Source organism: Nannobrachium achirus (genome assembly GCF_963921795.1).
Source record: "Nannobrachium achirus genome assembly, chromosome: 14".
In the NCBI taxonomy this organism is placed as follows: Eukaryota; Metazoa; Chordata; class Actinopteri; order Myctophiformes; family Myctophidae; genus Nannobrachium; species Nannobrachium achirus.
The window spans coordinates 54,107,796-54,179,884 of NC_137821.1; positions in this window are offsets into that span (position 1 = coordinate 54,107,796).

The window sequence follows — 72,089 nt, forward strand, 5'->3', positions numbered from 1 at the left end:
GAACTGGGGGTTAGGCTGGAGGGGATGTCACCTCGCGAGAAGCGCAACACCCCCTCCAGCCTGGCGCAAAGCTGCACCCCCATCTTCCCTGCCATGTCAGAAAAATGGGCGATGTATTTCCTTGCGCGCACATATTGGGACTTCCCCACCTCGCCGTGGACCAGGCCCGTGCCACAAACAACCGCCGTCACCGGGTGTTTATAAAACGGTGACTGATGGAGGTGTGGCCCGTCTGTGTAAAGTTGCACAAACTGCAACTGTGCCACACCTCCATCAGCCGGCGGAAACACCGCGGTGAGGCGGTCGCTCCAGTCCGGGGCAGTATTTTGGCTCACGTTGCTTTGGTAATTGGCGGCCTCGTGCAGGGCATAGGTGGTGAACACCCTGCCGAGACCGCCAATTATCCTATGCAGTCCGTAGCGGGACCACAGAAGGTCAACCGACCCGTCGGTGTCCCTCAGGGACACAGCCGCGTGTACGGACACCGCCTCGACTGAGGCGGTGTCCGCGACTATGTCCCCGAGGACAACCGGGGCCGGCGACTTCTGCCCAAAGCGCGTGAGGAAGACCTTTATGGTTGTGCCCGGGGCCGTTCGGACTTCGGCGATTGCCCTGTCTAGCAGATCCAGTAGGAAGGCTTGGTCCTGCGGCAAGACGTTGAACTTTCCCGTCTCCGAAAGGTTGTTCTTGAGGAGAGAGGGCCTCCTTCTCTCCTCAAAACTCGTCTGCCGCAGGAGCCTCTGGAAGTTCAGGGCAATCGCCTTCTGGTACCCGAAACACAGCCGATGCACCTTCAACGTGTCCTTCATGTAGCCACTTGCCTGCTTGAAGGACACGGGCACCAGTGTCCAGTGGAGTTGCCACCCGCCGTCCGGGTAGGCCAGAGTGGTCCCATGCACCTGGAACCACTCTTCCAGAGCGGCGCGTGACAACTTGGCCATCGGGATGTGTTTCTTCAAGAACGGCCAATGGGGGACATGCCGTTTGGGCAGGGTGGTGGGCACGTACAGGAAGTGGATTGGAAGGGTTATGTTCGAGAGGGTCCCCGGCTCGATGACCACCCCGTCTATGTCCCTCTCGAAATGGAAGCGCAGAGAGCTCTCTGCGACAGGGACATAGACGGGGTGGACTACAAGCAGGGGCCCCGACTCCCTGCGGAGGAACTCGTGCATGGGTGACTCCCGAAAGGGCTCGTACACATTGAGGAGGCTGGCGACGTTGGCTGTCGCCACCTCCTCAAAACTTCGTTCCTCCTCCTCCTCCTCCTCCTCCTCCACTCCCTCGAGACCCTCACCCTCCTCAACCGCCTCAACTATAGCCACCTCGCCTTCATCCTCCCCCTCCTCCTCGTCAAAAACCCAGACCTCTTCGAACATCCCCGGATCAGAATCCTCCCCGGATTCTCCCGGGAACTGTTCCAAGTAAAGGGCAAATTCCCTCAGGCTCATTGCCTGAACCCTGCGCCGCTCGTCGTCCCAGTTTTCCGGGTCGTCCCCTGCAGCCAATGGCCCTTCCACAAAGTCATTAGCTGCAGGGGAAGGAGTGGCGTTGGTGGACCCTCTGCCTGGCCCTTCCACAGGGCCAGGCGAGGGGTGCAGGGGTTCGGGGTTAGGGGACCCAGTTGGTGGACTGGGGGGCACCAGAGGAACAGAGTCTGCCCTGGCTGCCCTGGCTCGCCGCTCCAGACGCTCGGTATACTCGGCCAGGGGCCAGTTGTCTGAGTCGTTGGAGTCCTCAAGACTGCCTGGCCCTGATGGCAGGGGCACAGTGGCTGCCCTGGCTCGACCAGAGTTAAGCCCGAACAGCACATTGAGCGGCACGTCGTCCTCTGGGTCGTAATCTGAAATATGTTGCTTCGCCCATTCCTCGTAGTCCATAGGTTCAGAGTTAGGGGACCCAGGGGAGGCAGGGGAAGGAGGCCACACATTGGGGATGGTAGGGCTAGGGGATGGTTCCCCAGAGCCCAGGCTCAACTCAGGGCTGTGGGCGGGTTTGGCAACAGGGCTGTTGCCCGGGCTCTGTGAAGGGGCAACTTGGCCTAGAGGAAGATCCTCCTCTGAATCTGAGAGGGGAGGGCGGGGTGAGGAGGGTTGAGGAGGGTTGAACCTCACCCTTTTGGGAAGGGGTTCAGGGGAGGACGTGGAGGAAGAGTCAGAGGACTTAGAACTCTCTTCCCACCACCTAAAAGCATCGGCCATTCTGTTTTTTTTTTTTTCACAAAGTAAAAAAAATACCTAAAAAAAAATTGGCCAGGGGTTCCCCGTACTAGGGTTTTTTTTGAAAACAGAAAATCAAAATGAAAAAAAAAAAAAAAACGGGCAGGGGTTCCCCGTATTAGGTTTTTTTTTTCACAAAGTAAAGGGTTAGGGTTAGGTACAGTACAGTAGGTAGCCTGCAATTTACTTTACTTGAGTATTTATATTTTTCAACACGTAATACTTCTACTTCATGGTGAATTGTGTGAGATCTTTGATGCGATAAAGAATAACAAAATTAGCAGAATATTGTGGGATATGTGTAAGAGTGCAGTTGTCGCGGCCATGTTGCCGTTGTCACGGCCATGTCGTCTCTCCCCAATGCAACCTCTGTGTGTTTGGCTGTCATGTGTCTGTTCAAATTGCCCACAGTGGCGTAGCTTCTGTTGCATCCTGTGCAAAGGTGGCAGAATGCGGGAGGCGGCGTGGGCGGTTCCACAGAAGGCTGAGAGGGCGGGGGTTGTCGGGGAACGTCCAGGGTCCTGAACGTGGACCTGTGGGGTAGAACAGATGTGTCACTGGTGTCTGGTGTGACTTCAGGTTAGATGAATTACTGAAACTCACATTCGCATATTCACAACTTTACAACATCCCATCGTGCATTGCGCAGAATGTGCAGGCAGCTTCCGGCGCCGCAGCCGAGTGTGATCTACTGTACAAGCTCACAACGGTTGACTTATGTGTGTCTATCTTATCATGGAATTGAAGCACATAGTTTCATTTTGTGTATAATTCTTCAAACTAATTAAATTACAGGAAATTACAGAGGAAATTACCTAAAGGAACTCAAACTATAACTACTAACAAATACTTAACACTCATATGCCCTAGAATCTCACATCTGACACATACATTGCGGAAAAGGCAAAATACCCTCAGAGATTAAAGATAAACCACATTCAGAAGTAGGCTGAATTTACCTTCAAATTAAGAACGAAATGAAACTGTAATTAACCAAACAAATGTAACTTTTTAACTTGCAAAATGTCACATATTTACAGGAATGTCACCAAAACATATATTCATCAATGCAAAACGAGATAAAATGCAGAGTAGATCAAACTTACAGCTTCACATACAGAGAGAGAACTGCACTCCAACACAGCCTGGCTCAAACTAAACTAGGTACAGCCAGGTGTGGCAGATCTTTTATAATGGACACATTACAGTTGATGCAGGTGTGATACTTTTTATGCTGAACATTACACAAACCTTCCACTAGAGGGTGCTCAATACAATGAATTTAAAACAAATTAACTTAAACCAAACTGCATGAAATACTAGCCGGCTACAGCTCCAGACCACAACTCCGCTATTCTGCACTGTATTGCCACCTTCCCCCCGAGATACAGCAACAAAATCTACAAAATACAAAAAGGATCAAAAGGAAAAGGAATGTCAGCCCCAGCCCCAAGCCTAGATTATTTTGTTGTTAACTGTCTGAAGAAAGACATTTATATTATGTTTGGATAGATGAATTATGACTGAAAAGAGCCCATACTTACTGTTTGAGTCTTAAATTAGCTATGTTTCCATTGTAGCCAACTTTTCTGACAAGACTTGTACATCCAGAGGACACGGTAAAAATTATGTGCGCCCTCCAAAGTTTGAACCAGCTCCCCAAAGTCTTAATTAGCTTGGAGCATTATTATATTGGCCCTTAAAGAACCACCAATCAACGTTAACATCTTCATATTGCCCAAAACTTAACAAGCTACCCTATCAAACAAAGTTAAATTGTACCAAATGGGAAAATGTGACACTCTTAAAATTAAGACTGTTAAGACTATCGATTATTATTGTTATATTATATGATATTTATCAAGACATACTTTAGTAAGCCTGTCAGCTGTGTTCAGATTACATGGTGAGTATACCAAGGAAGCATAGGCTTATGAAACTGGAATTGATTTTTGGTGGGTAGATGGATGGATGGATGGATGGATGGATGGATGGATGGGTGGATATTCCATTAGATATTCAACATAATTACGTCATTACGCAATGACATCACAACATTGTCATCACAACTAATGGAACTGTCCTTTAAAATTAAACTTCCAATTAACAAAGTGTCATTCAACAACTTGTTCTGAACTGTTGTTTAACAGCTTATCCTGTAAATTAGTTTCACTGATTCAAGGTGGTGCTGGTGTGTGATATGTTTCACTGGACAATAGATCTGAAAGGAAGACCTGAAGTGTACTACCCTGAAGCTGTGGTAGTCGGACACAAGCTTTACTCATTTGGAGGATACAACAACTACATCCACAACAGGTATCAAATTGAAGTCCACATCTTCAACACATTGTCTTTGCGTTGGAGGAAGTTGTCCTCAGTTACCAATGGAAGAGGACAACGTCCCATTGAGGTTCCCTCCAGGCGCTATGGCCACACAGCTGTGCTGGTTGAAGAAATTGTCTACATCTGGGGAGGATGGTATCCTTGCAATGTGCTTTATGCCTTTGATGTTGGCACCCACAGCTGGTTCAAACCCAAGGTTTCTGGGACTATTCCAGGAGCAAGGAGGTTCCACTCAGCCTGTGTACTGGAGAAGGTCATTTATGTGTATGGAGGAGACACCCAGCTGACTGTATGGACTAATGACATGTACAAGTTGGACACCAGCATAATGGTCTGGACTTTAATTAACTCCAGAGGACCTCCACCACCTGCTTCAAGAGGTCACTCTGCCACCATCATTGGAAGTAAGATGATTGTATTTGGGGGTTATGGGGGCGGCTGCTACAACAGCATCACAGTGTTTGACACAGAGACCAACTGCTGGTTGAACAAGCCTTCTGGACACCTCCTCCCAGAAGGACGCTGCAGTCATTCAGCCTTTGCCTACAATGGAGAGCTGTATGTATTTGGTGGCGTCGGGAACAGGAACCAGTACTTCAATGATCTGTGGAAATTCAGTCCAGCGACCTTTTCCTGGAAGCAGGTTGAGCCCAAGGGGAAAGACCCCTGTAGGATGTATGGGATGTGCTGTTGCATGGTGGGAGATTGTATTATCATCCATGGAGGAAACACAAGGAACAGCCTCATTTCTGGTGACCTGTACATCCTAGACTTAAATCCTAGCCTGAAGATGTTATGCAAGCTAGCAGTAACTCAGCATGGTCTGGAGCTGTCTGAACTCCCACATGACATCAGGTGGGAACTGCACACTCTCTCTCTCTCTATCTCTCTCTCTCTCTCTCTCTCTCTCTCTCTCTCTCTCTCACACACACACACACACACACACACACACACACACACACACACACACACACACACACACACACATACACAAATACGTAAATAAACAAACAAACAAATAAAAGTGGCAACAGGGTCCAAAAAATGATTGTATGAGATGGTGATGAAGAGGAAGATGGTGAAGAAAATCAAACCTAAGTTTGAAGTGAGCAGTGGTGTGTGTGTGTGTGTGTGTGTGTGTGTGTGTGTGTGTGTGTGTGTGTGTGTGTGTGTGTGAGAGAGAGAGAGAGATAGAGAGAGAGAGAGTGTGCGTGCATACATGTACATTTCAAGGCTGTTCAACAGCACTCTCTGTTCACCCAGCCGTACTCAGGCTACATACAGACAGACACGCATACACGCACGCATACATACACACACGGCCACGTATAGGAGTACGGTGTGACCACCGCACAAAAAGGTGATGACCTTCAGGAGAATATGCAGATGAAGTCAAAAAAGATACAGAATATCTTTGTTGACAGTGAATTTAAACTCACTACCCTACAAGAATACACGTAGTGAGGGAGTAACACTGCTGTTAAATTCACCATTATACAAGATGACATTAGTATGACATCACATCACTCATCTCCATATTTGGGCAGACAGACAAAGACAGATTTAGCTCTGTCAGATATTAGCCATCCATAATATTTTTTTTCTTTCTTTTTTTACATTCAAAGATGGTGTGCCATGAAATCACAACGTGAGCTTGCAGAAAGGCTATTTTCACCAAATATATTTGATTTATAGAGTGTAAACAGGAGCATCCCTACTACAGAGCTTTGGTGGATCCCTGTCAACTAAGCTATAGAAGGTATAAAGTGGCTAAACTGCTGTCATGATTACATCCACACACAATGTGAATATTATGCAGAGTTGAAGTGATTCATGAAGTGATCTATGACCTTCCCCAAGCAATAATAATAATACAAAAATAATAATAAATCTCCCTACACAGTATGTCTACACATTGCCCACACAACTAGGAACCAATGGCAGTTACAGCCCTCTTTGTGTGTACATGTGACCTACGGTCGCTTATCTCCCGATTAGGGAGTCTTACTGGTAATACAAAAATAATAATAAATCTCCCCTATAAAATAACAACAACATGACATTTACTTGAATAAAACTATGCATAAAACCAACACTTATTTCTAATCTTAACACCAAAAGTAGCGTTGTATATGAGAAAATACATTTACCGCAAAAAGTAGCGTCGGAAAATGGCCATCTTCAGTGAGTTCCGAACGCACAAAATAGTGGGAACAACGGACTGTTAGCGTAACCAATGTAAATTTGTCTCTAAATGTGGAGTATGCATCAGCCCTACGTTTGCACACAGATTTCAGAGATGGATGAATTAAGACTGAATGAAAGTGAAATGAAGATATTTTTCTTTTCTTTTTTTTAGACCCGTTACCACTCAGAATCACCTGCTGTATTGATTAACGTACTGTAGCTGGCTAAGCCTCAGCAGCCAAGTGAACTTAAATGTAGACCTACTCACCTTTGTACCAAAATAAATGTTTTGGTCTCCTGCACCTGGCCTAGCCTCGTAAACCACCAACTTCCGTGAATCCAGAAGGATGACACAGCGTTTTCCAGAAGTTGGTGGTTTAGAAGGCTACACCTGGCCTCTCAATCAGCACTATTTTCTGCTGTCCTGTCCTAATTTGTCTTTCTTATGTTTGGGCATTGAATTTTACGCTTCTCTAACCAGTCATAAGACTATAATATAACAACTCATGGAGCATTTTCACCCTGTGTGGATCAAGTGTAGGATGAAACCATTCAACAGAAACTTGATTGTATCAAACTATTTTATTTTCTTAAGACAGGGGTTATACCATAGAGTTTTAATAAGTAAGGTTATTACTGTAGATGAGAACGTGTAAACTTTCATCCATATGATTTGATCAGGCTTCTTATTTCGCGCCCTGTTGGGCCAAAGAATATAGATACCCAGCAGGAGAGAATACATATACACAGTGGTGGAAAACGTACTAAATGTTTTTACTTAAGTAAAAGTACCAATACTGCAATGCAGAAGTACTCTGTTACAAGTAAAAGTCTGGAATCCTACGGTACCTTAACTTGAGTAAAAGTACAAAAGTATTGTCACCAAAATGTACTTATGTCATGATCTGTGCCACACGGTGGCACGTCCAGGGTCTCACCCCAGCCTTTTCCCCTCCTGTGAGTACCTGATTGACAATCTGAGCTCCTCCCGGCTTCACAACTGTAAGGTGTTGGCCAAAAGACTGCCTAGTTGGTCAGACAATATACGGCATATTCCTGTCTGTGACTGCTCTCTGTGTTGCTTCATTGTCTTGAGTAAACATCATGTGCACCAGAGAAAAAAGTATAAGCCTTTTCTTGAGGATGAAGGCAGCGCCATACATCTACTAATCCCAACTCAATTTGAGCTTTTCTCATTAACATTGCTGCTTGTTCTGCCTTATGTTTTATTTTACTCTGAGTGTCATTCTGGTTCATAATTAAATTCAGATCTCCTCCCATAATGATCATACCCTTCCCCTCTGTCATTAATAATGTTAGAATTTTTTCCATAAGATCTGCTCCTTGAGCAGGTGGGTTATCTATCTATAAATGCGAGAAGTCTCTGTCTGCGTGTCTGTTCGTATCTCGAGACCCGCATTCCCACCGGCTTCAGATTCGGCACGCGCGTTCCCCGCCGCCGCGCGGAGTGCAGTGCCGGGCCTCGACCCGACCCGACTCGCGGTTTTCCGAAACCGGCGCAAAACGTTCGGAATCTCCTTATGCGGAGCTGATTGTTGACATCAGGCTGTTCCGGAGGAAATCGGCGAAAGCGCTGACTCATTGTGACATCACTTCATAAAAGGCTCTGAGATCACGTACACCACATGAGTCAACAAAAAATGCCATGGTTACGTATTCTGATGTTCCTATATGGGCATAAAAGGACACAGGCAAACATATGGTCAAAACGGCTCTTATGACAACAGGTATAATGGGGTTTGCATTAAAGGGTGAGGCATTCAATTCGGCACGCGCGTTCCCCGCCGCAGCAGGTAGTGCAGTGCCCGGCCTCGACCCGATCCGATACGCGATTTTCTGGAACCAGCACGAAAGGTTCGGATTCTGATGTCTGACATCAGGGTTTTCCGGAACCGGCACTGTGTCTGCATAGATCTCCATTTATGGGCATAGAATGGATGCAGACAGACAGATACGGATATCTCAATATATGAGCATAAATGGACACAGGCAAACTAAAGGGACACAGACAAACAGATACAGAGATCTCCATATATGGGCATGAAATGGATGCAGACAGACAGATACAGATATCTCCATATATGAGCATAAATGGACACAGGCAAACAGATGGTCAATACAGGTCCTACAGAGATCTCCATATATGGGCATAAAATGGAAGCAGACAGACAGATAACTCCATATATGGGCATAAATGGACACAGGTAAACAGATGGTCAAAACGGGTCCTACAGAGATCTCCATATATGGACATAAAATGGACGTAGACAGACAGATATCCCCATATATGGGCATAAATGGACACACGCAAACAGATGGTCAAAACAGATCATATGACAACAGGTATAATGGGGTTTGCATTAAAGGGCGGGGCATTCATCCCCTATTTACATTGTTCCCAAGTTGGCCAGGGCGCCGACTAGACGGGCGGCCGAGCTTCTAGTATACAATGAGGGTTATATATTGATTTTCTATTTCCCCAATAACAAGAACATACCTTCCTTCCTTGTCTCTGATACATTTTTCACTTTTGAACATAAGGTTATTTTTAATTAGGACGTTTAGCTGATGTAAAGGAGGAGGAAAAAACTTGGGACGACGCTAATGTTCCAGCATGTTCCACCTTACTAAGATGTGTTTCTTGCAGAATTTTTTTTTCTCCTCCTTCTCTTGTAAACCCAGACAGACTTAAACACTTTTTCGTTGTCATCCAGCCAGGCCTGGGGGTGGACCATGTCGAAAAACCCTAAAATGTAAAACACCTGTTATTTTTTCCGGTGACTTATACTACCCTCCTAATACGTGAGCTGGCCGTGTTTTTTCGATAACCTTTTTCATTTATTTTTAATATTTTGTTATTGTATTACAAAAAATTATGCTAAACTGATTTTGTTTGATCTCTTCGTGTTCAACTCGCATCATCTTCCTGATGGAGGGAGAGCCCAGTGGTTCCATCGATTCATAACAGAGCTGGGGGCTTCTGTGACCTAGAAGGAGAACCAAGAAACAAAACACAGCAGTACAATAACATGATATTGATACAACAACATATACACTATTATGTTAAGAACAGACCATCCTGCTGTGAACATTTAAAAACAACTAAATTATCTGCATGAGTTCAGAGTGAATAATCTCCTATGTGTCTTCCAACATGAAGGAGTAATGGCAGAATTTGGCACTGAATCATGGTGAGTCACATCTGCCATCTGCCAAGAGATGTGGTCGCTTGCTGCTCCAAAATATTCTCACCTTCAAAGCGTCAGACAACTGACGCCCTGTCAAGTACCGTACTGCGACAGACGAGGGGACGCTTTAGGTATGCCTACTGTGTCAAGTGTTGGACGCATTGGGTATGGCCAGTGGTCTAAGAAGAAAGAAAAAAAAAATCGTGCCTGAAGCGAGATTCGATACCACTATGAAGGGTTTTATGTTCCGTTATGGACAGTATAGTAAATTTTGACCAGGGGACTGCTTCCGCGTCCGAATGCGGCTCAAAGAAGGGACTACGTTCCGTTATTATCCACGTTGTCAAAGATAAAAGCACAAAAAAAAGGAATTTCCCAGCCGTCTCCTTAGCTCAGTCGGTAGAGCATGATGACAGCTAAACTGTTTCGATTCCCCGTGACTGGAAAATATTCCAGTAAACACATGTCGGCGCATGCGTACTAAGACTCTCCGTTCTCGTCTGACAGACGCTGTAAGCGTTCCAAAGCGTCGCACGGGTGAAGCAGAAAGCATGTTGGGAAAGCGTCGGGAGGGTGAAGCAGAGGGGGTGAGAATCGGCTGTCCAAGAAGACTCGTGCCAGGAGTGGATTTCTCTGCTGGTGATACAGGTCCTCAATGGCGGTGTAGATGGGCCTTTTGGATCTCATGGAATGTTGTTTCACCGAAACATGTGTAATTTCATGGCCTTCTTCCAACCTGACAGATCAGTGAAGGTGCCCCCCGTGAACAAAACTGCTGCAGCAGCTTGTAGGGTGGACCTCTGGCATTCCCCTGACATCCGGTGATGAGCTCCACATTATTATGCTGTCCTCATCCACAAGAACCTTCCCATTCGATACCACCACCATGTCGTCCTCCTCCTCCCAAGATGAGGACATGGTCTCAGACAGGTAGTCTCATCCCCCGGATCATCGGCATCTTCACTGGTCACTGGTAAGATGTCCTATGGTCTGAATGAAGAACAGAACTTGATAGCTTTCATATGGAACTATGATTGATTTTCACTTCAGCATTTGCAAACTTTTTTTCTTTTTTTTTAAGTAGACAGTCAACGTTTAAATTTGTTTGCCTCGCGAACATATGTAATGACAGAAACTGAGTTGACATTGTCCAGCTGGTTGACTTGTGGCCTGGTGCTGGTGGCCAATACTGGATGGAATTGACGAACCAACTGTGTCGTCCACTCCAGACAGTCACTCCATGGTTCTGGTGGCCAATACTGGATGGAATTGACGAACCAACTGTGTCGTCCACTCCAGACAGTCACTCCATGGTTCTGGTTCGCTAAGCAGTAGCTCAAACTGGATCCAGTTCTATAAGTTGTACTGGCCTGGGTTGAGCTGATGCCAGGTTTCAGGCCCAACAATCCTGATCATGGCAGCCCCAGGCGAAGTATACCAACGAAGTATAGTTTTTATAATCCTGGACCCAAACGTCCAAACCCATTCCTAAAGTAGCCATTTCTGGAAAACAGGTTAATTGTGGTTAAAGAATGGAGACTTGACTTCCTTTAGGCCTAATTGCATATTTTCTATGCCGCTAGAAATGGATGACAGCTGAGTAAAGTAGTTTTTCAAACAGCTACACTAACTTACATATTTACTTGGCCCTGCCACAGGATCATTGTTCAGCAACATTGATGCCTGGATGAGAGTAGAAACAGCAATAAAGTGTTATGTCCAAAAAGAAGGAGGAGCTACCACATTCAAACATTTAGACAGCTGTGTGATGCCTGATGAGGAATGGTTTAGTGGTACAATATTTTATCAGGCACTGTTGTTTGAAGTGCAAACTACACACTCGCTCATTCCGAGCTCCTCGAGCGGTGTGTTGTCGTTGAAATTGGGGTCTTGATTGCTCTGATCCACTAGCCTGACACTCAGCCTGAATTGACATTTCGTTTCACTTCATTATTCAGTCTGAACTCGCTTCCCCCCAGGGCGATTGCAGGGATGGGCGTTGCCAAAAAGAGGCAGTCTTCAGCGATTGGTTCACCGACCAACACATGACTGGCTGGCTAGTGGCTAGCCTGTTGCTTGCTAGTGCTACTTGCTAACCAAAGAAACAGTCAGCATAGGAGCACTACGAACTAGTAATCAAACACAACATAACATGCCTGCTACTGGTGTTTCATAGCGAGATCGATACGATCGCATTTTACCGCGACGCGATGCGCGCGGCGCTGGTGTACTTGGAAACACACATGAGTTATGGGAAAACCCCACCCACACAAGACGCTGATTCACGACGCTGATTCGCCGATCGGATTTTCAACCGATAGTCAGGTCTGTTATGTATTTTTGTCGGATTTCTTTGAAGATTTGTAAAACTATACATTTTTGGAATCTTCAGAGCATGGGGAATCCAAAAATCAATGTTCCCATTTGCACAGACACCTGCAAAGCCGCCATTTTGGACATTCAAAATGGCCGACATAAAATACATAATTGGTGCTATGTTGGCTTCTAGACAACCTTGAAACTTAATTAAACATGCCAATCCTATGTTTTCTGGGTCAAGGAATCGAATGAGTAAATGATGGGTGTAAAATGTTCCGGCCCCCCACCCCCTTTCTTGGGGTTATCTATTTTGGGACCTCCCAGAACACTACGCCAGCCAGTTAATGTCCTATTTTCATAATATTAGAGTTGTTTTGTGGGTTTTAAAACATCCTGAGTTCATTTATCACACTTTTAAAGCAGCCAGAATAACCCTTCTGACTTTTGGTTGGGGTCTTTCCTCACCTGGGACCCCCAGACAGACCGCGTCTGGCCGATAAGCAAGGCTGTCCCTGTTCCGGTTTGGTTCCGGTCTCCCCCAAGCCCCCTGTGATTGGCTGAACCGGACGTAGGGAGCGCTCGGTTGTAGTCACTTGGACCGCACGAGGTGCACCAAAACCCAATTATCATTGCGTTTATCGTGCGCTTGCCCAGGCCTTACGGCATAAATATAACGATTGCATTCACCACGGCTTCGTAACTCGCGCGGCCTACTTGCGCCTGCGGCGCTCGGGCGCGAAGAGCAGGACCAAGGACCGCTGGCCTTCGCGCCGCTTGCAATGTCGTGGACGATAACTGGGACATCTAACCATAAAACGAGCGCTCCCTTCATAGACAGCCTTGGACATAGTACCCTCGCAGACAGACCCCTGAGCCTATCTCAGTAATCGCTCTGCTCCAGAACAATGTTAAATTAGATCATAATTGAAGCATAAAAGTTGTAGCTGGGCTCTGAAAGCAAAAAGGAGTAGTAGCAAATACCAGGGGTCATCCACAGGGGGTCCGGGACCCCTGGGGGGTCCTCAGAGTTACAGGGGCCACCAAATGTTGAAGGGATTTGAAACTTTTAATGTTTTTATGTATCCTGGGTTTATGTATTGTACTTTGATGGTTTATTAGTATTCTCAGTATTATTTATACATTTTTTGTGTTGGACAGTTATGGTTGACAGGTGTTACTGCAGGGATTGCATTAATTAAGGTATTGCAACTTCTTATTTTGGGCGCGCAGACTAACATGTCCATTTATTGCACTGCACTCACTGACAACACACACACACACACACACACACACACACACACACACACACACACACACACACACACACACACACACACCTCTGTGATATCGTCACCCCAAAACCCGCACCCTATCCTCTTAAGAGCCCATGGTCAATTATGCCCAAAGAGATTCACTACAATACAGTAATCTCAGACATGCAGGATCTATTCGTCTTTATCATCGTCATCTTCAATGTCCAACCTAATAGTGTTGACACCTCCACATAGCATAGAGTGAATGGCAGGTTATTTGAGCAGCTGTTGAGCTGATGAGCTCAAGGACTGCCTTTGGAGCCGGGAGGGCAAGACACATGACTGGAACATACCCTCCACTCTCTGCATTCCATCTTTGTATATTTACTGTTTGTTTAGACTTACTGTTTTCTTTTTTTGTTCTCTCATTTTTTTTCTTTACATATCTACTGCATAGTACTGTGTTCTATTCGTCTGTCATTCAATGTTATATGAGATACTTTAATGGTTTCCTGTGGAAATAAGCTTAGTCTTTTTGGATCTCCTTTTAGTAGACCTTGTACCAGTGAACTGTACCGTCATGAAACTGTACCTTTTCCTATTCTAATAAAGTCTTCAATCAATCAATCTATATTCTTTGATTGGTGGAAGCTCAGGGAAATTTGTCAGGTATGATTTATACCACATTGTGACATGGTTGGCATGGAGGATATGTGGTAGCAGTGCAGCTTAAGAAATGGAACCCTTGCTAATTAATTAATTAATTAATAGCTTTGTCATCATTGTCAGGCTTCAAGTAGGCGTTGACCCATGACAAATTGTGTAGGCCAATGAACCCTTGACATTTGTGACATTCAATAACTTGAACTCGCTCAAATATATCTATTTACACTTTTTTGTACCAATTGGCTTTGACTGTTGCCAAATATCAGAGAAGTAACAGCAGGAGATAACAAAGTGACTGCAATGGATCCAAAAGGCACGCACATCTAAAGCCAATGTTGGCTGGGTGCTAGACTAAAGCAGTGCATACAAATGGAACAATAAAAGTCTGCACACCAATTTATGCTCCCAAACATTAAGTTTACTTGTGGTAACGTTTCAAGCCTACCGTCTGATGAAGAGCCGGTAGGCAGGAGGACATCAGTTTTGGGTGACCAAACACATATGTCTCACAAAGCACCATAAGCAGCAGAGGCAAGGACTTGATGAGGAATCAGGGTATCAGTCTCTTCATGTGTGTGCACTTCCTCAAAATCATGTCCCTTGACGAAGGTATCATATTATGATGCCTACTTTGTCATACTTGACAAATTCCCCTGAGCTTCCATCAATTGAAGAAAATAGATGGAATTCAGAAAGTGGAGGGTATGTTCCAGTCAGGTGTCTTGCCCTCCCTGCATCAAAGGCTTTTTTATTGATTTGATTGAAGTATTTATTAGAGGTTTTGCATAGGAAAAGGTACAGTTTCATGACAGTACATTTCACTGATACAAGGTCAACTAAAAGGAAACTCGGGTAAGGCATAAGATATTGAGATCCTTCACTTTAACTCATATAAATATAGGCAATACTTGAGCTCATCAAATGTGGCTGCAAAGCAGATTGCAAGGAACGGTGCAGCTGCTTAAACAATACAATAAAGACTGTCAACACTATTAGGGAGGACATGTATTGTAGTTAATCTCTTTGGGAATGAGGGTGCAGGTTTTGGGGTGACGATAACACAGAGGTGTGTATGTTGTGTTGTCTGTGTGAGTGCAGTGCAATAAAGGGACACTTTAGTCTGCGCGCCTAAAGTAATACATTGCAATACCTTAATTATTGCAATCCCTGCAGTAACACCTGTCAACCATAACTGTCCAACACAAAAATGTTATAAATAATACTGAGAATACGAAAACCATCAAAGGTTACATAAAAACATTCAAAGTTTCAAATCCCATCAAGATTTGGCGGGCCCCCTCCTGTAGTAACTCTGAGGACCCCCCAGGGGTCCCGGACCCCGTGCAGAAGGCCCCTGGTATTTGCTACTACTCCTTTTTGTTTTCAGAGCCCAGCTACAACTTTTATGCTTCAATTATGATCTAATTTAACATTGTTCTGGAGCAGAGCGATCACTGAGATAGGCTCAGGAGTCTGTGTGGGGGGTCCCAGGTGAGGAAAGACCCCAATCAAAAGTCAGAAGAGTTATTCTGGCTGCTTTAAAAGTGTAATAAATGAACTCAGGATGTTTTAAAACGCACAAAACAACTCTAATATTATGAAAATTGGACATTAACTGGCTGGTGTACTGTTCTGGGAGGTCCCAAAATAGATAACCCCCAGAAAGGGGCTGGGGGTCCGGAACATTTTTCACCCAACATTTACTCATTCGATTCGTTGACCCAGAAAACATAGGATTGGCATGTTTAATTGAGTTTCTAGGTTGTCTAGAAGCCAAAATAGCACAAATTATGTATTTTATGTCGGCCATTTTGAATGTCCAAAATGGCGGCTTTGCAGGTGTCTGTGCAAATGGGAACATTGATTTTTGGATTCTCCATGCTCTGAAGATTCCAAAAATGTATAGTTTTACAAATCTTCCAAAAATTCCGACAAACATACATTTCTTAACATAACAGACCTGACTACGAGGCAGGCCTCCTCCAATGAGAGCGATTCTAGACCTGAATCGCAGAAACAAAAAAATTAAAGGGGTGTGGCTAGTGATTCAGGGTCTGGAACTAGGCTACTGATCCACTCCTTACAACGCTCTGGATTCTTGGCGAAAGTACAAACACCACCAGCCCTCCTCCTCGACAGTGTACACTGTGTTACGGCTCCAAGACATGCTGTACTGTAATGTTGCAAATAATCAACAAGAAACAAGTCTAATATTGTAACTCAAGACTGCTCTGAACTCCTACTTTCTAAATTGAATATGACCCTTCTTGATTGTATACCCAACAGCTGGGCATGCTGTGTCATCAGGTGTTATTGCGACCGTCAGGTCGCAGTTTAGTAAACTTCAATGAGTAACCATGGCAAACTGTCAACTGCCCGTATGTCTTGATAATTGGTAAAACAAACGTTTGGCCTATTTGTGGAGATAAGCGACCAACGGTCGCTTATCTCCCGATTAGGGAGTCTTACTGGTATCAAAACCTCCACCGGCCGTCCGTCTGTCGGTCACACGTCACACGTCACACCTTTGCCCTGCTCATATCTCCGCATCAGTATGACACACATCACACTGCTTGGTGTGTGCCGTCAGGGTCATTTGTGTACGGTGTGATGTCATACTGATGTCAGCAGTGTGATGTCATACTGATGTCAGCAGCTATGTCTCTATATATGGAGTTATATGTTGTTCGTGTCCAAATATGGGTCTTGTGAGGTCAGACTTAGTGAGATTCGTCGTTATCTCCATATATGGAGGGAGAACCAGCTTATGAGCCGATGAGTTGTGTCAGAGTCGAGATCCTGCTTGCATCTAATCTGTCGGTAGATAATGCCGGTCTTATATAAGGGTCATTTGTGTACGGTGTGATGTCATACTGATGTCAGCAGTGTGATGTCATACTGATGTCAGCAGCTATGTCTCTATATATGGAGTTATATGTTGTTCGTGTCCAAATATGGGGCTTGTGAGGTCAGACTTAGTGAGATTCGTCGGTTATCTCCATATGGAGGGAGAACCAGCTTATGAGCCGATGAGTTGTGTCAGAGTCGAGATCCAGCTTGCATCTAATCTGTTGGTAGATAATGCCGGTCTTATATAAGGGTCATTTGTGTACGGTGTGATGTCATACTGATGTCAGCAGTGTGATGTCATACTGATGTCAGCAGCTATGTCTCTATATATGGAGTTATATGTTGTTCGTGTCCAAATATGGGGCTTGTGAGGTCAGACTTAGTGAGATTCGTCGGTTATCTCCATATATGGAGGGATGTGTTGGTTATCTCCATATCTGGAGATTCAACCTTCAACGATTTTGACATCTTGTTACTAATCTGTCGGTAGATAATGCCGGTCTTATATAAGGGTCATTTGTGTACGGTGTGATGTCATACTGATGTCAGCAGTGTAACAGGAGATAAGCGACCAACGGTCGCTTATCTCCCGATTAGGGAGTCTTACTGGTGTAAATAGCCGTTATTATGTATTCAACCTGGGCGGTTGAACTTGGGGGCCGTGCCTCGTCGGGGAGGGTGCTTGCGCAAAGCATTCTGGTAGTTTGAGTAAAGCACAGAAAAGCAGTCGAACCATAGCCCAATGAAAAATAAATAAAAACTGGGATTAAACACGAAAATTAAACCGGGATTGTGTTTATTGTCTCCCAAAACAGATTAAAAGAAGATTTGGTTGTCTCAGGAGTGAAGTGACCCTTTAACTAACACCCAGAAGTACTGTATATCATTCACAGTTCACATCTGCTACTATGCTCACGCACCTTTGTTTTCTTGTTTAATCTCCTTTCCCACTTTAACCCTTCTTCCTCCCTTTATTTTGAATGTTTTCTGCTTGGCCTCATTATCACTGCTTGCAGCTATATTTTTGTATTTATTTTTTCCTAAATCTTGTTGTTTGACTGACGGACCGGAGCCGGTCGTCACATCAGAGCAGTTCATTCTCAAGCTCTGCCTGTTAGCAAGATAACAAGACTCTGCCTATCGAGTGAACGATAATGTGTGTTTAATTATCAAATGTTCTGATCATATTGTAGACTACAGTATACTTTACTGTGCAGCCAAGAAGGCTAAAGCCATACATTGCAAAGACTGCCTGTGCGTGCGTGCATGCGAGAATGAGTGTGTTCCAGTGGTGGGAAAAGTGCTTTCATTCTTTACTTAAGTAAAAAGTATCAGTACTGCAATGTAGATGTACTCTGGTATTCAAAATGATACTGATTTAGAGTAGAGGTCTTAATGGGTTAACACTGAAGATGTTCTTTTCAAAGCATCATCTTCACCTGTGTGTCCTATAACTGTTAGCCAATCATGTCTGTCCTGATAGACTCATAGCCAATCACGTGTTTATTGTCCATGCTGTTCACCTGTGTCCTGTTAGTCCCTGGCTGTATATAAACTCCAGTGTTTCACTCTAGTATGGTTTGACAGTCAGGGAGTGACACAGTCTGTTGCAGTGTGTGAAGTTGTTTGTTGCTTTGAGTAAAGGTTACCGACCGATGGCCTGTACAGGTCCGGAACGATAACCTTTTTATTTAACTTAGGTATTAGGTCTGGGAGGATGAGACCAGAGGAACTTAGACTTCCGATATGCCAAATAAATACACACTGGGATGTTACCCTAGAGGCAGCCCATATGGACTTAACGTTCAAGAGACTGATCCATTTCATTTCACAAATGAACCAACATGACAGTTCAAAAACTATGATCAATCAAAATAACAAACTGAGACATTACACTACATACACTACATTAATAATAAAAATGCAACACTCTTGTAATTGGGCCTTCACATATTGGAAGCAGACCCGACATGAACCTACTTGAAAATTATCTTCTACTTCAGGCTGTAGAAAGAAAATATAAGTTATATTTGATACTAGGTAACATTGGGGGTGGAGGTTGCTCTGCACTGCATTGCACTGAAAACAGGCACACCAACACAAATGTAATGTCTAATAAGCTAAATGCATAGCAGCAACTCAATGTACTCAATGTATGCCTAGTGTGTGGGGCATCACAACCTACAGTACTTTTTCTTGTTTAATTAACTGAACATTTTTAATTGTGTCCTGTCTTGTTGAGCTGGCCACTCAACAGCTAATTAGTTCCAACTGGGGGCAGAAATGTTTGGTGGTAATCAGGATGGCACTCAATAAATACACCTTTGTTTCTGGTTGCAACCTAATAGTTGGCTCTGTACTGATTCCAGCCGCTAAGGTGTCCAATCCTCACACTAGTCATGGTGAAGTCTTTGGCCTTTCATGTGGCTGTCAGTGTTGTTTATTATTATTTTTATTTTTTTAATGATTATTTCCATAGGAAACCATTGAAGTCTCATAACATTGAATGACAGACCATAGAACACAGTGTCTGCCTGCCTGTGTCTGTCATGTGAGAACTGTGCAAGAAACGACTTTTGTTGTATTGTTACCGTTTGTACTGCATGACAATTTTAATATTCTTATATTTGTATATATTAATTGGAATTAAGCCTTCAATTTGACCTGCATCGCTGAATAGGATGGGTTAGGGTAGGTGTATCGCTGGGATAGGGTAGGGTTGTTCGATGTGGCCTAAAAATAAAATCTCGATTTATTTCTCAGAAAAGTCAATTTTTGATTCCGATTTCGATTTTTTGGTAAAAGAATAATACATTGTTTCAACTATGTTGTTTTCATTTAAAAAATGCAAGGACATGATTTTTTTTTTTATTATTGTTTTATTTTTTTTATTTTTTATATAGCCAAATAGCAAAATCTAATGTGGTGAGCCCTGCCCAATCTGACGTGCGCTGCACGTGCATCAAAGAAATTACACATCAGAGATAAAGTAGTATTAATTTGGTGTCGGACCTTGTCGTCCTGCTTTAGGAGGACCGGGCTGTGCACTTTTTCCCCCGTGCAAGGCTCCAATGAGTAAGAATTACCCTAATTAAAGTGAAAATCGATTTTACGATTTCTTATTTTTTAAATCGTCCGAAGGAAGAAATCCCGATTTTGATTAAAAATCGATTAATCGGAAAACCCTAGGATAGGGTAGGAATTACATGCAGCATCGCTCTTTTAACATCAGTTATTATGGTGGTACTTGGAAACCCAAATATTTTCTGAGGTGGTACTTGCTGCAAAAAGTTTGAGAACGACTCTATTCAAGTTATCGGGCACCAATACTGATTTCTTGTTAAACAGTGAAAATGTCTGACACATTATCATCTTGTAGATCTTACAGGATTTAAAATGGTTAAAGTAGCATTATTTTCAAAACCATCTTCCATTAAAGCACACATGAGCAACATACGGCCTGGGGGCCAGACCCTTATTGTAAAGATAGTCTGGCATGTCTAGCAAATTCTTAACATAATTCAGCACTGTGTGTTTCAAGTTTCAATTCAATTGTGCGATGTGTGGCCCTTCATTCACTTTATTGAAGTCAGTATGGCCCTCTGGAAATAAATGATGCCCACCCCTGCATTACAGTATGGACTCGGTCATTTCATATAAAATCAAAGGTTAAATCCTGTAGAGGAAACATTTTGTATTGTACTCAGGGACTACTGGTCTTGCTGCTAACCAGGACAATTGCCAAACAGTTTAAGTTAACTGCAATAAGTGTTTCAACTCTTTGGCATTGTTATTTGCCTGATTTGGATAATAGTGGGAGAAATATGTAACAAAAATAGGCTAATGTGTTCACTTCCGGCAGAAAGCGTGAACATTTGCACCTATTGGTATTTTTGTGCGCTGAATTCAGAAATTGACGGTTCCAAGCACTTTTCCCATGGGATCTGGTGGCTCTAATTCACTTACCATACAGGGAAAAAAGTCTATCTAGGGGGTTTTCATGATTCTGAATCCATTGCAAGCATTTGCACGAAAAACATTCCTTCATGGGCAAAAAATGGACCCTACAAAACTGTGAAAAGTGATGACTTTAATACCTTTTTCACATATTTCTCCCACTATAAAGTGGGAAATGTGGTGTATGTATTTATAATGAATCCACTTGCTGATCAGCTGTCAGCATTGAGCATTTTTTATTTAATAGGTGGCTATATGTGGCCATACAAATATTACCAACAATGAAACCATTTAAAGGCCAACAGGACAGAGTTGGGGTACACTTTGGGTATTATTATCATTATTTTGTTTGATTTCTTAAGGTGGTTTAAGGTAATCCAATGCTTTGATAACAGATTCCCAACTGTTGACCTTTCAGGATTTTTCACAATCTGGACATTTTAATAGAATATACATGGATGTTTGGAAGTACAACATTCAGGGTTCTTTCATTTACCACCTGATCCCCAAGTTATCATCCCAATCATCCCATACATCTTGGGCCATGTGGGCCCATCTATCCCACGTTGGGCCGTATGGTCATCAGCCTTTTCTAAAGACTGGCATACCGGTATATGTGGAATTTAGATACGAATTTGGAGGGGAAAAATGGAGACATGACGCTTTCAATAGACTTAACCAAACCAACATTTTTGGAAGACCAATTCCCTAAAAGTTAATATTGTATTACATCTAACAGGCTAGTCCATGAGTCCATGTGTGTCACAGTCAAGCAGAAGTCATTAATCCCAAATAAGAGAATAGAACAATGATTGTCAATCTATTTTCTAGGTTTCCAACTCCGACTCTATACAAATGGAACCAAACGGACACTAACAGTTTGGTTTGTTTGGTTCCATTTGTATACAGTCAGTTTTTTTAGGGTCAATTTATATCCCTGTAATGGAACCCACAGTCCCCACCTGTGAACGTCCCAGAATATAACATAGTATTGGGTTAGATTTGGTTGTGGATGGTGATGGCTTCTGGCAACTAAGGAGGACTGACCACCAGATCATGCTGTGCCGACCTTGGGAGCATCACTCTGGTTGACTGCTCCTTGTCCCCTATAGCATACCATAGAATGGATGAGGAGATAATCAGGACAGCCAGCTTCCACTTTCCCTGTCCTTTCAGCATGAGGTGATATCATCGATGATATCACAAGCAACGATAAGCTTGTGATTCAAAAACTACTATGACTGGTGTTGGATCACCGAAGACAACCAGCAACAGACTTAATCATTAAGATAGCCTATTGTTCAAAAAGGCAAATAGCGTTTTGCAAATAGTAACTAAAGAAATGTTTATTCCATATAGTATTGCAATAAGTAATCCAAGATTAAAATATGTGATAATACTGCAAGTAATACAAGATTAAAATGTGATAATACTATAAGTAATACAAGATAAAAAAAAATATGGTGCCAGTACATACATATGACTACATTTTCATTCCATTTAGGTTGCTCTCAGATGAAACCTGTTTGCTGTCTTCAGTCATCTATGTTCTCCATGCATCTTGCTAGCTCCCCATTACATGCATCCTTCATCAGAATGTCCACATTATTGATAATTGGAATACCACAGTACCTCCCAATAGATAATCTAGAGTAAATGCCTTTACTTGAGTACATTTTAAAGTTTGTTGCAAATATTCAGATCATCTACTTTAGCACACGTGTCTTTCACTGTAATAACAGGGTCATAGGAATGATAGCTGTGCTTGTACCTCCAATCATCCATTCGAAAACATGACCTGAGTCTGAACAATGGTCAGCAGGAGGGAATTTGTTATTAAGCCATAATTACCATAAGACCACCTTAAAATGCTTTAGTTAACCCCACTTGGTCCGAATGGTCCCGTTGGACTTTTAATGGCCAATAAATGTTTAATTACACATATTACAATATTGCTCAACAAATATTACAATATTGCTCAACACTATAACTTCAATAGGTGTCATACACTAGGCCTATAAATCATTTTTAAATAACATGTTTTGGTTAGACATTTCCAGTACTCCGTTCCAATATATAAACAAATATGGTTTAATCATGTACACATACACAACAATTAGGAGCAGTAAGTCTGACCGATTTTCCACACCGGCTGCCAGACGATACCGAGTTGCAGCAGACACAGTACGCGACTATAAACACTGTAGCTTTTTGTTGTCATTTGGAGTAAAATGTACATTTAGATAAATTATGTTCATATCACTGTTTTATTCTGTACTGTTAATTTTTAGCAGTATATCTTAAAACCAAAAACACATTAATAAATCACTACAGCCAGCCGTCAGTTTGAAGTACTTCTAGGACTTAAAAGAAAACAATATTAAAGCACTTAGTACTTTTTATTACAAAATACACAACAAACACTGGAACAAACTGAGACTTGAACTTGTTTCAGCTGGATAATAAGACAAAAGGTATAGAGTCCGAACATTTTGGCAGGCAGGTCAAATCGTTGGTGTTCCATTTCTCTGGGTCAGCAAACAATATAATACACAAGCACCGGAACAGAGACTGGGATGACTTCCCGGGTGCCACCCCCCCCCCCCGCACTTGGGTCGTCCTTGTCCTTGTCCTCCCTTGGACCAGTTGGGAGATGTAGGGTCGTCCTTGTCCTTGTCCTCCCTTGGACCAGTTGGGAGATGTAGGGTCGTCCTTGTCCTTGTCCTCCCTTGGACCAGTTGGGAGATGTAGGGGCCTTTGGAGCCATAGCTGGTGCTGTATTGCCCAGATAATGTTCAATTCAATGGCCTTCAAAAAAGCACAATTTCTTATAAACACCTCATGTGTACTGCAGCAAAAGTACTAATGCCATAGCATGGCAGAAACAATTACAGAACATTAAGAACATTTCCCTGAAGTGCATTAACATGGGTTTATCTGATTAGAAACAAACGAATAGTAACATGCTTCCTGTCTCTTTATTAGACTTCCAAAAGGGAAATTTAACAGATCAGGGAACGAGAGAAAATGTCCTTTTAAAGGCAGGCAAACACAATGAACTTTGGTAAGTATTTTGTTTCATGCTTTTGCTGATCAGTTTGAGCTTGATAATTATATAGTGCAGCAGTTGAACTATATATTGGAGCGGATACAAACTGTTTAGGACAACACTCCAACAGTAGCTCAAGTAGAGACGGCTCTGTAAACGCACATGGATTAGTTCAACGTTCAATACCGTGTTTGATTTAATCTGATGACAGTTACCGGTATAATGTACCGTATAAGGTTTAGATCAAGTACCCGCTATATTGTAACTTTGGAGGAAGAGAAAAACAAAGTGACCAGCCGCAACATATAATGAAGACAAATCTTTTTCATCGTTATTACTAGAAGGCAAACCATCTTGAAACGCATCTTCTATGAGAACATTATATACCCGTTTCAATAAACTGCCTCAGGTATGTTTCAATCCTTGATCGTGTTTCTGGTGGATAGTCCTCGTCCTCATCTTCCACTGTTGATGGCCAGATGATCTTATCAATCAGAAGCTAGGAGACATTTTACATAATTTTAAATTAAGAAGGATCAGGTTGTGATTTTCTATGTTATGTGATGGTTTGTTTATGAATATTTCTGTTTCCCCTTACCACAATGTAGGTACAGTAGCTGTGTGTGCAGAATGAATCCCAGACATGTTTACACATCAGGGACAATAAAGTACATTATATGGGATCATACCTGGGGGCTGATTGGGACTTCCCTTGGGAAGACAGCTTCAGCTACATCCTTTCGCCTTGACAGTATTGGCCACACTCCGGTTTCTTTTATTCCCTTCCTCAGCTGCCTTTTTTGAGAAGTGGTTCTACCCAGAACCTGCATGTTAACATTAAACACAAATTTCAAAAAACAGGAGAATTAGGGCAAAAGATAGTAGATGGTAGCTAATGAGCACCAGAATTAATATGGTAGCTGATGACAATAAAGCTGGTTCTTTATCAGACAATAAAATGAAACAATGCTGTTTAAATACACTTCTCCCTCCCCCTAAAGCTTAAATGTTCAGCCCGAGCCCGATGGGTCGGCGCGGGCTGGGCCGGGATCAATTTGTCACATATATGTCGGGCTTTGGGTTGAGTCGGGCTTTTATAATCCTGTAGGCAAGCGCAGCACAGTAACACAATGTATCTGTGGCTGTGTAAGCTGCGTGCTCATAACTATCGCTGCGCAACTTGACAAAGTTGAGCGTGTGTGACTGTATGTGCGCTGCTGCGCAACTCTCAGACAGTTGAGCGTGTGAGTGTGCATGCTCCCGTTGACTGTGTGTTTGTGGCAGTGGCTGCTGTGGCATGTGCACGCATGCACTGCCTGAGCAGAGCAGGGGACATCGTTGAAACCATTCACAGACATTTTTGTATATCCTTATAATATTATAGACGTAGTGTGAATGTTCAATGTTGTAGCTATAACAGCCTGTACGCCTGCTGCCTGATTTAGCGACGGCCATCAGCTGCGTTCTCCAGCGATGTTTATTTTTTCCATATAGGACGGTGCTTGCTACAATATCTTTTATAAAGACAGTTGGAAAATGTTAGAATGACTCTGTTCTTAACGAATCACCAATATTTTATGAGAAAAAAGGCTGCAGCCTGCAGCAATTAAGCTAGTTTAAAATGTCGGGCTGCGGGCTGTGTCGGTCTCCAATTGTCAATTATTTATCAGGCTTTGGGCCGAGCTCGGGATGACGATCTGCCGGGCTGGGCCAGGCTCACTTTTTAAGGCCCGATTTAAGCTCTACCTCCCCCCACCCCACACCTTCCAAGCTCTTTTAGAAAAAAAACAAAAATGGAGTACATGACCCATGATGGATTACTTTGGCTCTGTAATGCGGTAGCCTCAGTCAAATATTGCATTGATTCAACAGTGACAAATAACCCAGTTCAACCTCCATGGATCCATATCTCCCATGAGATTAAATTATTGGGTGAGTTTGCATTTCATATTGTTGCTTTTGACCTGTAATAAGTATTCTTTATACTGTCATTCTGTTGTAGAAGCTCATTTTAAAAGTTAAAACGGTTCCAATTAGACTGGTCACAGCATAACTAGCCTCACTACATTGAGTAACTGGTTAACAACTAGTAGGGGTGTAACGATACATTTTAACAACGATACGCATCAAGATACATAATTGATGATACATGTACAATATTGGTTCATTCATGGTGATACGATACTATTCAATGATTTACAATCGATATAGTAATTTAGCAAAGAAATAAAATCTGTGTGAAACTTGTCAATAGCATGTTTCAAAATGTGCAAAATGATTTATTATGGATATAAATAAGTAAACATTGTGATTCTCTAGCAAATACTACTATAACTTTCAGTATTTCAGTCGTGATGCTTTACTTAACATTGGTTGTCAAATGTATTCATGTTTCTATGTTCTATTCTTACCACCTGTTGCAGAAGAGTCTGGTGAATATACTTTCTGTTTTCAACAGGTGGTAGATCAAAGAGAGAGATCCATATTAGTCCTCTTTATCCAAAGACAACGTTTAACAGTGGTAAGTAAATACTTAAGTATTCAAACATCCAAATTAATTTATTTTAGCACAGAATATTCAAAAAATATTAGCTCTGTGAAAGCACTGAGGGCTTGTAGACCAGATATCCGTATATTTTAAACAGAGCGCAAGTTGTTAACTTCTTTTTTTGTACATTCAGTCTCAAGCCCCTTCCTGTACGTAGTCAAAAGAACAATATTTTGATCAGAGATGTAGCAGTTAGTCAGCAGCTTGCAAAAAGGACTCAAGTAGCAGTACTCAAGTAAATGTGCTTTGTTACTGTACACTGCTGCTTCTTACCAACTTTATTGTCTCCCTCTGATCAAAATCAGGGCAATCTTCCAGCTCGAAGGTTGCCGTCTCAATAGGGCCCCCTAGCAGAACGTGGACGATTGCTGGACTTAGCCCTGCCAGGCCCGGCCCACCGTGAATGAAATTATGGCCAACGATTCTGCCAGCCATCAAGAACAGGTCCGAGTCAAGGAGTGGCTGCGATGCACATGGAATGAGGTGTCCCTTATCTCCATCAAACAGCCTTGTTATGTCTGAAGTGCCTGCGTGGTGACAAAGCATAAGATTTACCACCAGAATGGTTTCCATGAAATTGCTTCATAATGAAAAGATAACTGAAACACTTCTCTTGACCAGTCACATTGCTGCATACAGACTGATAGAAAGTCAAGCTAAATTTGGGAAGGTGCTTCTTTAGGTTCTAAGACAGAGCTGTATATAGCACAGCATGGAAACATTAGGCAGACTTGGAGGGAAAAGCACACCGACCAACCTACCAAAATTCATGTGTAATCCAGTCTGCGATATTTGCATGGCAAAGCTCAAAAAGAGCCCGATCACCTCACACACAAACACAAAAGAAAAGTGTTTAGTTTGACATAATGAAATGTATATATTATGGTTTCTCATTCAGAGACATTAGTTGGCCCACATGTTTCTAAGGTTTAGTGGCATAGATTTTGATTTGGTCAACAAAACAATATTTGTTTTATTTGCACCAAAAAAAAAGGAAGCACCTATTTATGCAGCCAAAAATACATGTGCTGTACATTAAAAATAACAAATGCATTTCTCAATTTAATCCAATCTAACCAGGGATCGATCAGTGGCATGAATAACTGAACAGAATTTACTTGCCCTACTTGAAATTGCCAACTTTAATGAATGTTGTTGAAGGCTTGTAACTTCCCCAAACAACTGCACCTGTCTACATTTCTGTCTAATACAAAAATGAGGTGGCTTTGCTCACCTGAGCAAATGGCACATGATGGCTACACATTCACATTACTAGCCTCGGAAACCAAGGCTTATAAAATAATAATAATAAAGCCTGTGCAAGTCCCCCTATAACTGTGCTGGTTCACTTAATTGTATATAAAATAAATGTAGCCGTTTAGATATCTTATTGAACAGTATTGTTCATGTGAACTGTTTTGTTTAGGCTTAGCCATTATAATTGTAAAATCGCTATGATTTATCACTCGTTTTCCACCGCAGATCACTTCTCCATTTACTCAAAGCGGACAGTAGCAGGAGTCATGTCCCCCTCCACGTCATTTCGAGACGCCGGAGGACACAGCGTGATCTCAAAGAATGTCCGCGTTAGGTTAGACAATCATATTACTAACACAATGACTGCAGACGCAGTCACCCTATACTGCAGAAACAATAACCCTTAAATTATTTTCCCATTCTTCATGGGATCTCAATCTGTAATTTGTGACTGAAAATCTGATTATCAAATTTTAATATATATATAGATATTATATTTAAAAATAAATATTTATACCTTCTAGGTCACAGGAAAGTTCTGCAGCCCATTTATTTATCTTTATCTTGTAGAATCCGATGACAGACGCTTCTCTGTCCTTGACCTCAGAATGTAGGTCTATTGTGATGTGAAGAGCTGGCTCCCACTCTTGCTCCCTGATCATACGTGTCCTGAACAGTGCTGCGGCCCTCGAAGCAACTTCAATTTGCTGCCATTCTATGGAATAGAGCAAAAATGATTTCTCAGTGTGATATTAAACATTAATAGTTCAAACCGATGTTCTGTAAAGTCCAGTTTGTCAAAACAACGAATGCATGGCAACATTTACAATCACAGTTTACAGTTTACAGTTTAGGCATTTAGCAGACGCTTTTAATCCAAAGCGACTTACAATAAGCAGATACAACATCGCAATAATAAACAAGATAATAGGTCAGTACATTAACAGCAATATAACAATGTAAATGGATATCTATCTATAGAAAAACACAATATAATCAAGTTCTAAAGAAACCTAACAAACAAAGTTAACTAGCTTCATGTATGGTCATTGATTTTACTGTAGTGCTAAGGGTTTATGTTTCACCAAAGTGAAACATATTGGATGGACAATTGTCCATCTATTGGATGGACAATAGAGGCACAATAGAGGCACCGCCATCTTTATTGTATTTCCGATACGACATTTGATAAAAGGGCTTGTGTGGGACAACGATGACATGGATGTGTTTGTATTGATAAAAAACACTTTTGACCACAACAAATAGTGTAAAAGCGATAGGCTTATAAGCTCCACTCTATGCTATGAGAGCTGCTGGGTTCTGCTGGGGAAACTGGACAACAGGGCCATTTCTGCCTAATAGACCCCATGGAGAGTCTTTTTGTATCATTATTAAGTAGGAAAACAAGCCTAGAAGTGTTTTAGGGGTTTGTCCTTTAACCCTGCAAGGCCCGAATTAATTTCTACTTGCCAAAAAAAAAAAAAAAAAATCAGATGGTGTTGTTGGAGTCCTAATCACAGGAAAATGTCATTTAAAAAAATTAATAATGTTTTTGTAAGGTTTTATAGCTGATAGGTATTTTGTTATGGTTCATATCATCTTTTTATCAATACATATTGATGACCACCTGAAGTTGAAGGCACAGTGACTGTGTCATAAAATGTCATGTACAGTACAACACAAGGTCTCCGTCTGGTTGAAATCAGACCTTATCAACTGCCTGGAGCCTGTACCGAAAACAATGAGAATTGTTTTGGTTTATAAGGCTCAGTGTCATCCAGACACGAGCAAGGACATCTCTCCTCCCAGGAACCCTGTATGTGGACTCTTTGTCTTGTGTTGAAACGTCATCCATTGACTGATGAAATGACCATACTTATACTCATGTCAAAACATAATTTGTCAGAGAGAGCACGAACCATTGATTATTCTGTACTGTACCTGTCTTGAATACTCTCTCTCCATAGTAAACATACCATTCTCACTCTGATCACTCTCCTGTCTTATTTCTGTGTGATGGATTATTGTATCTCATATGGGAATAAGAAGGTGTTGTTGTTTAATAATAATATATCGATCAAAATGGTCCTACGTCGCCGCATACAGATGTAATCTTGGCCGACCGATGGATGGACAAGTGACCGTGGGTGCACTTTCTCTCCCCCGGTGGGTCGGTTTTACAACACGTATAAAAGAACCAGCTGTGAGTTTGGAAGTTTACTGTGTTTTCAGACAAGGTTATTATTTTGACAACAGTACAATTTATTTTATAACATTCCCTGCTTGGACATCCGCCACTGGACCGCTGGACACATGGTTTTCTGATTGCATGCTCCACGGTCCGAGGACGGATCTTTATGCACCATTGGTGACTGGAATAATATTTTAAGATAAGTATATTGTTTTCTTCAGTTATCTGTGCGCGATGAGTCGCTTCTCAGTTTGAATTATTGTTTTGATTTTTGATATTTCAGGGAGTCGGACAAGGCTAAATAATGTTTTAGTATCGCTCAGTCTATTTTACCTTCACTTGTTTTAACACATAAATTGCTCGGACACATCCTATCATAGGCTATTGTCCCCGCCAGCCCAACATAGGGGAAATACAGTAGGACAGGAGACACCATTCATTATAACATTCTTTTAAATTATAACATTTGTAATTACTTATTAATCCTTTATAGTTTCCGGTTGGCCCCTGTAACATTATGTGTCGTGTCTTTGAATTTTGAATGAATGATGAATTATTGTTCTCCCTCCGTCGAGGAGCCGGAAATCTCCTAATTATGTTCTGGTTTGACACGCGTCGTAAATTAACCCTTATCTGATAACAGTAGATGGTCATTTTATCGGTCGTTATTTCTGTGATTTTCAAACTTCACAGAAACTATTTTTTTCTCTCGGTACCTTTTTGTTGCTTTTTGTTGCACATTGTTTACCAGAATCAGAGGGTTTGCCTGGTTCTAAAGAATATGGACATAGCCGCCGGTGGTCACGGTTGATGTTATTTTTATCAATAATTGTCCAGTATTATTTTGTTATCTGTCTGTTTTGGTACCGAATTCGCTCCGTTTACTCTGCGCCTCTCACCCCCTCGCTTGCCGTCGCGAAGCAGAGTGAGAAGCTATATGTTATTTTTTAGACCGTATTTTGACCATTTCTGTTCTGGTAAAATAATTGGCTTGAATGCCTCTAATAATATTCAAATGTTTATAATGTATCTGGACAAGTTAAGTTAAGACAGAACTAAAATGCTCTCTGTCTCTCAATTAACCTAAAATAAATCAATATTGTTACTTCCTGTCTTTCTCTATCTCCCTCTCTCTCGCCATGTGAAAGAAAATAGCAGCTCTACAAGCTCATATAATGTAGTCTCAAAGTCTAATAATTTAGTGGAAATAACAGCCGGTGAACTATACTAGATTATTATACATTATTGATTATCACAATAATAAAGACACTAAATCAATTTACAAGGAACCCCAATTCACACACTTTGTCTAGAATATTTTCAAAATAATCCAACTTGCTACAGAACAGATTCCCTTGAGTAGCCTGAATCTATCTCTTATCAGTCTCTCTGCTCTCACTACTACTACAGGCCTTTGTCCACTAAAGAAAACCTGTATGTCTCTCATTACACTCATAACCCTTCCTTCGATAGTTATGAGACAAAAACTTGCTTAAGTTGTTATAAATCGTATTTTTTATCCATGATTTAACCTTGTCCATGAGGCCCCTGTGTCCTAAATAATGTGTTCCAAATTCCGTTGTTTCGTCGTTCCGGTTTGCCTTACAAATTACTTTTTATCTGCGGCCCTGTTAAAAACAGACATTAAATCGGTCGCGTTATTCTTCTTAAGTCTTTGAAGTTGGTTTTGTACACCTTAACTTTCTAAATCTATTTCTCAGTTTTCATTGTAGGCTATTCATGCCTTTTTGGACTGTAAATCACAGAGGTGTCCAGTACTTAAAGATTTATACCTGCTGTCTTAAGAGTCTAGCTAGCTCTTAACACAGCTGCGTTTTTATTGTTTAATGTTTTGTAGTCTATTGTTTTATCGCTTTTCGTTGCACGTTTGAGTAACAGAATAGGGACTGCGGTTTCCTGTTCTGAGGACATAGCAGACTGTTGGTCACAGATTCATGCTTGTCCATATTATTAGTTGGTGTTATTTAGCACGAGACTCCAGTTTAGTGTTGCCAGGACGAAAGTTATTTCTGTCCTGAAGGAAATCTTTACAAGATTTCGTTTAGTGTACCCAGAACAAAAGCAATTGTTCTGAAGGGAGAATCTCTTGGCCAGTGCATAACCCAGCCACTTAATCACATAACAAATCGCGTGGTTATTTTATTAATAATAGCTGTTTCCAGCTACTTAATCACATAAGAAATAGCGTGGTTAGGGAGGGGATTGGGCACCCCGAACCTAGCCACTAACAGGCGGCGGCGGAATCGCAAGGTTCCGAGGGCACGATAAATACTTTCTATAGTGCTGGGGAGTGACTGAAGGCCCCCGTGTCTAATGAAGGGTGAGTTCACACCCTGCCGTGGTACCGTCTAGTCGGCGTGATTGTCGCACATCGTGAGACCCTGTGAGGCAGTGTGGAGGCAACACGTGGTACGTGGATGACAGTCCACACCTAGCAGAGGGTGCGGTTTTTGACGACCTCTGTGAACAGGCAAGACTGGTGTAAACGGTTAAAGTTTCGATTCCCATAGCCAAGTGGGGTCGGGATCAGACCGTCGGCTTCCTCCCTGGGTGACCAATCATCACTACGGGGTCAGGGGTCGCTAACGACTCGGTCACCGGTCGGTCCCATCACAGATGACAGTAAGACTCTATGGAGCCGTCGTGTGGGGCTTAATGTAGAGTCTAGCCACAGTAAGCCAAAAGCGAATGCGTCAGTAGGCGAGCTGTGTCTCCTGTGATCGGTGGGCTTTGAAAAGAAGACACCGGGAAGCAGGAGAACTTGACCTCTCTGTCCAGGGTTGCCTGGGCGCAGACCTCGAGTGGAAAGGGGTCTGCCCGGGACTGCGCCTTAAATGGAGGTCCGAAAGACTTAAGTGTTACTATTGAAGAAATGTTTTAACCCTAACCCTAACCATTTTTCATCCCACTGTGTGCCTATTTTGTTTTCTTTTGTTGATCTATTTGATAAAAAGATCAATATTAACCAGCCGGTGGAATTGAAAGGTATTTTGTTATGGTTCATATCATCTTTTTATCAATACATATTGATGACCACCTGAAGTTGAAGGCACAGTGACTGTGTCATAAAATGTCATGTACAGTACAAGGTCTCCGTCTGGTTGAAATCAGACCTTATCAACTGCCTGGAGCCTGTACCGAAAACAATGAGAATTGTTTTGGTTTATAAGGCTCAGTGTCATCCAGACACGAGCAAGGACATCTCTCCTCCCAGGAACCCTGTATGTGGACTCTTTGTCTTGTGTTGAAACGTCATCCATTGACTGATGAAATGACCATACTTATACTCATGTCAAAACATAATTTGTCAGAGAGAGCACGAACCATTGATTATTCTGTACTGTACCTGTCTTGAATACTCTCTCTCCATAGTAAACATACCATTCTCACTCTGATCACTCTCCTGTCTTATTTCTGTGTGATGGATTATTGTATCTCATATGGGAATAAGAAGGTGTTGTTGTTTAATAATAATATATCGATCAATAGCCATGAATCATAAATCATAAATCATGCTCTAATTTGCATTTTGGGGATATTTTTCACAATATTAACATATGCACGGGCATTTTACTTATGTTTTAGTGAGGAATAGCTTCAGTTAAAAAGTGAGATGTTGTTCGTCCAGACGCTGGAATTTCAACTTCTCTGGGAGGTGTGAATGTCACTCTCTGTGGGGGGTATTTATATGCAATTATCGTGGCCAATGGCATTGTAATACTAAACAATTGGATTTAATGGTGATGTTAATGTGAAAAAAGAACAGGAAAACTAATTACAGGTATAACATTTTTTTTTAAATGATTTAAAAAACGTTGCCAAAAAGCAACGCTGGGCCTTGCAGGGTTAACACCTGTAATATAAGGGTGTGTTTTTGAGGTGTGAATAGTACCTGGGACAGCAGGACCAAGTGATGCCTGGCTGGGACCCGGGAGAAAAGGACCGACTGCCGCCATGTGACTGGGACCCTCAGCTGATGTGAGACTGCTATCTGAAATTCTTGATTTAGAGACATGTATACTATCAGAACTTGTGCAGTAACTGTCAAGGTTAGGTCAAGGTAAACTTCATTTGTCCACAAGGGAAATTTGTCTTGGGCTTTCACCCCTGCTACAGCCACACACAAATCATCAACACAAAATACATAATAGAAAATACATAACACAGAGGGGGACACATTACAGCGCACAGTGATTAATCAGTACTCTCAGTCAGTGCTGTTTCAGAGCCTCATTCAATAATTTAGTGGACACGGGTACAAATGATTTTTGAAACCTGATGTACTTACACTTCGTTCATTGTAACTTCTCCCAGAAGGTAGAAGTACAAACTTTCTAAAAGTTATTAACTTCTGCTTCAATGAAAAATTAAAATGTGCCATGTTAAGCAGCTCTGATGTTTCAGCACAACCTGGCCTCTTGCCCTTAGGGCATCTTACTGGTGAAATGAACTCACAGTGGGTGATTTTTTATGCCCAAACATCATGCAAATCCAGACACATTCTCTATTGCAATATTCCATCCAAGCTCACGACGAGCTTGGAGGTCGGCTATTTTCGGTACTATTACAAGCATAATCAAGTGAATACTGGAGATGTGGCGTAACGGCATGGATTTCTACATAGTTGAGTTGGCTTCACCTGGCCTGGCTCTCTGTGGCCTGACCTTCTGCTACAGGCACAGCCTGGCCTGCTCTGGCTTCACTGTGATGTCACACTAACAGAATCCTTTGATGCCCATATATGGAGTTTCCTGGTGTCATCAATATTAAGCCAAACAATATGTGCCTAGGCCCTTAAATCCACAAATCATTGACCTTCACATTGAATCAACACGGATAATACACTCCCACAATGTATTCCACGAGTGCAAGTTTTTCGGATTTTTTCCTCTCAATCCATGCTTTGACACCCAGAGTCTGAGAAGTCTGTTTGCTGTGGTGAGCCAGCGGCTGTGGTTTACTGGCCCAATCTCCAGCAGACCCAGCCTTGCAGGAGCCACTCCGTCCCTGATTGCAGAAACAATATGATAGCCATAGTGTTGATCAGTCGAGAGATCTTCAATTACTTTGGCAGGCAGCTCAATCAGGGGAGGGCTAACAGAGATCGGGGTGAATTCTGGATGTGTTGTCTGACAGATTAGGACCATCATGTTCAACAATGAGCCGGCGGAGGGGAAGTTCACCAGTGTGTAGGTTGCACACCAAACAGACCTGCTTTCTGCTAGTGCAGCTTCCGCATTACTCCAGCTTTGACACCAGTGTTAACATTTGTTGAGTCCCCTCCAATGGCCCTTAAGGTCTTATCAAAACCCCTCTCTCTCAGCCATGCAAAAATGTGGCTTTAGTCCCTTTTTCTGGGGTAAAATGGAACAGATAGTTGCTGCCAGGCTCACTGGCAACACTGTAGTGATGCCAGTGAGTGGCATCACAGGTGAAATCGGGGTTCGGGGCATGCATGCAAGTGGCTAAATATGTCTTTTTAGACACAATAAGCCCATTCCCAAGATGCACCACAATCTTTCATGGGCAGATGTGACTTATGGGGGCTGGCGGTGTAAATAGTAACCACGAAATTGCCTGCTTATTGTATCTAAGAGGTCATATTTAGCCACTTCTGTGCATGCCCCCACCCACTAAAATCGCTAAAACAATAGAAAGAGGTAAATTAAAAATGTTTAACACACATCTTTTCTTGTTTCTAATTACAATCTAAAATATGAACCATTGTTGTAAAAAAAAAAAAAGTTGTCCTTTAAAGACGTTAGCTCCACGTTCCCCACATTGCTGTGTGTGTGTGTGTGTGTGTGTGTGTGTGTGTGTGTGTGTGTGTGTGTGTGTGTGTGTGTGTGTGTGTGTGTGTGTGTGTGTGTGTGTGTTTGGAGATTTTCAGAAACCTTTTTCGGCTGCTTTCTCCAGTTTAGCTTGCAAGCACACCGCTATCCAGACGGGCAGTGAAACTGGGGTGTTTTGTCACACACACTCTGGTTGCATTCCAGTCCCCATCTGGAATCAATGGGTTAAATGTATTGTAAACAAATGCAAGAAATGTAGTCAGTCTCCATATGCCTCGAGTAATCAATAGGAAAGTCATTTTTAGGGACTACTCCTTTAAGAGGCAGGCATCTACTTTAGTGCAAAATCTCAAGTAAGACCAACTATGACCATCAATTACTCATTCCATAAAGACTTGAACAAAAACAAGTCTGTAATTCAAGATGAGACGATCTTCTTGTCCTACACTGAGTCTTGTGTTTTTTATCTTTAGACGTCTCCTCCAGAGAAGTAGGAAAAAAATAGTCTCAATGGAAAGAATGATGAGTATAGGCTCGTCTTAGATTACACCAACACTTGTTTGAGTATCAAAGCTTCATGGAGAGAGTATTGATGGCTGCAACTTTGGCTAAACCATGACTTCAATAATCAGTAGAACAACTTCTCCTAGGGTTTCACAGTATCAGCTAGAAGACAGACCTCAGTTAACACACCCATTGAGGCATTCCTGCACGCACACCTTGCACCCAATCAGGCTCTTACAGCAACTGGCAAACATTTGCACCTCTGCAGTCCCTGTGAGGACGAGAGTTAAAGGATTTTAAATTTGCAATTTACAATAAAATGATATTTCTAACAATCAACACCACCATTAAATATTGCCCGCGATTAAGACCCAACAATTTTGAAATGGGACGATCTACATGCTCACAACACCTGGCAAACGTGAGTCATTCTGAGATTGTAGATCTGCCATTTTTTGAGTTGTGGAACAGAGTCCAACTAAAGTTTAAGCCTAAACTCATGTGCTTGTCAGGGCGGGGGGTCCCCAGTTCAGATGTGATTATTTTGGAGGGGTGGCATGAAAAAGTTGAGAACCACTTTTATTATGTCATTCTAGTACATAATGTGCCCACCTTGGCAGATTAGGCAGCCAAAGGCAGCCCTCATTGAAGCCACTTCTGATTGTGAAAGGGACAAAGTAGAGTTGGATGATTCACTCAGCTCCTGGATGGTGCGCGGAACGCCATTCAATTCCTGGGTGGCCTCCTTCAGGGCCTGGACTGCTTCCACCACCTCCTCTATATCACCAACCACCTCCTGATGGACAAGGTCTTCTTTGCGGCTGCTGGGTAGCGTAGAATGTAAAGGTTAAATTCTTAAAGGACAACTTTGTTTTTTTACAACAAGGGTTCATATTTTAGATTGCCGTTAGATAAAAGAAAGATGAGTGTTAAAATGTATATTTTTTTAGTGATTATATTATTTTGATTTTAGTGGGTGGGGGCATGTGTGCAAGTGGCTAAATATTAGGCCGTATTGCGTTATAAGGAAAAGTGCTTAGAAAATGAATTTCGTTCCCACGTCTGGGCACTACTCATTCAATGCATTTTTGCATAGACAATACCCCTGTGGACTTGCACGACTTTTGTCACCAGCCAGAATTGTATATAAAAGTGAATAACAAAAAAAACGAAAATCTTGTGCTGCTTTTTTTGCTTGTAAAATGTACTATATTGATTTTGGCAACACAAAATCTTTCTCAAATGTCATATATACATCTACTTAACATCTGAAACAAGTATTGGTGCCTTTGTATTCTCATATGTGAATTTAGATCGTGAAATATGGCAAATTTGTTGAAGAAAACGCCTCAATGTACAGTATGTGATTGGCACCCAGCAAAATGAAACATACACATAGTAAATTTAGCTAAAAGCTTATGTCTCATACATAACACATCTCACAGCCAACTGTGTAATGAAAGGTACCTTGGCCAGAAATGGATGAAAATCAATCAAACTGCTATCACACCCCCCTAAATTGGAAAAAAATCCCAAAATGGACAAGACTATAATAAATGCACAAAAGGTCATGTCAGGTATAAAATATGTATTTAAGTACCACAGAGTGTCCCAACATCTGTCATTTGTAGGCTACATCAAGACACCCCCCAACTAGTCTCGCGAGGCCAGACTGTTGCCTCCGCGATTTGGACAAATGCTCCCGGCATACAGTCTGGCAAACGGAAATAGAAACGATGAGTGCGAGATAAAGCGGATGTGGCGTAACCGCTCCCTTGGTGCAGTAGAAATAACATGTCCTACTGGAAGCGTTATGTCTCCTTTCAATATTTCTGGGGGCGTTATTTCGTCTTTCTCTGGTGTTGTTGGTGTTATACCTCCATGATGTTTTCAAACGTTTTCTTAAACTATACACCCATAACAAGAATAGGCCGCTCGAATGACTTTGTCTTAGCTATTGTGTTTCTGTTATGTTTCCAATGGGACTACAGTTCAGTGCAGCACTGGCTACTTCCGATATTGCCGTTCGGGAGCTGCCGTTCCAGACTCTATATAGCATTCGGAGATTGTGGAATAGTTGTCTGGCTACGCGAGACTACCCCCCAACCAAAACAAAAACGCATACAAATGTTGGCAGCATAAGTAAACGTAAGGCTGTGCTGTGACAACATACAGCAAATGTTAAGCTTTTTCCTCCCACATGTATGTATTGCATAAGCAAATCTTGAAATAAAACAAGTATTTAGCTAATTTTACATGCTGACATGGTGTGTATATTACTCATCCCTATCACGTTCATCCAGGGGTCATCAATATGTCTGTATTACAGACAAAATGTGTCAATGGCTGATTTTATATCTTATAATGTCTTGTTTTTGATCATAAGACCCAATTAATGAATTAGAAGTCGACAGGTTTTCTTCAGAATATCTATGACATTGTGACATGTTGGCATATTAGGAGTCCAACCAGTACTAGTACGCCCTTAACTCTGAGATTGTACAAATGGAACCAAATGGTTCTCAGAGTTACACACATGTTATGGTAATTCAGGGCTTGCTCTTCTATGTGTTTCTGGTAGATATTATTGTCCACTCATTTAGTATGTCCGTGGCAAAAAAGATATTTCGACATAAATCTCCACCAAAAGCCAGCATGGTGATGAATGACCCTTGCTTAATCAGAGTCATCATCCCATAAAGCTTGTTTATTTTGAAACATTCTCACAGTTCTGGCACTCCGTTTCCAACCTGTTCTGGCACTGAAATAAATCAGTACAAGACAGTCTTGCAGACATACTGTACAGGTTTGCTTGTCTTCAACTATAGTGAACAACATGCAAAACACTTGACTGTGGAATCAGCACACTGTCCTGTAGAGCAAGGATGATGTGGCCACTGTACAGTAGATGGGTTAGTGTCCACTGCTGACATGGTATGGGTTGGAGGGGTGGAGGTGGAGCATAGACTTGAGCTCTGCAGAGACAGGGCTGAGTGTAATGCGATCCAGAACGCTTGCTTCCTTGGCATCAGCATTATATGTCTGTACCAGTAGCATGCCAAAAGAAACTCTACTATTGTGGCTACCATCTGCTTGTCTGCCAACAAATACACCTGCCATCAGTGCTTCATGTACCTCTGAAGCTGTTTCCGGTCATTTCTTCATCTAAGGCAAATACAAAGGTAAAGATTGCTGCCCGTACTTGTAGTGGCCTACTAAAGTGAGGTAGGGTAGCATTCTTGCTGATTCACAGAGATGTCCTGTCCAGTCACCTTCCCGCTCGTAGTAGATAAACCTTTGGAGAATATCTGACACTCCAGGAAGTTTGCCCAGAGGACTGCAGTTGGTTGCCCATTGAATGATTCCTGCAGCAGCTGATCTCCTAAGACTGCCATCTCTGGATGCCTTGTCATTTCTAACTTCTGCCAGTTATCTCTTTTTCAAACAGGACTTTGAGGGCATGTCAAGTTTGGTAGTATTATGTCTTTTCAACAAACATCTTCTTGACAGTTCCTTCTCGACAAAGACTTGCTGCAACAAGCAGATCATCTGCCCCTGCATCCCTGATAACCTTGCAAATAGGTAGCCAATAATGCTAGCCTGTGGGTGAAAGTTTACACAGAATGCTGAAAAGCCAGGTAAACCAGCTTCTGCATCTGGAGGAGAATTCGGCAACTGTGATGTTGGAAGCTATTCTACCTACAGTATGTGCCACACAAGTAAAAGGTCTTCAGCCAGGCCATCTGATGACGTCTCTAGAATCTCCAACTTCCCAGTGATCAGGAGACCTGGACTTCTGTCTGTCTTTGCTTGCTGAAAAGAAACACTTGGGAGTAGGTGGTTCAGCAATGTGATTAATTAAAAATGTCATCTTTAAGATACATTTAGCTGTATGTACGTTTTCTCAGATTTTTCTCCGCAATCATCCCCACAACTCTTGATAGAATCTGAGGTAAAACTGACCAAAATCTGTTCATATTGCTTTTGTCATAACAGCCAGCTGTCATTGTAAAAGTCATAGTAAAGCTCATTTTCGGGTGGCGTCCATCTTGGAAATATGTAAATTAAAGATCCAGACATACCCAATCATGAAGATAAGTATTCCATTGAGTTTCTCTTGATGTGAAACCATGAAATAGACACGTTTACTTGTCATTATAACAAAATTACAGTCACTGACAATCACTTACATTGAAGCGTTTCCTTCAACAAATTTGCTATATTACATGATCTAAATTTGCATACGAGTATACTAAGGCACCAATACTTGTTTCAGATGTTAGGTAGGTGTATTTATGACATTTGAGAAAGATTTTGTGTAAAAAAACAGCAAAATCAGCAGCATACGATTTTCGTTTTTTTTTTTTTTTTGTTATTCCCATTAAACACATTTCTGGCTGGTGACAAAGATTGTGCAAGTGACACGCGGAGAACTTTTTGTTTCTTACTTACTATCAATAGATCTTTCTAATGAAGCAAAGTTTATGTAGTGCCCATGGGGCGGGAACGAAACCGAACGATACCAGCCACGCAATACAGCCTATATGTCCTTTTTAGACACAATAAGCCAGCAATGTCTTTGTTAGATTTGCGTTGCTTCTTGGGTTATTGTGTCTAAAAAGGCATATTTAGGTTGGGGCATGCATGCAAATCAAAATTGTTAAAATCACTAAAACGATAAAAAGGGAGTAAATGAAAACATTTTAACACTCATCTTTCCTTTTCTTTAATCACTATCTAAAATATGAACCCTTATTGTCCTTTAAGGTCATAAACACGGTAACACTGAAATGTCACCCTTACTGAACAAGTCATGTTTTCTGCCAAGATATACAGAATATTATACGGATACATTATTTTAAGTTTTGTGTAAAACATGTCTTAAATTACATTCAAAAACGTATATATCTAAATACATTTCACTGCTTGCTCAATCTAAAGTATTGAATTATATTACGGAAGAAATTTTACTTTTCCACAATATTCTTAACTCATCTGGTGCCGATCCCGAACTAGTTCGGCTTTATTTCAATCCAATACAATCTTTTTTTTATTAATTCACTTACCCCGAGCTGCTTGTAGAGTCGTGGGTGGTCCTGGCTCGCTAGCCGCTAGCCAGTTAGCCATTCTACTCTGTCCGACGATATATTCCATTAAAAATGGTTTAAAATACATTTTTGAGCTCCCCAATGTTCACCCGATGTTCGGCGCCGCTTCCGATGAGTACACGAGTGTGCCGATCCCGAAGTAGTTCGGCTTTATTTAATTAAATGAATAAAATGATAAGAGGCCTTCTGAAGCCTGGCTTGATTTTTGTAGCTACTAGCCGAAAGCTAACAACGTCCCGGCCGGCCGTAATTTGCGAACGCAATCGCCAATCTCCGCCTAATCCAATGAAGGACCGCATCTTTAACACCTGCTTCTAATGATATCAACGCACTTAATGCGAAATATTCACGTGCTTTCAGACTCTTCAATGCAGAGGTATCCATAGATACAGCATACTAGTATCTCACCAATGCAGAGAAGTATCTCACCAAGGCAGAGATATTAGTAGTAAAATGACGACATCTAGTGGTCAACCTCAGAGGAGCGCAAAAATAAAACCTGAGGTGACTCCCAGCCTCGAACCAGATGCCAAGTGTGCTCTGTTCCCCAGTGTAACGCTCCACGCCACTGACCCCGACGGAGCGGCGCGGTATTGGGCGCCGATGAGCCCCGTGAGTCGCCACCGAGGCGAGCGCTAGCGAGCCGAGTTGCCGCGACGAACGGTGCGAACGGCGCCCAATCCCACTCAGCCGCGTTACCGAGTTATGTGCCGTTATGGACAGAATAGTAAATATTCAGTCCCTCACTATCAACATCTACCCCACTATCCACGTCATAGATAAATGCACAAAAAAGGAGTCATTTCATCCGTTCATTAGCTCAGTCAGTAGAGCACGGATGCAATAAACCCACGGTTTGGGTTCGATTCCCCTGAGGGGACTAATATTCAAGGCGAGAGATATCGGCGCATGCGTACTTCAAAGTAGATACTCCTTCGTGGATACACTGTGGATACTATCTGTGTTCAAACGTCTGAAAAAGGGTGATAAAGTCCGGTTGAATGCGAAGATACCAGTCGAAGCGGGTGTCTTTAAAGGCTTATATCTCTTTTTTGTGTTTTAGGAAAGCGGCGCGAGGTTTATTTACGGCACAATCGCCCAAAAATGATCTTTTAGATGACAAAATGGGAATAGCCATTCTGTTAGCATCTTCATCCGGGACATTTCCATGCAGTGCATCAACGTGAGCACGTCAGGTCCTGGAAGCTGAAGTCCTGGAAGCTAAAGCGCTCGCCTATGAGAGATGCGCTGGCATTCTTTGGCCCCTAGAGGGCGCTGGCACGCAAAGAGTTAATTTCTGAGATAGATATACTAATCTGCAGTTCAGTTACCTCACCCTTCTCTTAGAGTGAAAAGTCTTGCTCTGTCATTGCCAAAAACCTTTTTGGACCAGTCTTCCAGTAGTCCTGTCCTGCAACAACAAAAGACATTGGAAGATAACCCCCCCCCAATTGTGTTAATACAAAAAGTTGTGTAAAGATAATTAAACTCTCAACTCAAATGTTAACCCCTTCAAAAAGTAGAGGATGTATTTTTTACCTAGGGATGGTGTCACGATCTGGTGTTGTGATGGTGAGGACCCAAACGCAGAACTCATCTCAAAGTATAAATTGCAGGAAACCAAGGATTGCAGTAGACGAAGACTTTACTTAAACAAAAGCATACAAGGAATCAAACTTAACAGAACACAAACTGAGGAACGGACAGCAATATAATGATCCAGCAATGAGAGCAAACACAGACAGGTTTAAATAGTCTCTGGACAACTAGGCAGTCATTAGTCAACAGCTCACAGCTGTGATACTGGGAGGATCTCAGATTGTCAATCAGGTAGGCTACTCACAGGAGGGGAGGGGCAAGCAGGACAAGGTGAAGTGGGGGAAAAGGCCGGGGCGAGACCCTGGAAGGGCCACCGTGTGGCCCAGATCATGACAGTACCTCCCCTCCAAGGGACGTCTGGAAGACGTCCCAAGACCGGGACAGGGGATACTGAAACAGGGCCAAAGACCCCAGGGACAGAGATCCTCACAGGGGGGCGTAGCTGCCAGGGCTCTGGCACTAAGTGGAGCAGAGGGCACAAGCAGCAGCGGCCAGCGGGTGCTCGGTGTCACTGGACTGCAGGGCACTGCGTCACTGGCCCGGGCGGACCACCACCGAACGACGGCCCAACGGCTGGGGCCCCTGGCGAAGACGTCGGCGAGGGACACCCCAGCGAGACGTCGCATCCTGGGATCGGGGTGGCGCTGGGCAGGAGAACCCCAGAAGACAGGGGCCGCAGAGGGAAACCACTACACAGTCGGATGACAGCGGCCCAGAAGGAGAGGAATGAGGACCTCCGGGAAGTTCAGACAGTTGGGGAGACAGGGGGCTCTCGCTGGCTGGGAGTTCCGCTGGGTCCAAGATGGCTGGATCATTCTGTCACGATCTGGTGTTGTGATGGTGAGGACCCAAACGCAGAACTCATCTCAAAGTATAAATTGCAGGAAACCAAGGATTGCAGTAGACGAAGACTTTACTTAAACAAAAGCATACAAGGAATCAAACTTAACAGAACACAAACTGAGGAACGGACAGCAATATAATGATCCAGCAATGAGAGCAAACACAGACAGGTTTAAATAGTCTCTGGACAACTAGGCAGTCATTAGTCAACAGCTCACAGCTGTGATACTGGGAGGATCTCAGATTGTCAATCAGGTAGGCTACTCACAGGAGGGGAGGGGCAAGCAGGACAAGGTGAAGTGGGGGAAAAGGCCGGGGCGAGACCCTGGAAGGGCCACCGTGTGGCCCAGATCATGACAGATGGTTCACCACCAACATGACTTTCTATAGATTACTCACCCCATGGAAACTTAATCAAACGGTTTGTTTTTGTTACATTACTAACATAATAATCTTACCACCAGTGGTTTCCTATGGAGACACAAATAGTCTCCGTAGAGAATCGCTATCGGGATGGCCATTTGGACAAATTGTGTTAACCTAAAAAAAATCTTTCCTGTCGGCATAAACACCTCATCTAAATTTTTGGCGTAAATGAATGCCCCATTTTGTCATACTACACTTAAGTTGCAAAAATAGCAGACCTACAAGCTTATTCTGAAATGTAACACTTGGACATAGAACAACCACTCTATAGAAATGACATCACAATCAATACAACCTGATCAGAATTACCTCTAGTTCCTTCGCAGTCCAAAATTTGGATTCCGTTGGCGTCAGTAATTACTAGGGGCTCCTCCTGATGTGTATCAGGTGAGGTCAAATGATCTGTTCTGCTCACGTTCCCAGAACATGGTGGCAGTACCTCTGCCTCTTCTGTCCCTCCCGGTTGTTCCTGTTAGTGTAGTGTCCTGTTAATGTTGTCCCAAATGGTACTTTGCTGCCAGAACATATGTAAGCCATTTACCATGAGAGGGAGTGGGTTGTTGGCTGATTGGTAAATTGCTTTTCTACCACTTCTACCATATAAATGAAAGAAAACACAGTTGTAACTTGCAAGGTTATTTAGTTACAATCATTGTTTCAGAATACACATATACTTCCGCCACAGCATATAGTCCCATAAACAACAATGATTTCAGCCACATTCACTGGCCAAAAACAAACAAACAAAACAAAAAATAAATCATAACCTAGGCTACTTGTCATGATGTCGATTCACAGTTATTGACACACTTCCTGAAAAGGTGGAGACGCATTGATCTTGGAAATGTTACAACTGCAACACAACAGTGGGCGGGGTCCTTGAGCCAACTCAAGGTTGTTGACTGATTTACCACTGTTTTAAGCCAATCTGAATCCAGTATCTCAACGTGTGACCACAAAAAGTGGTAGAAAAAAAGTGTATACTCTCCTACGCATTACAGGTATTGAACACATAAAACCACTCACAAGAGGGGGTGATGATCGCCTAAGGAAGTTGAACCAGAGGGAATCTTTCTGGATTCACTCCTTGGATGCCCTCACCCCTCCTGGTCTTAATGAGGACATTGATTTCATGTGTTTTTTGTGACTGGATCTGTTCTTGTTGATTCTTTATATTATAATATTATAATATTTGTAATAAATGTTTCTCTTTTTTTATAGCTATGTATTTTGTGGTTGACTTGTGTAACTTTACAGAGGCCTTTTTTGTTTTACTCTATACTGCTTAAATGATGCATGTATAGATTTATCACAGGTGACATCATTGCACCCTGTATACAACAGTTGGTTGGCCCTCTCTCTCTATGAGGCGAGACCACCACTGGTACATCTACATCTATAAAGCCTTATTAAAAAAAATCACCATCTTACATCTCCTCCTTGTTAATTCCAAAACTTTCCATTCACCACACACGTTCCTAAAACTACATTCCACTATTGGTTCCCACAGCCCACACCAACCTAGGCAAAACTGCCTTTGGTTTTAGCGCCCCCCATAGCTGGAATGAGTTACAATGCACTTTACAACTTGAATCTATGGTTTCATTGGGAAATTTTAAAATTTGCTGTCTAATCATGTTGTTTTAAATTGTCATTGCTTTCATTAAGATGTGCTATTGTTTATTACTGCTCTTACTGCTTCTTTATTGTACTCATTATATCCTTTGCTTGTTTTTTACAAATCATACTCTGTCTTATTGTTGTTCTTATCTTATTATTAATATTATTGTTGTTGTTGTTGTTGTTGTTTGTAATCTCGGCATCGTTGAAAATGAGGGCTTGCCCTCAATTGTATCCCCGAGAAATTAAATAAAGGTTGAATGAATGAATATGTCTTGGTCTGACACACAGGTGTGTTGATTGTCATATTTTCCTGTGTAATTACACAATTAGGCCCCACTTGTTGATTGCCCAGTCCCAGTTTATATATTGAGTGTGTTTGCATGTATCTCTTCAGTACATGCCCTGATGATGACCAGTTTCTGGTCGAAACGTGTCGGCTTTTTAATCTAATGAAATAAAGACTTGTTCCTCCCTTTTTAAACTTTGAGTGCCTGGATCACTTTTTTCTTTTTGATGACTTGATCCCGTTGTCCCGTTCTCTGGCGAGCACCTGTTTTTTTCTCTCTCTCTCAGAGGCCTAAAAGTATTTACTAAAACGCTATCAGTGGTGCTGACTCACAGATCTTCAGCTATCTCTCCACTAACAACAGTCACTATCCATCTTCCCACTCAGATTTGACCTAACTTTCTTACAGTAATTTCAGTGATATGGCGACTACAAATTCATGTAACATTGGTTAATGTAACACTACAGTTTAGCAGTTAATTTAGATGCTCCTGGATTAGTATGAAGGCATATCACTCAATACCATATGCAATTGGCACTGGCAGACAGACAGACAGACAGACAGACAGACAGACAGACAGACAGACAGACAGACAGACAGGTAAAGCTCAAGCTGTTTAGTTGGTACATTATGTACCAAACGGAAAATGTATGACACACTTAAAAATAAGAACCCATATAGCTTTGCTTTGAGCACTGTAATGTACCAAATGATAAATGTAGGTACTATATGGAAAGACATATAGATAAATCCATATAACCTTTCCTTGAGGCATGGCCTGTTTATAAAGAGCTTTAAAGTTACAGAGAAATGCCCACATTATTGTTACAGCCTAAGAATACATTTCCTCATCTCTTTAGTTTTTTAGTTTTAGTTTAGTGGTAACACTGTAACACAAGTCAAAGTCTCAAAACATGAAACAAAACAGCATGGAAAATAGCCGATCTACAAGCTGCAGTCAGGCATTCAATCAATTAACCAAACAAATGTAACTTTTTAACTTGCAAAATGTCACATCTTTGCAGGAATGTCACCAAAACATATATTCATCATCAATGCAAAACGAGATAAAATGCAGAGTAGATCAAACTTACAGGCTCATGGTTTGTGTAGACAGCAAACGAATGGGTGGAAGGTGCCTTGGAAAAGGAAAGGCCAATGACGTCACCTCTGCTTCATGTCAGACCGTGCATGAGTTATGAATGCACGAGTGGTGGCTAGGGAAGGTTAGACGATCGCCGATTTTCGGATGAAAATCATTTATTCCGGTTTTAATGACAAAGTACGGGAAAGTGCGACGTGGCTGAGACTCCTTGGTGGGAAGTACGATATACGACGGTTTTAACATGGGGGGGCCCCCCAAGGCTTACAAAGTGTAAAAAGTGTCTTGGCTCATGTTGAACTCTTGACTGAAAGAAAAGCCGTCATCAAATGTGGGTCCGCATCAGAGTTCCGACGGTCCGGTATTCCGACACTAAAACTATAACCCTAACTCTACCCCCAACCCTAAACCTAACCTCAGTAAACCTTACCTCAGTAACTAACCTGCCGACGCTAAGTAACTAACCTGCCTTACGCTAAGTAACTAACCTGCCTTACGCTAAGTAACTAACCTGCCGACGCTAAGTAACTAACCTGCCGACCATGTCGGAACAGCGGATAGTCGGGATAGTGAGCGCTTCCCCTCAAATGTAGGTTCTTCCATTTTCTCCATCATGGCTCACTGGGTGAAGAGCGAGAGAACTGCACTCCAACACAGCCTGGCTCAAACTAAACTAGGTACAGCCAGGTGTGGAAGATCTTTTATAATTGACAAATTACAGTTGATGCAGGCATGATACTTTATGCTGAACATTACACAAACCTTCCACTAGAGGGTGCTCAATACAATGAATTTAAAACAAATTAACTTAAACCAAACTGCATGAAATACCAGCAGGCTACAGCTCCAGACCACAACTCCACTATTCTGCACTGTATTGCCACCTTCCCCCCGAGATACAGCAACAAAATCTACAAAATACAAAAAGGATCAAAAGGAAAAGGAATGTCAGCCCCAGCCCCAAGCCTAGATTATTTTGTTGTTAACTGTCTGAAGAAAGACATTTATAATATGTTTGGATAGATGAATTATGACGGAAAAGAGCCCATACTTAAGCCCTTTGCACACAGGCGCGGTTAACCGCACGGATAAAACGGACAATTTCATTTTGACCTCATGCACACCGGCTCCGAATTAGCCGTGCGACGAGTGGCTGCGGCCGTGCATTTGTTCGATTTGTGCGTCTTGTCGCATGCGGTGAAAAACTCATCACTCCTTTTATGACTCCTTTTGGGATCCGCAGCGCCGATTCCGCACAGCATTGCACACCAAATCCAATGCGTTTTATTCATACAGCAAACGGAAGAAACGCAACTGTCCTGTGTGCAAAGGGCTTTACTGTTTGAGTCGTAAATTAACTATGTTTCCATTGTAGCCAACTTTTCTGACAAGACTTGTACATCCAGAGGACACGGTAAAAATGATGTGCGCCCTCCAAAGTTTGAACCAGCTCCCCAAAGTCTTAATTAGCTTGGAGCATTATTATACTGGCCCTTAAAGAACCACCAATCAACGTTAACAGCTTCATATTGCCCAAAACTTAACAAGCTACCCTATCAAACAAAGTTAAATTGTACCAAATGGGAAAATGTGACACTCTTAAAATTAAGACTGTTAAGACTATTGATTATTATTGTTATTATTATTATGATATTTATCAAGACATACTTTAGTAAGCCTGTCAGCTGTGTCCAGATTACATGGTGAGTATACCAAGGAAGCATAGGCTTATGAAACTGGAATTGATTTTTGGTGGGTAGATGGATGGATGGATGGATGGATGGATGGATGGATGGATGGATGGGTGGATATTCCATTAGATATTCAACATAATTACCTCATTACGCAATGACATCACAACATTGTCATCACAACCAATGTAACTGTCCTTTAAAAGTAAACTTCCAATTAACAAAGTGTCATTCAACAACTTGTTCTGAACTGTTGTTTAACAGCTTATCCTGTAAATTTGTTGCACTGATTCAAGGTGGTGCTGTGTGTGAAATGTTTCACTGGACAATAGATCTGAAAGGAGGACCTGAAGTGTACTACCATGCAGCCTTGGTAGTCGGACACAAGCTGTACTCATTTGGAGGATACAACAACTACATCCACAACAGGTATCAAATTGAAGTCCACATCTTCAACACATCTTTGCGTTGGAGGAAGTTGTCCTCAGTTACCAATGGAAGAGGACAACGTCCCATTGAGGTTCCCTCCAGGCGCTATGGCCACACAGCTGTGCTGGTTGAAGAAATTGTCTACATCTGGGGAGGATGGTATCCTTGCAATGTGCTTTATGCCTTTGATGTTGGCACACACAGCTGGTTCAAACCCAAGGTTTCTGGGACTATTCCAGGAGCAAGGAGGTTCCACTCAGCCTGTGTACTGGAGAAGGTCATTTATGTGTATGGAGGAGACACCCAGCTGACTGTATGGACTAATGACATGTACAAGTTGGACACCAGCATAATGGTCTGGACTTTAATTAACTCCAGAGGACCTCCACCACCTGCTTCAAGAGGTCACTCTGCCACCATCATTGGAAGTAAGATGATTGTATTTGGGGGTTATGGGGGCGGCTACTACAACAGCATCACAGTGTTTGACACAGAGACCAACTGCTGGTTGAACAAGCCTTCTGGACACCTCCCAGAAGGACGCTGCCTTTGCCTACAATGGAGAGCTGTACATATTTGGTGGCGTCTGGAACAGGAACCAGTACTTCAATGATCTGTGGAAATTCAGTCCAGCGACCTTTTCCTGGAAGCAGGTTGAGCCCAAGGGGAAAGACCACTGTAGGATGTATGGGATGTGTTGTTGCATGGTGGGAGATTGTATTATCATCCATGGAGGAAACACAGGGAACAGTCTCATTTCTGGTGACCTGTACATCCTAGACTTAAATCCTAGCCTGAAGATGTTATGCAAGCTAGCAGTCACTCAGCATGGTCTGGAGCTGTCTGAACTCCCACATGACATCAGGTGGGAACTGGAAACCATGACTGCCAACAGTAACAGAGAATAAAGGTGATGACCTTCAGGAGAATATGCAGATGAAGTAAAAAAAGATACAGAATATCTTTGTTGACAGTGAATTTGAACTCACTACCCTACAAGAATACACGTAGTGAGGGAGTAACACTGCTGTTAAATTCACCATTATACCAGATGACATTAGTATGACATCACATCACTCATCTCCATATTTGGGCAGACAGACAGAAAGACAGATTTAGCTCTGTCAGATATTAGCCATCCATAATATTTGTTTTCTTTCTTTTTTTTACATTCAAAGATGGTGTGCCATGAAATCACAACGTGAGCTTGCAGAAAGGCTATTTTCACCAAATATATTTGATTTATAGAGTGTAAACAGGAGCATCCCTACTACAGAGCTTTGGTGGATCACTGTCAACTAAGCTATAGAAGGTTTAAAGTGGCTAAACTGCTGTCATGATTACATCCACACTCAATGTGAATATTATGCAGAGTTGAAGTGATTCATGAAGTGATCTATGACCTTCCCCAAGCAATAATAATAATACAAAAATAATAATAAATCTCCCCTATAAAATAACAACAACATGACATTTACTTGAATAAAACTATGCATAAAACCAACACTTATTCCTAATCTTAACACTAAAAGTAGCGTTGTATATGAGAAAAAAGTAGCGTCGGAAAATGGCCATCTTCAGTGAGTTCCGAACGCACAAAATAGTGGGAACAACGGACTGATAGCGTAACCAATGTAAATTTGTCTCTAAATGTGGAGTATGCATCAGCCCTACGTTTGCACACAGATTTCAGAGATGGATGAATTAAGACTGAATGAAAGTGAAATGAAGATTTTTTTCTTTTCTTTTTTTTAGACCCGTTACCACTCAGAATCACCTGCTGTATTAATTAACGTACTGTAGCTGGCTAAGCCTCAGCAGCCAAGTGAACTTAAATGTAGACCTACTCACCTTTGTACCAAAATAAATGTTTTGGTCTCCTGCACCTGGCCTAGCCTCGTAAACCACCAACTTCCGTGAATCCAGAAGGATGACACAGCGTTTTCCAGAAGTTGGTGGTTTAGAACTTAGAAGGCTACACCTGGCCTCTCAATCAGCACTATTTTCTGCTGTCCTGTCCTAATTTGTCTTTCTTATGTTTGGGCATTGAATTTTACGCTTCTCTAACCAGTCATAAGACTATAATATAACAATTCATGGACCATTTTCACCCTGTGTGGATCAAGTGTAGGATGAAACCATTCAACAGAAACTTGATTGTATCAAACTATTTTATTTTCTTAAGACGGGGGTTATACCATAGAGTTTTAATAAGTAAGGTTATTACTGTAGATGAGAAAGTGTAAACTTTCATCCATATGATTTGATCAGGCTTCTTATTTTGCGCCCTGCTGGGCCAAAGAATATAGATACCCAGCAGGAGAGAATACATATACACAGTGGTGGAAAACGTACTAAATGTTTTTGCTTAAGTAAAAGTACCAATACTGCAATGCAGAAGTACTCTGTTACAAGTAAACGTCTGGAATCCTACCTTTACTTGAGTAAAAGTACAAAAGTATTGTCACCAAAATGTACTTATGTCATGATCTGTGCCACACGGTGGCACGTCCAGGGTCTCACCCCAGCCTTTTCCCCTCCTGTGAGTACCTGATTGACAATCTGAGCTCCTCCCGGCTTCACAACTGTAAGGTGTTGGCCAAAAGACTGCCTAGTTGGTCAGACAATATACGGTATATTCCTGTCTGTGACTGCTCTCTGTGTTGCTTCATTGTCTTGAGTAAACATCATGTGCACCAGAGAAAAAAGTATAAGCCTTTTCTTGAGGATGAAGGCAGCGCCATACATCTACTAATCCCAACTCAATTTGAGCTTTTCTCATTAACATTGCTGCTTGTTCTGCCTTATGTTTTATTTTACTCTGAGTGTCATTCTGGTTCATAATTAAATTCAGATCTCCTCCCATAATGATCATACCCTTCCCCTCTGTCATTAATAATGTTAGAATTTTTTCCATAAGATCTGCTCCTTGAGCAGGTGGGTTATCTATCTATAAATGCGAGAAGTCTCTGTCTGCGTGTCTGTTTGTAATCCGCGTATCTCGAGAACCGTTCGTCCCACCGGCTTCAGATTCGGCACGCGCGTTCCCCGCCGCCGCGCGGAGTGCAGTGCCGGGCCTCGACCCGACCCGACTCGCGGTTTTCCGAAACCGGCGCAAAACGTTCGGAATCTCCTTATGCGGAGCTGATTGTTGACATCAGGCTGTTCCGGAGGAAATCGGCGCAAGCGCTGACTCATTGTGACATCACTTCATAAAAGGCTCTGAGATCACGTACACCACATGAGTCAACAAAAAATGCCATGGTTACGTATTCTGATGTTCCTATATGGGCATAAAAGGACACAGGCAAACATATGGTCAAAACGGCTCTTATGACAACAGGTATAATGGGGTTTGCATTAAAGGGTGAGGCATTCAATTCGGCACGCGCGTTCCCCGCCGCAGCAGGTAGTGCAGTGCCCGGCCTCGACCCGATCCGATACGCGATTTTCTGGAACCAGCACGAAAGGTTCGGATTCTGATGTCTGACATCAGGGTTTTCCGGAACCGGCACTGTGTCTGCATAGATCTCCATTTATGGGCATAGAATGGATGCAGACAGACAGATACGGATATCTCAATATATGAGCATAAATGGACACAGGCAAATCGACCCGACCCGACTCGCGGTTTTCCGAAACCGGCGCAAAACGTTCGGAATCTCCTTATGCGGAGCTGATTGTTGACATCAGGCTGTTCCGGAGGAAATCGGCGCAAGCGCTGACTCATTGTGACATCGCTTCATAAAAGGCTCTGAGATCACGTACACCACATGAGTCAACAAAAAATGCCATGGTTATGTATTCTGATGTTCCTATATGGGCATAAAAGGACACCGGCAAACATATAGTCAAAACGGCTCTTATGACAACAGGTATAATGGGGTTTGCATTAAAGGGTGAGGCATTCAATTCGGCATGCGCGTTCCCCGCCGCAGCAGGTAGTGCAGTGCCCGGCCTCGACCCGATCCGATACGCGATTTTCTGTAACCAGCACGAAAGGTTCGGATTCTGATGTCTGACATCAGGGTTTTCCGGAACCGGCACTGTGTCTGCATAGATCTCTATTTATGGGCATAGAATGGATGCAGACAGACAGATACGGATATCTCAATATATGAGCATAAATGGACACAGGCAAACTAAAGGGACACAGACAAACAGATACAGAGATCTCCATATATGGGCATGAAATGGATGCAGACAGACAGATACAGATATCTCCATATATGAGCATAAATGGACACAGGCAAACAGATGGTCAATACAGGTCCTACAGAGATCTCCATATATGGGCATAAAATGGAAGCAGACAGACAGATAACTCCATATATGGGCATAAATGGACACAGGTAAACAGATGGTCAAAACGGGTCCTACAGAGATCTCCATATATGGACATAAAATGGACGTAGACAGACAGATATCCCCATATATGGGCATAAATGGACACACGCAAACAGATGGTCAAAACAGATCATATGACAACAGGTATAATGGGGTTTGCATTAAAGGGCGGGGCATTCATCCCCTATTTACATTGTTCCCGAGTTGGCCAGGGCGCCGACTAGACGCTCGGGCGGCCGAGCTTCTAGTATACAATGAGGGTTATATATTGATTTTCTATTTCCCCAATAACAAGAACATACCTTCCTTCCTTGTCTCTGATACATTTTTCACTTTTGAACATAAGGTTATTTTTAATTAGGACGTTTAGCTGATGTAAAGGAGGAGGAAAAAACTTGGGACGACGCTAATATCTCCAATTTTGCATGTTCCACCTTACTAAGATGTGTTTCTTGCAGAAAAAATAATTTCCCCTCCTTCTTTTGTAAACCCAGACAGACTTAAACACTTTTTCGTTGTCATCCAGCCAGGCCTGGGGGTGGACCATGTCGAAAAACCCTAAAATGTAAAACACCTGTTATTTTTTCCGGTGACTTATACTACCCTCCTAATACGTGAGCTGGCCGTGTTTTTTCGATAACCTTTTTCATTTATTTTTAATATTTTGTTATTGTATTACAAAAAATTATGCTAAACTGATTTTGTTTGATCTCTTCGTGTTCAACTCGCATCATCTTCCCAGTGGTTCCATCGATTCATAACAGAGCTGGGGGCTTCTGTGACCTAGAAGGAGAACCAAGAAACAAAACACAGCAGTACAATAACATGATATTGATACAACAACATATACACTATTATGTTAAGAACAGACCATCCTGCTGTGAACATTTAAAAACAACTAAATTATCTGCATGAGTTCAGAGTGAATAATCTCCTATGTGTCTTCCAACATGAAGGAGTAATGGCAGAATTTGGCACTGAATCATGGTGAGTCACATCTGCCATCTGCCAAGAGATGTGGTCGCTTGCTGCTCCAAAATATTCTCACCTTCAAAGCGTCAGACAACTGACGCCCTGTCAAGTACCGTACTGCGACAGACGAGGGGACACTTTAGGTATGCCTACTGTGTCAAGTGTTGGACGCATTGGGTATGGCCAGTGGTCTAAGAAGAAAGAAAAAAAAATCGTGCCTGAAGCGAGATTCGATACCACTATGAAGGGTTTTATGTGCCGTTATGGACAGTATAGTAAATTTTGACCAGGGGACTGCTTCCGCGTCCGAATGTGGCTCAAAGAAGGGACTACGTTCCGTTATTATCCACGTTGTCAAAGATAAAAGCACAAAAAAAAGGAATTTCGTAGCCGTCTCCTTAGCTCAGTCGGTAGAGCATGATGACAGCTAAACTGTTTCGATTCCCCGTGACTGGAAAATATTCCAGTAAACACATGTCGGCGCATGCATACTAAGACTCTCCGTTCTCGTCTGACAGTAGACGCTGTAAGCGTTCCAAAGCGTCGCACGGGTGAAGCAGAAAGCAAGTTGGGAAAGCGTCGGGAGGGTGAAGCAGAGGGGGTGAGAATCGGCTGTCCAAGAAGACTCGTGCCAGGAGTGGATTTCTCTGCTGGTGATACAGGTCCTCAATGGCGGTGTAGATGGGCCTTTTGGATCTCATGGAATGTTGTTTCACCGAAACATGTGTAATTTCATGGCCTTCTTCCAACCTGACAGATCAGTGAAGGTGCCCCCCGTGAACAAAACTGCTGCAGCAGCTTGTAGGGTGGACCTCTGGCATTCCCCTGACATCCGGTGATGAGCTCCACATTATTATGCTGTCCTCATCCACAAGAACCTTCCCATTCGATACCACCATGTCGTCGTCCTCCTCCCAAGATGAGGACATGGTCTCAGACAGGTAGTCTCATCCCCCGGATCATCGGCATCTTCACTGGTCACTGGTAAGATGTCCTATGGTCTGAATGAAGAACAGAACTTGATAGCGTTCATATGGAACTATGATTGATTTTCACTTCAGCATTTGCAAACTTTTTTTCTTTTTTTTTAAGTAGACAGTCAACGTTTAAATTTGTTTGCCTCGCGAACATAATAATGACAGAAACTGAGTTGACATTGTCCAGCTGGTTGACATGTGGCCTGGTGCTGGTGGCCAATACTGGATGGAATTGACGAACCAACTGTGTCGTCCACTCCAGACAGTCACTCCATGGTTCTGGTGGCCAATACTGGATGGAATTGACGAACCAACTGTGTCGTCCACTCCAGACAGTCACTCCATGGTTCTGGTTCGCTAAGTAGTAGCTCAAACTGGATCCAGTTCTATAAGTTGTACTGGCCTGGGTTGAGCTGATGCCAGGTTTCAGGCCCAACAATCCTGATCATGGCAGCCCCAGGCAGAACACCAACGAAGTATAGTTTTTATAATCCTGGACCCAAACGTCCAAACCCATTCCTAAAGTAGCCATTTCTGGAAAACAGGTTAATTGTGGTTAAAGAATGGAGACTTGACTTCCTTTAGGCCTAATTGCATATTTTCTATGCCGCTAGAAATGGATGACAGCTGAGTAAAGTAGTTTTTCAAACAGCTACACTAACTTACATATTTACTTGGCCCTGCCACAGGATCATTGTTCAGCAACATTGATGCATGGATGAGAGTAGAAACAGCAATAAAGTGTTATGTCCAAAAAGAAGGAGGAGCTACCACATTCAAACATTTAGACAGCTGTGTGATGCCTGATGAGGAATGGTTTAGTGGTACAATATTTTATCAGGCACTGTTGTTTGAAGTGCAAACTACACACTCGCTCATTCCGAGCTCCTCGAGCGGTGTGTTGTCGTTGAAATTGGGGTCTTGATTGCTCTGATCCACTAGCCTGACACTCAGCCTGAATTGACATTTCGTTTCACTTCATTATTCAGTCTGAACTCGCTTCCCCCCAGGGCGATTGCAGGGATGGGCGTTGCCAAAAAGAGGCAGTCTTCAGCGATTGGTTCACCGACCAACACATGACTGGCTGGCTAGTGGCTAGCCTGTTGCTTGCTAGTGCTACTTGCTAACCAAAGAAACAGTCAGGATAGGAGCACTACGAACTAGTAATCAAACACAACATAACATGCCTGCTACTGGTGTTTCATAGCGAGATCGATACGATCGCATTTTACCGCGACGCGCGGCACTGGTGTACTTGGAAACACACATGAGTTATGGGAAACCCCCACCCACGCTGATCACAAGACGCTGATTCACGACGCTGATTCGCCGGGCCTCCTCCAATGAGAGCGATTCTAGACCTGAATCGCAGAAACAAAAAAATTAAAGGGGTGTGGCTAGTGATTCAGGGTCTGGAACTAGGCTACTGATCCACTCCTTACAACGCTCTGGATCCTTGGCGAAAGTACAAACACCACCAGCCCTCCTCCTCGACAGTGTACACTGTGTTACGGCTCCAAGACATGCTGTACTGTAATGTTGCAAATAATCAACAAGAAACAAGTCTAATATTATAACTCAAGACTGCTCTGAACTCCTACTTTCTAAATTGAATATGACCCTTCTTGATTGTATACCCAACAGCTGGGCATGCTGTGTCATCAGGTGTTATTGCGACCGTCAGGTCGCAGTTTAGTAAACTTCAATGAGTAACCATGGCAAACTGTCAACTGCCCGTATGTCTTGATAATTGGTAAAACAAACTTTTGGCCTATTTGTGGACATAAGCGACCAACGGTCGCTTATCTCCCGATTAGGGAGTCTTACTGGTATCAAAACCTCCACCGGCCGTCCGTCTGTCGGTCACACGTCACACGTCACACCTTTGCCCTGCTCATATCTCCGCATCAGTATGACACACATCACACTGCTTGGTGTGTGCCGTCAGGGTCATTTGTGTACGGTGTGATGTCATACTGATGTCAGCAGTGTGATGTCATACTGATGTCAGCAGCTATGTCTCTATATATGGAGTTATGTTATGTGTTCCAGAGGTCGCGCTAGGATTTTTAACAGCCGGTCACCGTGACCGGCATGATTAAAATTTATCGGACATCTGATAAAAATACCGGACATAATAATTTTAATGCATGGATGACAAGCAGGTGCAAAAACATAGCCAATAACAACAGTTTAAGTCCTGCTGTATAGTTGAGACTGAACTAATTGAATGTAAAGGAGTAGTAGGCTGTACAAAAAACATACAGCTTCATCTTGCATAAGGGAATGCATTATATTGGACTACTCACGCAGGCTGTGTGTTTGCACACATACTGCATGGTTTCATAACAAGTTGTTTCTGTTCTGCATCATATTTCAGGCCAACACATAATAATGTACAGAATAATGAGAAATAGTCTGAAAGTGGGGTCTGTGCAATGTTTCATAGGTTGATAGATTAATCTGGCCAGAAAGGAATCAATTATAGACTACTCACAAGTATGGTCGAGTGGTCACGATCATCCTGCATCTCTGTTATGCAACTTTGGGAAGGTTGAAAAGGCTTTGGTGGTGATCTTGTACAGTTTCCATAACATCCCTCATAAAGAACTTCAATCGAGTGTATAAAGTTTGTTTTATATGGGTTGTAGTTGTCCTGCGTGCCTTCAATAATTCCCATGGGTTCACAGTGCGCATTGCAAAATGACGCTGAAATGGACTGCTGTCTTCTCTCTCCCCCAGCGCCCCCGTTCGCAAATTAATGTTTAGGCTAAACAGTTCTGATAATACAACTTATTTTTGACTGTCCATTCATGTACTATAACTTAAACTGCGCGCTCATATTCCAAAACCAAGGCAGCTCATAGAGAGCTTAGCGACAACATAACAAACCGACAACTAGGCCTACCCAGCAACAACTATCATTTCCTGTCATACCTTCACAATAAAGTGTCTCCCGTTTACCTCCCAATGCAGCTTATTTCACACAGGTTATTATTAACAGGAAAAAGTGTAACTTAACCCGTGTGTGTTTGTGCAACCAGACGTGCAGATGTGAGAGAGAGTGATGAGGGAGAGAGAGAGAGAGAGAGAGAGAGAGAGAGAGAGAGAGACATTGAGAAAGAGAGAGAGAGAGAGAGAGAGAGATTTGCGGTGAACTGCCGTGTCATTTTCAATCGGTCCTTATGTCCGATGAGGTTTATATTTTCCGGTCTTTGTCATTATAAATCGGTCAAATCCGGCAATTTCCGGTCTAACGCAATCTCTGATGTGTTCGTGTCCAAATATGGGGCTTGTGAGGTCAGACTTAGTGAGATTCGTCGGTTATCTCCATATATGGAGGGAGAACCAGCTTATGAGCCGATGAGTTGTGTCAGAGTCGAGATCCTGCTTGCATCTAATCTGTCGGTAGATAATGCCGGTCTTATATAAGGGTCATTTGTGTACGGTGTGATGTCATACTGATGTCAGCAGTGTGATGTCATACTGATGTCAGCAGCTATGTCTCTATATATGGAGTTATATGTTGTTCGTGTCCAAATATGGGGCTTGTGAGGTCAGACTTAGTGAGATTCGTCGGTTATCTCCATATATGGAGGGAGAACCAGCTTATGAGCCGATGAGTTGTGTCAGAGTCGAGATCCTGCTTGCATCTAATCTGTCGGTAGATAATGCCGGTCTTATATAAGGGTCATTTGTGTACGGTGTGATGTCATACTGATGTCAGCAGTGTGATGTCATACTGATGTCAGCAGCTATGTCTCTATATATGGAGTTATATGTTGTTCGTGTCCAAATATGGGGCTTGTGAGGTCAGACTTAGTGAGATTCGTCGGTTATCTCCATATATGGAGGGATGTGTTGGTTATCTCCATATCTGGAGATTCAACCTTCAACGATTTTGACATCTTGTTACTAATCTGTCGGTAGATAATGCCGGTCTTATATAAGGGTCATTTGTGTACGGTGTGATGTCATACTGATGTCAGCAGTGTGACAGGAGATAAGCGACCAACGGTCGCTTATCTCCCGATTAGGGAGTCTTACTGGTGTAAATAGCCGTTATTATGTATTCAACCTGGGCGGTTGAACTTGGGGGCCGTGCCTCGTCGGGGAGGGTGCTTGCGCAAAGCATTCTGGTAGTTTGAGTAAAGCACAGAAAAGCAGTCGAACCATAGCCCAATGAAAAATAAATAAAAACTGGGATTAAACATGAAAATTAAACCGGGATTGTGTTTATTGTCTCCCAAAACAGATTAAAAGAAGATTTGGTTGTCTCAGGAGTGAAGTGGCCCTTTAACTAACACCCAGAAGTACTGTATATCATTCACAGTTCACATCTGCTACTATGCTCACGCACCTTTGTTTTCTTGTTTAATCTCCTTTCCCACTTTAACCCTTCTTCCTCCCTTTATTTTGAATGTTTTCTGCTTGGCCTCATTATCACTGCTTGCAGCTATATTTTTGTATTTATTTTTTCCTAAATCTTGTTGTTTGACTGACGGACCGGAGCCGGTCGTCACATCAGAGCAGTTCATTCTCAAGCTCTGCCTGTTAGCAAGATAACAAGACTCTGCCTATCGAGTGAACGATAATGTGTGTTTAATTATCAAATGTTCTGATCATATTGTAGACTATACTTTACTGTGCAGCCAAGAAGGCTAAAGCCATACATTGCAAAGACTGCCTGTGCGTGCGTGCATGCGAGAATGAGTGTGTTCCAGTGGTGGGAAAAGTGCTTTCATTCTTTACTTAAGTAAAAAGTATCAGTACTGCAATGTAGATGTACTCTGGTATTCAAAATGATACTGATTTAGAGTAGAGGTCTTAATGGGTTAACACTGAAGATGTTCTTTTCAAAGCATCATCTTCACCTGTGTGTCCTATAACTGTTAGCCAATCATGTCTGTCCTGATAGACTCATAGCCAATCACGTGTTTATTGTCCATGCTGTTCACCTGTGTCCTGTTAGTCCCTGGCTGTATATAAACTCCAGTGTTTCACTCTAGTATGGTTTGACAGTCAGGGAGTGACACAGTCTGTTGCAGTGTGTGAAGTTGTTTGTTGCTTTGAGTAAAGGGTTACCGACCGATGGCCTGTACAGGTCCGGAACGATAACCTTTTTATTTAACTTAGGTATTAGGTCTGGGACTGGGAGGACGAGACCAGAGGAACTTAGACTTCTGATATGTCAAATAAATACACACTGGGATGTGTACCCCAGAGGCAGCCCATATGGACTTAACGTTCAAGAGACTGATCCATTTCATTTCACAAATGAACCAACATGACAGTTCACAAACTATGATCAATCAAAATAACAAACTGAGACATTACACTACATACACTACATTAATAATAAAAATGCAACACTCTTGTAATTGGGCCTTCACATATTGGAAGCAGACCTGACGTGAACCTACTTGAAAATGATCTTCTACTTCAGGCTGTAGAAAGAAAATATAAGTTATATTTGATACTAGGTTAACATTGGGGGTGGAGGTTGCTCTGCACTGCATTGCACTGAAAACAGGCACACCAAACTACTAGACACCAACACAAATGTAATGCACATGTCTAATAAGCTAAATGCATAGCAGCAACTCAATGTACTCAATGTATGCCTAGTGTGTGGGGCATCACAACCTACAGTACTTTTTCTTGTTTAATTAACTGAACATTTTTAATTGTGTCCTGTCTTGTTGAGCTGGCCACTCAACAGCTAATTAGTTCCAACTGGGGGCAGAAATGTTTGGTGGTAATCAGGTTGGCAGTCAATAAATACACCTTTGTTTCTGGTTGCAACCTAATAGTTGGCTCTGTACTGATTCCAGCCGCTAAGGTGTCCAATCCTCACACTAGTCATGGTGAAGTCTTTGGCCTTTCATGTGGCTGTCAGTGTTGTTTATTATTATTTTTATTTTTTTAATGATTATTTCCATAGGAAACCATTGAAGTCTCATAACATTGAATGACAGACCATAGAACACAGTGTCTGCCTGCCTGTGTCTGTCATGTGAGAACTGTGCAAGAAACGACTTTTGTTGTATTGTTACCGTTTGTACTGCATGACAATTTTAATATTCTTATATTTGTATATATTAATTGGAAATAAGCCTTCAATTTGACCTGCATCGCTGAATAGGATGGGTTAGGGGGTAGGTGTATCGCTGGGATAGGGTAGGAATTACATGCAGCATCGCTCTTTTAACATCAGTTATTATGGTGGTACTTGGAAACCCAAATATTTTCTGAGGTGGTACTTGCTGCAAAAAGTTTGAGAACCACTCGATTCAAGTTATCGGGCACCAATACTGATTTCTTGTTTCACAGTGAAAATGTCTGACACATTAGTCTGGCATGTCTAGCAAATTCTTAACATAATTCAGCACTGTGTGTTTCAAGTTTCAATTCAATTGTGCGATGTGTGGCCCTTCATTCACTTTATTGAAGTCAGTATGGCCATCTGGAAATAAATTATGTCCACCCCTGCATTACAGTATGGACTCTGTCATTTCATATAAAATCAAAGGTTAAATCCTGTAGAGGAAACATTTTGCATTGTACTCAGGGACTACTGGTCTTGCTGCTAACCAGGACAATTGCCAAACAGTTTAAGTTAACTGCAATAAGTGTTTCAACTCTTTGGCATTGTTATTTGCCTGATTTGGATAATAGTGGGAGAAATATGTAACAAAAATAGGCTAATGTGTTCACTTCCGGCAGAAAGCGTGGACATTTGCACCTAGGGGTATTTTTGTGCGCTGAATTCAGAAATTGACGGATCCAAGCACTTTTCCCATGGGATCTGGTGGCTCTAATTCACTTACCATACAGGGAAAAAAGTCTATCTAGGGGGTTTTCATGATTCTGAATCCATTGCAAGCATTTGCACGAAAAACATTCCTTCATGGGCAAAAAATGGACCCTACAAAACTGTGAAAAGTGATGACTCATCACTAAACCATACTAAACCATATGTTTGTGGTGTCCATTTCTAGCCCAAGGAATGTTTTTTGTGCAAAACAAATGCTTGGAATGGATTCAGAATCACGAAAACCCCTTAGATAGACCCCTCACATGCTACTTAAAGAAGATCTTTGGGGGGTCTTTTTTCCCTGTATGGTAAGTGAATTAGAGAAAAGTGAATTTGAGAAAAGTGCTTGGATCCGTCACTTTTTTAATTCAGCGCACAAAAATACCCCTAGGTGCAAATTTTCCCGCTTTCTGCCGGAAGTGAACACCTTTTTCACATATTTCTCCCACTATAGCCTTAAAATGTGATAATACTATAAGTAATACAAGATAAAAAAAATATGGTGCCAGTACATATGACTACACTTTCATTCCATTTAGGTTGCTCTCAGATGAAACCTGTTTGCTGTCTTCAGTCATCTATGTTCTCCATGCATCTTGCTAGCTCCCCATTACATGCATCCTTCATCAGAATGTCCACATTATTGATAATTGGAATCCCACAGTACCTCCCAATAGATAATCTAGAGTAAATGCCTTTACTTGAGTACATTTTAAAGTTTGTTGCAAATATTCAGATCATCTACTTTAGCACGTGTCTTTCACTGTAATAACAGGGTCATAGGAATGATAGCTGTGCTTGTACCTCCAATCATCCATTCGAAAACATGACCTGATTCTGAACAATGGTCAGCAGGAGGGAATTTGTTATTAAGCCATAATTACCATAAGACCACCTTAAAATGCTTTAGTTAACGCCACTTGGTCCGAATGGTCCCGTTGGACTTTTAATGGCCAATAAATGTTTAATTACACATATTACAATATTGCTCAACAAATATTACAATATTGCTCAACACTATAACTTCAATAGGTGTCATACACTAGGCCTATAAATCATTTTTAAATAACATGTTTTGGTTAGACATTTCCAGTACTCCGTTCCAATATATAAACAAATATGGTTTAATCATGTACAGATACACAACAATTAGGAGCAGTAAGTCTGACCGATTTTCCACACCGGCTGCCAGACGATACCGAGTTGCAGCAGACACGGTACACGACTATAAACACTGTAGCTTTTTGTTGTCATTTGGAGTAAAATGTACATTTAGATAAATTATGTTCATATCACTGTTTGACTTTCAGTGGTAGAAAGTGTTTATTCTGTACTGTTAATTTTTAGCAGTACATCTTAAAACCAAAAACACATTAATAATCACTACAGCCAGCCGTCAATTTGAAGTACTTCTAGGACTTAAAAGAAAACAATATTAAAGCACTTAGTACTTTTTATTACAAAATACACAACAAACACTGGAACAAACTGAGACTTAAACTGAGACTTGAACTTGTTTCAGCTGGATAATAAGACAAAAGGTATAGAGTCCGAACATTTTGGCAGGCAGGTCAAATCGTTGGTGTTCCATTTCTCTGGGTCAGCAAACAATATAATACACAAGCACCGGAACAGAGACTGGGAAGACTTCCCGGGCGCCACCCCCCCCCCCCCCCCCCCCCCCCCCTGCACTTGGGTCGTCCTTGTCCTTGTCCTCCCTTGGACCAGTTGGGAGATGTAGGGGCCTTTGGAGCCATAGCTGGTGCTGTATTGCCCAGATAATGTTCAATTCAATGGCCTTCAAAAAAGCACAATTTCTTATAAACACCTCATGTGTACTGCAGCAAAAGTGCTAATGCCATAGCATGGCAGAAACAATTACAGAACATTAAGAACATTTCCCTGAAGTGCATTAACATGGGTTTATCTGATTAGAAACAAACGAACAGTAACATGCTTCCTGTCTCTTTATTAGACTTCCAAAAGGGAAATTTAACAGATCAGGGAACGAGAGAAAATGTCCTTTTAAAGGCAGGCAAACACATTGAACTTTGGTAAGTATTTTGTTTCATGCTTTTGCTGATCAGTTTGAGCTTGATAATTATATAGTGCAGCAGTTGAACTATATATTGGAGCGGATACAAACTGTTTGGGCCTACCAAAATTATATGTTGGCTTCCGGTAGGCGACCGACCCTATTAAATACGTGCGACCCAGATGATTTTATTGGCATTTGGAGTAAAAAAAAGAAAAAAAAAAAAATTAAGTCAAAATCCGACCGAGTCGATCAAAAACGTCTTACAAAAAATATATTTGGTGCGACCACATTCGCGAAGTTTAATCAAAGTTTTCTTTCGTCTAAAATATCAAGTGCGCAAATGTTTTGTTTTACTATTCATGCGTCATTCCGTCTGCTCTAACTCCAGCTGTGCTCAGACCGCAGCGTTCTACTAGCCTCTGTTCCCAATTCCCATGCATAGAAAGCAAGCAGGCATAACAGCAGTGACTGGAGTGGAGATGCAACACAGCAGTTGATAGAAAATAGCGCCCGATACAAGCTGTTGTAAACCGCATGATTGGTGGACTCTCTGCTTTGAAAACTGCCTGATTGTAATGATTTTATTCCTCTCCTCCACGGCTAAAGGAACGGGGCTAAAGCGCTAGCATGCTAATGATTTAGCCACGTTCTTTCAGGAGGAAAAACAACAACAAACGCAGGCTAAAAGTAACAAGTATGTAACGATGCAGAACGGTACGCGGCTGCATCGCTATGCAAGCAAATTGTCTTAATCTAAAACTTTTTAAGAAGTCCTCTACTACTACATCACTGTTTACTATGCAGTGTGTGCGCTCGACACAACACAGCACCTAAGCCCCTTTTCGACTGCAGCTTTAGCACCACACCACACTACACCACACCACATAAAAATATCTATATAAGTTTGGCCCTGTTTGGCCTATCTCAGACCTACTCTAGATTGGATACTTTTTAGTACCACAATTAGTATTACTTTCACACCACTCTACCCAGGTCCTTGTAGTGGAAGACATGTCACAAGTGGGCGGTGTGGTGTGGTGTGGTGTTGGGCCAGTGGAAAAGGGGTCCTAGTACACACTGCAGCCAGGCAAACGCCTCATAGCGTTTGTCAAGCTGTGGGTCGAGACCCCAGAGAGGTCACAAAATGATTTTGGGGGGTCCAAAACTTAATGTGCAACATTGTTTTCTCACTCAACTGTAAACAAAACAAAATACAGTGTATTGAGGGTTTATGTACTAAAGTGACAACGTAAGGACTTTTTTTAACCTCTGAAATGACAAATTAAATTGACAAAGGGTCAAATTGTCAAATATTAGAGGCTGAAATTGTGAAAATAGCTGATCTACATGCTCACAATGCCTCGCAACGTGAGGGGTTGTGAGCATGTAGATCTGCTATTTTCACAATAGAATGTTATACAAAATGTTATGCCTCAACTCTTAGTGCTCGTCAGGGTGGGGGGTCCCCAGTTAAAATATTATTATTTTGGGGGTCGCAGCCAGAAAAGGTTTAGAACCACTGCCTTATTGACTCACTGTGTTTCATTTATTTATTTAAAGACACATTTTTCTTTTTGACTAAAACTATTGACTAAAACTGGACTAAAACCTTTGTTTGGGTTCGTCGACTAAAACTTGACTAAAACCTTTCGAGTTTTAGTCGACTAAAACTAGACTAAAACTATCAGGGATATAAATGACTAAAATCTGACTAAAACTAAGAAGCATTTTGTCAAAAAGACTATGACTAAGACTAAATCTAAAATGCCCGCCAAAAACAACACTGGTGTAGGCCTATTTTCCTTTTTTAAATCGCTAAAATAGCGAATTTTGGAGCACATTTCCTTAACGGTTAACGGTTAATTAACTGATAAGGCCTGACGGTTATCGGTTGAAAAAATCTCCATTTGGCCATCCCTAACATGAACCATTTAATGATTTAGAAATTGGTAACTCAGGAAAACAGAATATATTAAAAAAGAAACATATCGATCATTGCCATAAAAAAAAAAAAAAAAAAACTACCTACCCATCCTTCCCATGAGGAAATAAAATAAAATTCCTTGCTACCCATCATGCCCACAAAAAAATTAAAATAAAAAATTAAATAAAATAAATTCCCTACCTACTCAGCCCTAAAATTACAGCCAACCGGAAACCAAGGATTTATTTTGCTAGGCCTTAGGACAACACTCCAACAGTAGCTCAAGTAGAGACAGCTGTGTAAACACACATGGACTAGTTCAACGTTCAATACCGTGTTTGATTTAATCTGATGACAGTTACCGGTATAATGCTATATTGTAACTTTGGAGGAAGAGAAAAACAAAGTGACCAGCCGCAACATATAATGAAGACAAATCTTTTTCATCGTTATTACTAGAAGGCAAACCATCATGAAACGCATCTTCTATGAGAACATTATATACCCGTTTCAATAAACTGCCTCAGGTATGTTTCAATCCTTGATCGTGTTTCTGGTGGATAGTCCTCGTCCTCATCTTCCACTGTTGATGGCCAGATGATCTTATCAATCAGAAGCTAGGAGACAGTTTACATAATTTTAAATTAAGAAGGATCAGGTTGTGATTTTCTATGTTATGTGATGGTTTGTTTATGAATATTTCTGTTTCCCCTTACCACAATGTAGGTACAGTAGCTGTGTGTGCAGAATGAATCCCAGACATGTTTACACATCAGGGACAATAAAGTACATTATATGGGATCATACCTGGGGGCTGATTGGGACTTCCCTTGGGAAGACAGCTTCAGCTACATCCTTTCGCCTTGACAGTATTGGCCACACTCCGGTTTCTTTTATTCCCTTCCTCAGCTGCCTTATTTGACAAGTGGTTCTACCCAGAACCTGCATTTTAACATTAAACACAAATAAAAAAAAAACAGGATAATTAGGGCAAAAGCTTCGTGGAGAGAGTAATTGATGGCTGCAAATTTGGCTAAACCGTGACTTCAATATTTAGTAGAACAACTTTCTCCTAGGGTTTCACAGTATCAGCTAGAACATTGGTTCTCAACCTGTTGGTTGAGAACCCCAGGGGGGTCCCCAAATTATTTGGGGGGGTCCCCAGAAGATTAACTTGATGTGCAACATTGTTTTCTCACTCAACAGTAAACAAACCAGCATAAAGTTTAAGTGTATAGAGGGTATCTGCACATTTCTAAAGTGGCAATTGAGGACTTTATACCACTGAAATTACACATTTTGGTCAAATTGTCAAATATTAAAGGCAGAAATTGTGAAAATAGCCGATCTACATGCTCACAACGCCTCACGTTGCGAGGCGTTGTGAGCATGTAGATCGGCTATTTTCACAATAGAACCGTGTTATACAAAATGTAATGCCTCAACTCTAATGCTTGTCAGGGTGGGGTGGGGGGGGGGGGGGGGTTAACCTCAGTTAACACGCCCATTGAGGCATTCCTGCACGCACACCTTGCACCCAATCAGGCTCTTACAGCAACGGGCAAACATTTGCACCTCTGCAGTCCCTGTGAGGACGAGAGAAAACAAATTGCAATTTACAATAAAATTATATTTCTGACAATCAACACCACCATTAAATATTGCCCGCTATTAAAGACCCAACCATTTTGAAATGGGACGATCCACATGCTCACAAACACCTGGCAAACGTGAGTCATTCTGAGATTGTAGATCTGCCATTTTTTGAGTTGTGGACCAGAGTCCAACTAAAGCTAAACTCATGTGCGTGTCAGGGCGGGGGGTCCCTAGTTCAGATGTGATTATTTTGGAGTGGTGGCTTGAAAAAGTTGAGAACCACTTTTATTAAAACAGGAGGGGAGGGTGGGCACTTGAGCTAATGTTCACTCATCAACATTAACATATATAAATGATATATTTGATTACTGAAAATGGGTGGTCATCCCCTTTAAGACTTTGAGTGAAGTCTACTCCCATTTGTTGTGCAGTTTGCCTGTGTGTATGAAGGACTATAATAACAATATATATCATTGAAAATATAATGCACTCAATAAAGCAACTAACCTATGTGTCCTTGGTGGACGTAATCATTAAAACTGTAACAAAAGTCAAACTGTCAAAGTCTCAAAACATGAAACAAAACAGCATGGAAAATAGCCGATCTACAAGCTGCAGTCAGGCATTCAATCAATTAACCAAACAAATGTAACTTTTTAACTTGCAAAATGTCACATATTTACAGGAATGTCACCAAAACATATATTCATCAATGCAAAACGAGATAAAATGCAGAGTAGATCAAACTTACAGCTTCACATACAGAGAGAGAACTGCACTCCAACACAGCCTGGCTCAAACTAAACTCGGTACAGCCAGGTGGCTAATGGACACATTACAGTTGATGCAGGTGTGATACTTTTTATGCTGAATATTACACAAACCTTCCACTAGAGGGTGCTCAATAAAATGAATTTAAAACAAATGAACTTAAACCAAACTGCATGAAATACCAGCAGGCTACAGCTCCAGACCACAACTCCGCTATTCTGCACTTTTTTGCCACCTTCCCCCCGAGATACAGCAACAAAATCTACAAAATACAAAAAGGATCAAAAGGAAAAGGAATGTCAGTCCCAGCCCCAAGCTGGGTCTTAAATTAACTATTTTTCCATTGTAGCCAACTTGACAAGACTTGTACATCCAGAGGACACACGGTAAAAATGATGTGCGCCCTCCAAAGTTTTAACCAGCTCCCCAAAGTTTATTATATTTATCCCATTATATTTATCAGGACATACTTTAGTAAGCCTGTCAGCTGTGTCCAGACTACATGGTGAGTACACCAAGGAAGCATAGGCATAATAGAAACTGGAATTGATCCTTGGTGGATGGATGGATGGATGGATGGATGGATAGATATTCCATTAGATATTCTACATAATTACGTCATCACGCAATGACATCACAACGTTGTCATCACAACCAATGTAACTGTACTTTAAAAGTAAACATCCAATTAACAAAGTGTCATTCAACAACTTGTTCCAAACTGTTGTTTAACATCTTATCCTGTAAATTAGTTTCACTGATTCAAGGTGGTGCTGGTGTGTGAAATGTTTCACTGGACAATAGATCTGAAAGGAGGACCTAAAGAGTACTACCATGCAGCTGTGGTAGTCGGACACAAGCTTTACTCATTTGGAGGATACAACAACTACATGAACAACAGAGATCAAATTGAAGTCCACATCTTCAACACATTGTCTATGCGTTGGAGGAAGTTGCCCTCAGTTACCAATGGAAGAGGACAAAGTCCCTTTGAGGTTCCCTCCAGGCGCTATGGCCACACAGCTGTGCTGGTTGGAGAAATTGCCTACATCTGGGGAGGATGGTATTCTTACTGCAATGTGCTTCATGCCTTTGATGTCGACACCCACAGCTGTTTCAAACCCAAGGTTTCTGGGACTATTCCAGGAGAAAGGTGGTACCACTCTGCCTGTGTCCTGGAGAAGGTCATGTATGTGTATGGAGGACTCAACCAGCTGACTGTAAATGACATGTACGACATGTACAAGTTGGACACCACCATAATGGTCTGGTCTTTAATTAACACCAGAGGCATTCCACCACCTGCTTCAAACAGTCATTCTGCCACCATCATTGGAACAAAGATGATTGTATTTGGGGGCGTTGGGGGGAGCGGCGGCTACTACAACAGCATCAGAGTGTTTGACACAGAGACCAACTGCTGGTTGAACAAGCCGTCTGGACACCTCCTCCTAGCAGGACGCTGTGGTCATTCAGCCTTTGCCTACAATGGAGAGCTGTACATATTTGGTGGCTACGGGAACAGGAGCCAGGTCTTCAATGATCTGTGGAAATTCAGTCCGGAGACCTTTTCCTGGAAGCAGGTTGAGCCCAAGGGGAAAGACCCCTGTAGGATGCATGGGATGTGCTGTTGCATGGTGGGAGATTGTATTATCATCCATGGAGGAAACACAGGGAACAACCTCATTTCTGGTGACCTGTACATCCTAGACTTAAATCCTAGCCTGAAGATGTTATGCAAGCTAGCAGTCACTCAGCATGGTCTGGAGCTGTCTGAACTCCCACATAACATCAGGTGGGAACTGAAAGCCATGACGACCAACAGTAACAGAAAATAACAACAGAATATCTTTGTTGACAGTGAGATTTGAACTCACGATCCTACAAGAATACACATAGTGAGGGAGTAACACTGCTGTTAAATTCATCACTATAGCAGATGCCATTCGTATGGCAGACTCTTTTTTTTAACATTCATCAAAGATGGGGTGGCATGAAATCACAACGTGAGCTTGCAGAAAGGCTATTTTCACCAAAGATATTTGATTTATAGAGTGTAAACAGGAGCAGCCCTAGTACAGAGCTTTGGTGGATCCCGGTCAACTAAGCTATAGAGGCTTTAAAGTGGCTTATTCTATTTAGCGAATGCAAAGTCCTTCACTTGCCAAGCACTTGCCGACTGGTTGGCTGTATGGAGGATGACTAATCCTCCTTGCAATCTCTGGAGAGGGCAAACCTCTATGATGTGCTCCATAGTTTTCTCCTCTCCACAAGCACACAGTGGGCTTGGGCTGCTGCCCCATCTGTGAAGTCTGGCCAAGCAGGGGCCGTGTCCAGTCCTGAAACAATTGAGTGTAGACCACTGTCTCCTTGGGAGTTTTGTGCCAGGAACCTGTTGGTTGGGGTTTGACACCAGATGTTTGTTTGGGAACTCCTTGGACTCTTGGACCTTTCCCAAGCTGATTGGATGGTGAAGTCAGCTGGTGGGGGGTTCTTCCAAATTGGTCGTCAAGATGGAAGTCGAGCAGTGGGTGGGTTATATATGTCTGCATGGATTGGTAGACGGGGAGAGTCTTTGACCTTTTGAAGCATCCTTTGAGTGAGTGCTGCTCGCCGGATATATGGAGGGGCTATGTTTGATAGGACACTAGTTACACTAGTACCAGGGCAGTGGTGTTGAGCGAATTGTCCCGGTTATGGTTCTCATGGTTGTGTTGAGCTGGGTGTCCACAACGTGTGTGTGGTATGACCTGGACCAGACAGGGGCACAATATTCTGCGCAGGGTGGAGGCTGCCGCCCCCCATTTTGCACCAGCGAGCTTGCAGAGCAGGTTGTTTCTTGACTTCACCTTAGCTGCTGTCCCTTTTAGGTGTTCCTTGAAGGGTAGGGTCCTGTCAAGGGTCACTTCAAGGTAGGTTGGATTAGAGGCATGCTTCAGCTTCAGTCCACTCAGATGGATGTTTAATTCTCTGGCAGGTGCGTTTTTTCATATGATGCAAAACGCATCACTAGTACATGCTGAAATACTAGAATATCTCCAAAAACAGATTGAACACAAAACAAATACTCAGGATTGTGTTGATCGTGTCCCAAACAACAAAAAAATAAGATAGGGTTGTCCCAGAGGTGAAGTGGCCCTTTAATATTGTGCAGCCCCTTGGCGACTGTAATGCTTA